At 42.3% G+C, this 72,089-nt stretch overlaps 3 protein-coding genes and 1 long non-coding RNA gene across 4 annotated transcripts in view; 3 read left to right on the forward strand and 1 right to left on the reverse strand.

The window, feature by feature from the left end:
- Nucleotides 1-28,678: 28,678 nt before the first annotated feature.
- Nucleotides 28,679-31,841, forward strand: LOC136999961 (uncharacterized). The gene is made up of 2 exons (XR_010890280.1): nucleotides 28,679-28,723; nucleotides 28,803-31,841. It is a non-coding gene; the product is annotated as an uncharacterized lncRNA (long non-coding RNA).
- A 6,853-nt stretch (nucleotides 31,842-38,694) lies between these two features.
- LOC137000047 (uncharacterized) lies at nucleotides 38,695-39,632 on the forward strand. The gene is made up of 3 exons (XM_067355646.1): nucleotides 38,695-39,096; nucleotides 39,168-39,323; nucleotides 39,408-39,632. Exons 1-3 carry the CDS (start codon nucleotides 38,695-38,697, stop codon nucleotides 39,630-39,632), a joined length of 783 nt encoding a protein of 260 aa, XP_067211747.1.
- Nucleotides 39,633-47,259: 7,627 nt separating this feature from the next.
- On the reverse strand, nucleotides 47,260-50,143 carry LOC105669030 (uncharacterized). The gene is made up of 3 exons (XM_067355647.1): nucleotides 50,010-50,143; nucleotides 49,097-49,831; nucleotides 47,260-48,880 (listed from the first exon to the last, which is right to left on the reverse strand). Exons 1-3 carry the CDS (start codon nucleotides 50,141-50,143, stop codon nucleotides 47,260-47,262), a joined length of 2,490 nt encoding a protein of 829 aa, XP_067211748.1.
- Nucleotides 50,144-70,945: 20,802 nt separating this feature from the next.
- LOC105669297 (uncharacterized) overlaps nucleotides 70,946-72,089 on the forward strand; it is a 3,588-nt gene continuing 2,444 nt past the window's right edge. The window contains exon 1 of the mRNA XM_012362172.2: nucleotides 70,946-72,089. This exon is cut by the window's right edge and continues 2,444 nt beyond it. Coding sequence (XP_012217595.2) covers nucleotides 70,946-72,089 — 1,144 coding nt within the window.

The raw sequence follows: 72,089 nt of genomic DNA on the forward strand, positions 1-72,089 counted from the left end.
TCTCTCTCTCTCTCTCTCTCTCTCTCTCTCTCTCTCTCTCTCTCTCTCTCTCTCTCTCTCTCTCTCTCTCTCTCTCTCTCTCTCTCTCTCTCTCTTTCTCTCTCTCTCTTTCTCTCTCTCTCTCTCTTTCTCTCTCTCCCTCATTCTCTCTCCTCTTCCCCCTCTATCCCTCTCTCTTCCTCCCTTCTCTTCCTTCTACCTCTCTCCTCCTCCACCTCTCTCATCCAATATTCCCCCTCTCCCTCTCCTCCTAGCACCTCTCTTACTACCTCTTGCCAGATTCCCTCTCCCCGACTCCACTCCCTACATTCCTGCCACACATGTTCTCATGTCTCCTCCCCCCACCCACATATCCTGCACACTCTCTTCTCCTCTTCCAACCAATACTTCCCTTCACATACCTCATTTTCCAGTCTAAACCTTGCCACCCTCCTACACCTACTTTCCCCCCATTCCTTTTTTAAATATCCTGGTATTCCTTCTTCCCTAATCTCCTTATACCATCTGTTATACTTCGAATCTCTTATCCTTTGCTCTCTTTCCTTTTTCTGCCTCTCCTTATCTTTCCTGATCATCTCTCCAAACCACATTTCCTTTTCGTCTCTCCTTTTTTCAATCTCTTCCATCCTCATTCCTCTTTCCTCAAAAAACTTTCCCCTTTCCCTTTCCCATGTTGACGTCCCCCTTCCCCTCCTCGCCCTTTCCTTTATCTCTTTCCAGCACCTCTTTGCCAACTCACCACCCTTTCCCTCTTCTAGCCTTTTTTCATATCCCCATCCCTGCCCTTATCCCTGCCCTTCCTCTCAATTTCTCTCTTTTCAGTTTCTCTCTTATTATATATCCTGGTGTCTGCCTATTTACTCCCAATATCCATCTTAAATACCTTTCTTCCAGCCTTTCCATCCCTTCCCTTTCCTCCCATCCCCATATTTCCACCCCGTATGCCATCACCGTCCAAACTAACCTATCATACAACCATAATCTTCTCCCCCAATCCTTTCCAAACCTTCTCTTTCCTATCCCCCATACTTGCCCCATTACTGCCGCTGCCCTTTTAACTCTGTTCCTTACCTGTGCTTCCTGTTTTCCATTGCTCTGCATTACATACCCTAGATACTTTATCTCTTTCACCTCTTCCATTTTTCTCCCTTTCCACCTCCAATCTTTTTTTTTCACCCTCCCCCCTTTCCTAAATCTTACTATCTTTGTCTTGTCTGGATTTAGTTCCATCCTTTTTCTATCTAAATAACTCTCCAGTCTACTTATCATGCTTCTCATCTCATCCTCTCCTTCTGCTAATAAAACCATGTCATCCGCATATGCCAGCGTATATATCCTTTTCCCCCCTACCTTTACTCTCCCCCATTTAACCTTTCCCATCTCTTCCTCTATATCCGCTAGTAACAGATTAAATAGCAAAGGACTTAAGGGGCACCCCTGTCTCACCCCTCTCGCTGTCCAAAATTCTTCCCCCAAATCCTCTCCCACCCTCACTCTATTTATTGTCTCTCCTAACATCTCCTCTACCTTTTCTATCAATCCGTTCCTAATCCCCCTCTCTTTCATTGTTTCTAACAACACCCCCCTGTCCACCGAATCAAACGCCGCTCTTAAGTCCACAAATAATGCCACCATTTTTCCTCCTCTTTTCCCCACTTGCCTATTTATCAAATAATTTAGTACATATATGTTGTCAATCGTTCCCATCCCTTTCCTGAACCCCGTTTGATTCGGTGGTAAAATTCCTTTCCCCTCTACCTCCTTCCTTAATCTTTCCATAAGCACCATCATATACACCTTGTATAGCGTTGGCATCAATGTTATCCCTCTGTAATCTTCCACCACCTTTCCTGCGCCTCTTTTTATTATCGGCACCATTATTCCTTCCTTCCATCCTTCTGGCCATCCCTCCCCTTTCCATATCCTATTACAATATCCCCATATCCATTCCTCCATTTCTTTCCCGCCATATTTCCACGCCTCCCCTGTAATCCCATCTATCCCTGCCGCTTTTCCATCCTTTAAATTTTTTATTGCCTCCTTTATTTCCCCCTTGCTTATTCCTTTCTCCTCTTCCCCCTTTCTCCTCCCTTTTCCCTCATTCCCTTTTACCACCCTTACCTCTACTCCCCCCATTATCCTCATGAAGTACTCCTTCCACTCCTTTATCTCAATTTCTCCCTGTATTCCCCTTCTTTTCGTTCTTTCTCTATTCACTATTTCCCATACTTCCTTCTCTCTTCTAGCTCCCGCCGCTTTCTTTTCCCACCTGTCATTCTCTTCTTTCTTTTTTTGCCTGCATAATTCCTTATACTCCAATTTACTTTTCTTATATCTCTCCTCCTCCCCTGTTCCCTTTCTCCATCTCCTCATCTCTCCTCTCACCTCCCTCTTCTTCTCTTCACATTCTTTATCCCACCACCCCCCTTTTCCTTCTTCTTCCTTATCATGTTTTTTCTCCGTTTCTTTTATTGCCAATTTCAATCTCCTTTCCAGTTCCTCCCATTCCTTCTCCATATCCTTTTTTCCTAATTCTATCTTTCCCAGTTTCCGCCTAAATATTCTTTTCCCTTCCTCATCCCATCTTCTCCTCCCAACTTTCCTTTCCTTTTTAGCTCCACCCTTTTTTCCTCCCTCTCCTCTTATTCTCACTTTTACCGGTTGATGATCTGAGTCTATTTCATCCCCTATTTCCATTTTCTCTATCCTCTCCCTCACTTCCTTATTCCCCATCACATAGTCTATAACCGTGTTGCCTTTCCCTCCTGTAAATGTATATTCCCCCTTCTCATCTCCCTCCATATTTCCATTAAACAGGCTCCATCCCCTTTCTTCTACAAATTCTATTAATATCTTTCCTTCCTTATTTACTTTTCCGTCCTTTGATTTCCTCTTTCCCCTTTCCCACTCCTTATCCTCCTCCTCTATTTCCACACGTCCTCCTTCCCTTCCTGTTCTTGCATTGAAATCCCCCCCTATAATCGTTTTTATACCTTCTCCTGCTTCCTTTACCCACCTCTCCAATCCCTGTAATCTTTCCTCCATATTTTTATTCACATACACCCCCACTACCCTCCATCTTTCCTTTCCTTGCTTCACTCTGCCCACTATTATCCCTTCTCTTTCTGTCTCTATCTTCGTCCCTTTTTCTATCATCTCTCTTCTTATTCCCATTATCATTCCCCCCATTGCCCTTCCTTTCCTATTCTTTCTGCTTGCAAATTGCGCTTCCCACACATATCCCCCCGGCAACCTTCTTCTTATCCTCTCCCACCTTTTCTGGTCCATCCATGTCTTCAATAATACTATAATATCCCACTTCCCCAATCCTTTCCAAAAATCTTTATCCTTATTCCCTATACCTGCCACGTTCCAGAATACTATACTCTATCCTCCTCCTCTATCTCTTTCTCCTTTACCCTCTGCACCCCCCTCCTTTACTTTATTCCTTCTATTCTCTCTCCTCTCCCTTTTCTCTGCTCCTCCCCTCTTATATTCCCTCTCCCATCCCTTAATATCTTTTCTTCCTCATCCCAACTCCACCACTGTTCATCTATTTTTATCCTCCCATATCCTACCCATACTCTTCTTCCCTTTCTTTCTTCCTTCCTTGCTATCTCCTCTATCTTCCATTTCATCTTCCTTTCTTTCCATGTTCTGTCCTCTGTTATTCTTTCTCTCCTACCTCTCAGACTTCTCTTCTTTTCCAGAACTTCTCTCTTTTGTCTTTCGTTTCCCAATCTAATTACTATCATCTCTCCCCCCTCTCCCATACCCTCCCCTACCTTTTTGATTTCCTTTATCTCCACTTTCGCTCCAATCTCCCTCAGAATCTCCTCCACTGCCTTCCTCCTCTTTTCCTCTTTATTCCCCTCTTTCACTTCCACTCCTTTTATTATTATATTCCTCCTTCTCTCCTCCCTTTCTTTCCTCTCCAACCTCCTTTCTATCTCTCTTATTTTTCTTTCTACTCCCCCCTTTTTTTCTTCTCTTTCTTCTTCTTCCCCCTTCCCTTCCTTTCCTTTACGCCTTTGTATCTCTTCTACTTTTTTCTCCAATTTTTGTATGCTCCTAACCATCTCCTCCCTCTCTATCTGCCATCTCTCCTCCCGCTCCCCCATTCCCTTTTTATTTCTCTTATTTCCTCTCTCATAATCCTTCCTTGTTCCTTTACCCCCTCTTTTACCTCCTCTCTCATCTGTCTTATCTCTTCTTTCCATCCCTTCATCCCTCTTATTTCCTTCATAATTTCCTCCATTTCCCCTTTCCAACTTCTTATTATCTCCCCCATGCCTTCTTCCTCCTCTGCTCTCTCCTTTATTGGTAATCTTGGTGTCTTTTTGCTTTTATTGAACATAGTCCCCTCTCCATCTTCTTCTTTCTCATTCTCTTCCCCCCTTTTCCTTTTTAACATCTCCTCTATGTTCCCAAAACTTCCACCTCTCTCTCTTACTTTTCTTCCCTTCTTTAGTCCCATCTTCCAGTTCCCATCCATCCCGCTTCAGCGCTGCCGTCCCCCTTTTCTCCTAGACCCTGTCCCCACCTCTGTCTCTCTATACACTCTATACTTCGTGCTCGTTCCTCCTTTCTATTTTCCTCGTCCTTTTTCCCTTCACCCTTCTTTATCCCATACCCTCCACACTTCCATTCACTCTCTCACTCTCTCTCTCATTCACCCACTCTCTCTCACCTCACCCACCTTGCTCTCTTCCACTCTTTTTGCTCACAAAACTTTCACTCTCTCACCACGTGTCAACGTCTAACGCACCGGAAACGGAAGTCCCAGTGCTTCAGTTGTTCCGGCATGATCCCCCTTCTGCGCGCACGCAGGAATATGCGCCTGGCGGCCGAGGAGAGACGCCTAAGCTCGGCGATCTCCCCGGTCCACCAGTGCATTGCCTTGCCGGAGAACCATCTAGATCGTGGCATGGACGCCTCACACGCGTCCTCAACCATGCTCACGATCCTCGTGGCTTCCTCCTCCGGCCTGGCCGGATGGCATCGGCCAGGATTCCGCCAGAACAACCGCCATTAGGACGTCATCCTCTATCTTTCGGAGGACCCAACCCCTCCCCCGGGTGTTACGCCCGCGACGGCTGAGCTGTCCGGTGGGGGTGTTCGAGGCCCCGATCACAATATACCTATGATCCGACCCCGATTCGAGGTCTTCCTCCACCCATCAACCCGTGACCCTGCGCGCGGCCGTCGGAGAAGCCCACGTGAGATCCACGATGGACTCCCCCCGGGTACGCACGCAGGTGCTCCTCGAACCTGTGTTTAACAGGCACAGGCCGAGTGCCGCCGCCCAATCCTCCATCTCCCCCCCTTTCCTGTTGGTTCGCGAGGAATTCCATTGCGTCGACCACGCGTTAAAATCCCCCGCGACAATGGTGGGCCGAGAGAGGCATCTGCGGATGCAGTCCCCCAGCCCCGACAGGAAAGTCTTAAAGGAGGGGAGTTTCCACCTCGGTGGGGCGTAACACCCCAGGACAAACCAGTCCTCTCCACTCAATGGCCACGAACCCCATTCCGGCTCCAAATTTGGAGCACGGGCGGGAAATCGTGGCTGGTCGCCAGAGAATGGCGACCCCCTCTCCGGTTGGATCCGTGAACCAGTTGGGGTGGTCCCTCGGAATCCTAAGCGGCTCCGAGACCACCCCCAACTCGAACCCCCCCTCCGCCATGGTTTGATTAAATAAATCCTGTTCCATGGCAGAGTGGTTCGCATTCGCCTAGAGGATCCTTGTAGGAGGGAATGGTCCTACACAGAATCCTCCAGGTCTCCCACCGCACTTTCCTCGGCCGGTGTCGGTTCTGCTCTACCGCCACCGCGCCGTTCAAAATCCCCCCTGGGTCTCTCTTCTTTCGGAGGAATCCAGAGGGTTTCATCCTCCTCAATTGCCGCGTTTACCGCCGGCTCACGGACGGGCGTGGGGGTCGAAACCGCGCCCGCTACATCCGCCTCCTCTTTCCGCTCGCCAGCAGGGGCGGACGTGGGGTCCAAAGCCACGCCCGCTTGTCCCACCTTCTCTCTTATCAAGTCTGCGGGTCCGGACGCGGAGTTTAAAGCAACCGCGTCCGGTGTTCCCGCCTCCTCAACATCCATCACTTCCGGAGAGGACGTGGGTGCCAAGGCCACGCCCTTCCCCTCCTTCATCTCCGTCCCCACCTTCTTTTCCGGGGACTTGGCAGGTTTGGGGGTGGGCACGGGGGCTGAGGCCGTACCCACTACAACGCCCCTTCCCATACGCCCCCTGCTACTAGGGGCCTTACAAGCAGGGCCCCCCACCCTATGCGCGTGTGGGAGCCCCTTGTCCCTGCATACAGGGCAGCTTGCAGGGGCCTCGCAGTCTCTCGCGATATGCCCCGTTGATCCGCACCTGTAGCAGGCGCCACTCCTGTCAGAAGGACTCGTGCAATTAACGCGCACGTGGCCCTTCCCCAGGCATCTAAAGCACTGTAAGGGTCTCTCTTCTAACAGAGAGACCCCTACAGTCGCCCATCCTCCCACTTTGATGCGGCCCCCTCCCGCGACAACCTTAATGGCCGCATCGAGGGGGCACCGCACACACACCACGCCCATTCCATTTCCGCCCTGAGAGAGCCGGATGAGTCCCACCCTTACCCTAGGAAGAGGGCTTCCCCCTACCTCCGCCACGGCCTCCGCGACCTCATTCGAATCAATCGATATATGTAGGTCGCGGATCCGCAATTCCCCCATTTTAATGGGTCTCTCCACCCTTACGCCCTCCTTCCCCTGGAAGGCCTTTCTGTGGGCCTCGGCCAGGGCATCGGCTTTCTTGCTACTGTCCGGGCCCGGGACTTCCAGGAGGGTGGCGCCTGTCCTGGCCGTCCCGAACTTTATCTCCCCGATCCCCAAGCCTCCGAGATCGATCTTCCCCCTCGCCTCTCTCATAACCCGGGCGTACTCCCCCCGCGAGCATGTGACCGTGATGGCCGCGTTCTTGGGGGGTCTCCGGGTTTTCGGGGCATTAGAGGGGGCGGGTTTGGTCGGGCCCTTCTCCTTTCCCTGCGGTTTTTTTGCCGCCTGAGTCGCCTTGGCCGTTTGCGCGGCCTTGACTCTCTCCCTTCTCCCCAGCACCCTCGCATAGTTGTCGGTGGATGGTGGGGGGGCTTGTGCACTCCGCTGCTGCCGTTGCTGTTGTCGTGGGAGGGAAGGCCCCCCTTCTCTCATGGCCAGCTGCTTTGCGGGAGACGCCACCGATTCTTCCCCGCTCCAACGCGGACGTCGGGCTCCCTTAGAGGGGGTGGCGGAGAGAGGGGAATCGGCCTTGGCCATTTTTCCTCTCTCGCCCCATCCTCTCCCCTCCTTAGGAGGGGGGACCCTCTTCCCCGCTGACGGAATGGGGGGGATCATCCCCATCTTTGCCAGGATTGCCGGAATCAACTCCTCCAGCAATTCCGGCAACCTCCTCATCACCTCTTCCCTCGTGATAGGGGTGGGGGGCTCTCTCCTCCTTGTCCGTGCCCGCCTCGCCGTCCGGTCCCGCGCGGACGGTCGGGTGGGTTCCTTCTCCTTCTCCTTCTCTTCCTCCGCCCTCCTCCTCATAGGTCCCAGCACCGGGCTGCGGACCAGTGGGCCTGGAGTGGAAGGAGGGGGAGGTGGCAAATTGTCCCTCCCCATCCCCTCCAACTCCCTCCTGAGTCTGGCATTCTCCTCTTTGAGAGCCCCATTCTCATCGAGGAGACGCCCATATCGGCCCAGGAGTTCCTCTTTAGGGATGGCTATCTCCCTTCTCCTTTGTTTCCTCGGCCTGCTCAGTCCATCTACGATGGCTCCTCCTCCCTTCTCCATGCTCCCGTCGGAGATGTCCCCTCCTCCCATCTTTCCTCTTGGGGTCCGGAATTTATCCGCCTCCTCTCCACTCTCATTCGAGGAAGAGAAAGCGATGCTGCCCTTCCTTTTTATGCTAGCAGGTGACGATTCCCTGCTAGCTGCAGCTCCCGGTTCGTCGCGCCTCAGTCTCGCTACCCCCGATTTGGCGGCTACAATCTGCTGGCCGGTTGTTTGGCCCCTCTCTGCCTGAATATGTGCCAGCCCCATCTCAATTCCTTTAAGGATTGCCTCGTCGTCTTTGTTTTGTCCGTCCCGCTGTTTGTTTGTTTTTGTCTTTGTAAATTTTTTCATGCTTGTCCCACGATTATGGTAGGAAAACATGTCTACCCCGGCAGAGCCCCCATACCGGGGTAAGGCGACTAAAATACTGTGAGGTTGCGCCAGGTGCCCCACAGGGATCGTTTGCGACCGCACATTTTTTTAGTCTCTGCGGTCATTCAGCTCTCGGCACGATGCCTTCCACCTTGGCTTGAGACTTCCGCGCTATTGTCCCGGACCCGACACACCAATCGGCGCGCACGTCTTACGGGCCCCCGAAAAAGAAACTGGCCCGCTCGGCGCACGCCACCGACCGGCCAGCGGGGAGATCCGCCCCGCCACCCGCCCGCATGAGGCCCGACATGCGGCGGATTAAAGGCGACGGAATGCCCCGAAAGCGCGCCCCCGGGTCGAAAGCGGGACATCCCCCGGGGAACACGTCCCGACACAGCCGCCGCCCCCTCACCACCCACATGCCGGCCCGCAGAAACGGACCACAGGTCCCCACCCGGGCGGGCGTGAATGAGGTGAAGTGTGTGTGAGTGTGAATGAAATGTGTATGTGTATGAATGGTGAGTGCATGTGTGTGTGTATGCAGTACGGGAAGCGGCACCCCACGCATCACGACGATGCGCGGGGGCCCCCCGCCAAATGCATGCATGGCCCCCCCGACTTCCGAGCAGCTTCGCATCAGCGAAGGCGCCCAGAGAGTACGGGGGCCAAGAATGTGTGTGTATGAGCGTGTGTGTGTATGGTCGCGCGAGCACGGGGAAGGACGACCCCCGGCCGAATGCGACGAGTCCGGGTACAACTGGGGAGGAGAGCAGCGCACCTCCCCCCCACCAATCCTGTGGTTTGTTTTCGGAGTTTCCTTCTCCTAGGCCGACTGCCCACCCAGAGCTAACGAGCTCGGCCTACCCGGGTCTTTTTATAGAGATTTGTCCACCCTCGCGGCCCGTCCTAGCTACGCTAGTACCGGCCCCCGGCCCCATAAACTGGGGTTACGGTATGAGTCGCCACGCCCTCCCTCGTGCAATGGGGGGCCGACCGTTATGCCGGAACACCGGCGTGCTAACGAGGCTGGTCAAGCCCCGGATTTTTTCTCGAGGTTTACTCCTCTATCCCGGTGGAGTGACAAACACTCCTAACGGATCCAGGCATCCGGGCGATTGTAGTCAGGGCCGCCAACCCCTACCGGCTAATCGGGACAAGTCCCTTGAGGGGTAGCCGGACCCCCGTTCCCCCCTAAGGAGAAACTGTGCGCTCTTAGCACCGTAAAACGACTCCAGCGAGCCGCCCCACCACGACAAGGTGGCGCACAACGAGGAGGCTATGTAGCTACTACTACAAACATGATTGTAACCTTAACAATTTTTACACTGAACAACTCGATTTGAGTTTTTACGAATTGCTTCGATTTTGACTGCCTGATAGGCTATGTTTTTAATTCCATATATCTTATCGATAACTTCAGAGTTATCGAAAGTAAGCATAAAGAGTCTAAGATTTACTTGGGTTTTTAGCGTTTTTTCCTCGGATGGGTCTTTTCGATACTCCGTCTTAAGTATAATATATTAACAGCAGATTTGATTTTAAAGCCTTTTGTATCCAAATCATGGACTATGGTATCTGGGTTTGTAGAAGGGTCCAGACCTCTAGCCATGACCCTAAAAGGACGAATATTTTTGTCGGTAAAGGTATGCCATTCGATTTGTTGCCCAGAATTGTTGTCCGAATTGAGCATACTAGTGATTTTGCGGTAATCTTCTCCGTTAAAGCAATTGATTTTTATATCACGTGACGGAAGAGATGTTATTTTCCCTTTAAATTCCAACTTTAATAGTTCCTTGGTGACCTCATTTATATCCTTGAGTCCACTAATGTATATTGGGGATGGAGCAATTTCCTTGAAGGAATTATTAACAGATGTTTGTGGTGAATGTTTAGCAAGAGGATTAGGGTCCGGAGGTGAGTCCGTAGTCTTAGGTGAATTGGAGGCTTTACTTTTCTTAGCTTTCCTTGATTGAATTATTCAATCATATTACCCTTTTGGGGCTTCGGGTTTTTTTCTCTCGGGGGAAATAAATTCATTTTCATCAGTGTGGTAGGAGTCCTCCCGTTTCTCCAAGTTAGCAAGTTTCTTCTCAAGAATTTTAATTCTTTCATGCAGGTCTTGGTTTTCTCTGATAAGCAGCAGGTTTCTTTTTATCAGGTCCCCAGACCCAACGGACAAAAAACTTCTATCTCTAATATTCTTGTTTTTGTCAAGTAATGATTGGCCTCCCCCAGAATCCCTGAGGCCAACCTCCAAAGAGGGTGGATTTTTCAAGCACAAGCCTGGACTGCCACCTGGGGTAGTCATTCCTGAATTTGTTTTATTCATTGTTCAGCAAAGTTGCCAGTTTTGGTCTTCCCCGGGTATTTTATTTCCCCGGTACCCTCCAGCAAGCAGGCAAGCGTTTCCCAATCCGCCACCTGGGGAGGCGCCCGATGGGGGTCTGGCAACCCCACACGGGTGTAGCATATTTAATGACAAATTCAACCATGTATGATAAAGTTGTATTCCGAAGACGCATTTTTCAGATATAAGCTAGAAATACCTCTATATCGCTGTACGCGCGCCCCATCTGTATCCGCTTTAATGCCTATTGCCATGTTTGTTTTTTTAAATGTTTTTTTCTTACATAAATATGTTCTAAATGTTATGATCTTTTGCTTTTTATACATACATATATATTTTTTTAATATTATTAAATATAAGATTTTTTTGTTTGTTTTTGTATTATTATGTTTTTTTATAGGTTTGTTTTTGTAGATTTAATTCTATTAAATTTTTTATTTTTGAAAATCTGTATAGTAATGAAAACACCCATAATTTTTTAAATAAAAAAAATGCTGTATGCACTTTGATTTTGCACACCAAGCACATCTAAAAATTGCAATGTCATGCAGGAGTCACAAATAAGATCACAATTTTTGAAACAAAAATTCACAGGTGTCTCGCATTTAGATGGTTTCTCTTCAATGTAACCACTCTTGTACCATGCATATCTAAAAAGGTTTACGAATCTGGGAGATGAAAATTGATTATGAATAAGAGATTGAATTTTTAGAATATTATTTCTCAAATGCAAATTTATATCATAATTATATAATATAATTACGTCTGAAAAATGCTTTAAAAAATTCTTCCACGGCCTAAATGTATAAACATTCAATGGCTGAATCATACCGGTCGTTCCACCAGGAATCGTCAAAATATGTATTTCTTTTCCACGTTTATCAATGGTGTTGAATATTTTTTCATTTTGCCCCACCCATGAGTCTAAACACAAGACAGATTTTTTATTAGTGTTAGATAAATAATTCTGTTCAAACCATCTAATTGCGAGCTCCAATGTCAACTTACCGGAAGTAGAAGCTAAAACAAGGATATTATCTGCTTTGTACAAATCTTTTTCAACCTTTGATCCGAATTTGCCATCTTTTTCTTTTAAAACTATGAGCAAGGGGAATATTAAATGTCCGCTTGCAGATATAATGGGCTGTATCGTATAACTATGGGTTAGGGAATTCAGGGATTGTGCTAAAGTTTCAACTTTTGATTTATCTATAAAGGATAATGTACGTCTTGCATGCATTTCCAAATTGAAACCTGACTGATCAGAATTATATACATTATCCTCCCCAATCAATACAATTTTTGACTTCACATTCTTCACAAATTCGTTAGCTTTCCCTCTCAATTCTTCTTTATTCGCTATTTGCGCTTGAGTGACGAATTTATTAATTTTTCTTAAAACAATTCGGTGTCTTATTTTAAAATTATGAATCCATTTCGAGGAAGCCATGAACAAATGTTGTGATAAATTACAATCATCTCTCGCTTTTAGAGCCCATCTCTTAATATCCAAATCATGTGTTGGCACTAATTTGTCCAATGCATTTTGAAATTGATCTAATACACACTTGGAAATTTTTAATAACTTTTTATTTCTCGTTCCACCTTCAACAATTTGTGCTTTCCATTTATATAGAAGTTCCCTCTTTGTGACCTTTCTGTATCTGTGTTTTACAGTTTCAAATTTTTTTTTACCAGAACGCCAAAATTGAACAGCTTTTTGTTTATAATGAAGGTCTATGTCAATTTTTACTTTTTTACCATCTTTTATGGTTTCTTCATAATTATTTTCAAAATCTTCAATTATAATAGGATCTGAAATTGCACTTTCATCTTCAAAATTTAAGGTAGTGTAACATTCCATAAATGTGTAATTGATGAAAAATTTAATCAAAATAAAAAAATATTTATTATAAAACGCAAAAAAACTTGGCGCTGCACCACAAAGTATTATAAAGCAATGAAATTAACATGTAGTTTACTGTAGCAGCGCCAAGTTTTTTTGCGTTTTATAATAAATATTTTTTTATTTTAATTTTTTGTTTTATTTATGTATTTATTTTTTATAATATATATAGTATATATAAGTAGTATAGCTAGGAGAGTTCTAACTCAGGCATGTGAGGGGGGCTGCGGGGAAGAGAGGTATCGGATTACGCTGCGTCAGCACTTTGGAAGGGAGGGGAGTATCGGATTACGCTGCGTCAGCACTTTTAGAGGGGGGGGATATCGGATTTCGCTGCGTCAGCACTTTTGGAGGGGAAGGGGTATCAAATTACAGCACTTTGGAGGGGAGGGGTATCAGGTTACACACGTTTACAGTTGTAAAAGCGCAGCATCAGCACTTTCGCGATGTGGGTATCAGGTTACAAGAGATTGGAGGAAACCGCATATTTTACGTCATCACTTTTAAAAATTTGCAGGCGCCATTTTGCGTTGTTACAAAAATGGTATCATCACTATTTTTAGCAACAGCCACGTCAACATTTTGGGCACCATTGTTGCCAGATTTCTATATATTTAATCAGCACTTTTAATAGCGCCGTATGCAAAAACCGATAGCAACAGGCAACCACATCAACATTTTGGGCGCCATTGTTGCCAGATTTCAATGTTTTAATTAGCATTGTCAACATTTTTTTAATTCGTGTCGTGTGCAACAAGCGGGTATAAAAAGCTCGCGAAAAAATACAAATTATCACAGTTATCCAAAATCATTTGGACAATCACCACATCGCTGCAACGCTTCATCTGAATTATAGCAACGATGTTTTCTACCGTACAACAGACAACTGTGAGTAATCCGGCTGACAAACAGCAAGGTGTGGAAACCTTTGCGAAGAAGCGGAAATTCTCACCCACCGTGTAAGTTGACTCTTTTACTATTTACACTTTTAAATTCACTGCTATTGTTACACTTTGAACTTACACAAGCTTTTATCCACAAAAATAAAAATAAAAGTAATTCACCAAGTATCGATAGAAGCATGATCACGCCTCCCAGAATTTTAGCTAGAAGATATCCGTTGACAAAAACCGGCTATAAATATCTGGATATCGGAATCAATGTTTTTATGCCGAGCCACATAGAAATTGTTCTCGGTGACAATCATGGCAAAAAGATACATTTTACATACAACATGTGGAAGATCCTCCTGGACCAACGATACGCCATCCACCATTTCTTTAACAATGATGAAGACAAAGCAAACGCATCATCTCAAACCATCGAATGTCACGCTACGGTTTGGAAAGATAAACAATCTAAAAGTACTGCGTCTGGAAACATCAACGGTGTGTTTAGCAATGCCACACAACACCGTATGTAACATGATCACTCTCGAGTATTGTGTGGATCGTATCGCTCAATCGTTGAACAACGTCACTGGTATGGTCGACACCAACTTTCGAAAAACATGTTCACACACTTTCGAAAAATCGCGAGCGGTGCGAAGGACCCCATCACGGTGATACGTGAGAGCGAATCATTCGATAAGAATGACATAATCGATTGTGAGCTGTTAGCTCAGGTCTTTGGATTGCAGTAATTCTAGCATATCACATGCTTTATTGTTAAAATATTTTCATTATCATAATGTATTTATTAGATGCATCTGTTTAATAAATATAATTATAAATTAAATTATTTTTTATTATCTCGACTACATACCTTTTTCATCCTATCCACTATACTGACCTATCCTACTGCGAGATAAGCGAGCGAGCGAATCATATTACAATATCGTACACAGTACTCTACAAGTAATGTATTCTAATTGTACATAATATTCATAAATTGAAAAAGAACTTGACTCAAGAAACTTTAATAATAAAAGTGCTAAAATTTGCTGATATTTGATACTTAGAAGATTATTCTATCTCGATTCGTTGGGTCAACTCTTATTATACTGCTGAGAGAAGCAGTTGACGCAATATAAAGCACCTTCGTTTGCAGCAGATAAACCTTCCAAGAAACTTATAGGAAGGGTGTTTGCCACAACGTTTGCTCCTTAAAGTTAGTCATTAAAAAGACATGGACCGCGACACACTGGTGATCGCGGTAGACTGCGAATCTGATGTGCGGCAAGTCAAGCGTTTCCGGTTTTGGGAAGAAAGTATCCTGTTCAAAGTGGAAGAATTGAAGGAGGGCAATATGGCCCTATGGCGGGCTAGTGCGGGGAAGATCTCGCGGCAGGAGCGAGTGCGAGAATGGCTCTAACAAGTGCCCAACATTCAACCCGACAGCCCGCTAAGTCCATAGGAGACTCCACCACCGGTAAGTAGTGTTTAATTTTCTATAAATTTTAAGCGGTGCGCATGCGTTGTCATGCTTTTATCATCTATAAATTTTGTGTAACTCTATTCTATTTGTTACAGGGAACGCTGGTTATCCGCCATCATATATAGACTAAAAATGTTTTTTTAAAAGCGGCGTGATCATAAATAGCGGAATGTTTTTTTTAAAATGCTTTGTGTTTTTTACTAATAATATTTTATTCAATTATTTTGTAAATATTTAAATTATATTTTTTATATTATATTTTAAATTATGTTTTTTATTATCCCAACTCTTCGTATATATTTCCTGTGCCTCGTTTTATCCACTACAGACCTATCTTACTGCGTGACAAAGGCGCGTGTCAAGTTACTGCTTGAGATAGGAGAAGGAAAGAAATGAGTGGAATAAGAATGAGAATATTAAAAGTTTATAATAATAATTTTTCTTCTAACAATATATATAGTAATAAGACATGTCCTCTATATGCTAACATCACACAGGAATAAAAATATGTAAATTTAAGTGTAAGACATCATAATAAATTACTTAACAAAAAATATTGAAATAAATTATAAAAATATAAAAGAAAACATTATAATATAATATAATAAATGATAAGGTCTGGCCAAGTTCCAAAAAAGACATTCCCAAAATGTTTATATTTTAATAATTATCTAAAGGACCCCGCACAAATCTTATGGAAAATGAGTCCCGGTGGATTTGGCTGAAACTTTGGAAATTTGTAGTTTACGTGATCCTGATGAAAAGTTCTCATTGCCCCAACTTGATTCATTGAGCCGTTTGAGCTCTAGGGACCGTTGAAAGTAGGAAATAGACGACTGCCACCGCCACCATGTAGGAAATCACCTGATAATGCCTCCCTCTCCTACCCTCCCCCCACTCCTCTTTCTCTCTCTTCCTCTCCCCCTCCCTTCTCCGCGTGCGTGCGTGCGTGTGTTGTGTGTGGCGTGTGTGCGTGCGCGCGCGGGCGTGTGTGCGTTACAGCAGAGATGTGGACCATACGGTTCGTCATTTCTGCAAATGTATCATTCTGTCGTTAATGCCGGAAAATCATTCTACTTCGTAGACAAAACTGAAAACGATCTACGATTCTTACAAGAGGAGGACGCGGACTTCGGGTCACCGATTTCAAAGAAATTTTTATATGGATAGTACTCTATCAGAAGAGTACTTTAGTAAAAGGATAGGGCGCAACGCTCAGCCGTTTTCGAGAAAAATCGATTTGAAGTTCATGGCGTCCCTTATATTCCGGTCCTGTTGGATCGATTGTCGAGATGGCGGCGTAGCTCGGGCACTTAGGCTCTGAGCTATCACGCTGTCGACCTGGGTTCGATCCCTGCCTATTATACTTTTTTTTTCATTTATTTTATTTATTCTAGCAAATATTTATTTATTATATTATTATAATGAAATAAATTTATATTAATTAACAATTTTGTTTTTTTTTTAATTTGCACTTTTACTACTTCTATCATATAAAAAATAAAGTAAAAAAAAACATCTACGATTTAAATAATATTATAATTATTATTTAATACCAGAAATATTTTATTAATCATAATTTAATTTGGTACGTAATTTTTCACTCAACTTCGTTGAGTTACTTATTGCTCCAACCATAATATTTGTATACCTAATGTTCTCACACCAGGTAACTGCTAACAGTTTTTAGCTCCCCTTCAGACTACTTCCCTTCTGTAACGTATATTTCTACACATCAAATTAAATTATGATTAATAAAATATTTCTGGTATTAAATAATAATTATAATATTATTTAAATCGTAGACGTTTTTTTTTACTTAATTTTTTTATATGATAGTAGTGAAAGTGCAAATTAAAAAAAAAACAAAATTGTTAATTAAAATAATTTTATTTAATTATAATAATATAATGAATAAATATTCGCTAGAATAAATAAAATAAATGAAAAAAAAAGTATAATAGGCAGGGATCGAATCCAGGTCGACAGCGTGATAGCCTAGGGCCTAAGTGCCCGAGCTACGCCGCCATCTCGACAACCGATCCAACAGGACCGGAATATAAGGGACGCCATAAACTTCAAATCGATTTTTCTCGAAAACGGCTAAGCGTTGCGCCCTATCCTTTTACTCAAGTACTCTTCTGATAGAGTACTATACCATATAAAAATTTCTTTGAAATCGGTGACCCAAAGTCCGCGTCCTCCCCTTGTTAGATCCAATATTTAGGAATCTATAAAAGATACCATCTATGACACCATATACGTTGTGTTTCTGTATTGTTGCCCCCGAGTTATCCCATAGTTATTCGATATATCCGATTTTCAGATTGGCACATGTATATTTTTGTTTTCTCTTATCTTGCATAGCTAATATTAAAGAGATTTTTATTTGGTGACTTTATTTTTTGGATGTACATCATCAACAGAAGGAAACATTGATAATCTGGTTTAGTCGATACAAACATTTTCTTCCTAGCGTATTTCAATAGCTAACTATGGCTTGGACAAATTGTTTAAATTGTTACATTTGCAATAGAGATTTTGTACGGAATCAAATGAGTCAAATAGATACAGATTAAAATGCAAACAAACGTGAGATTGCCATCCGTAGACGTGATGATTTCCAGAGGCCACTTCTCGCCGTGACAAATCTTACGAGGATTTGTATCACATGTAATCAATCTATTCGCATTGAAATAACAGAAATGAAACGCGATAATACTTGTCTGCGACTCAATATATTGACACAAACTGCGAATCGTACTTGTGTGATTTATAATGCTGATGCCGATGTCCACAGGATTACACTTGAATGTAGAGTAAACGTTTTTGTTTTACGAGATATTTTCATTCCTGAAGATGTCAGATCATGTCAACATCATCTGGATGATCAAGGTTTTTTTCTTCAGGCATTGCTCCCTGGCTTGCGATCCATTAACAGACCTTACGTCATCAAAGGACTGCAACTTCAAATGTTCCTATAAGGACTCCGAAATGTGGCAAGGGATCAAAGAAGATTCGTTGATGAGAACAGTTTCACAGATACTGAATTCGAATCTTTTTCTCCAGTAACCAAACAGCAGTTTCTGGAACTATTTGATTATTGCGATAGGGTGTCTTGTCCAGGCGGCTATAGATATGTTTCTAAGAAAGACTTGTTAATGTTCTTATGCAAAATGCGACAAGGACTTTCTGATGATTTTCTTAAAGTTATCTTCGAGTACCCGAGCAGACAAGCAACGAGTTTAGCCATTTCCACTGTCCGAGAATCTTTGATGCAACGTTTTGTTCCGACGAACATCGATTTGAATGCAATCACGAGAGGAGATTATATCCAAAGACATGTAACTGATTTCGCTAATGAATTATATAATCCCGAACCACATATTTGTCGTGTAATCGCGTACATTGATGGTACTTATAGCTACATTCTTAAGAGTAGCAATTTTCGTATTTTCCGACAGTCATTTTATCTTCATAAAGGACGACATTTACTCAAACCTGTGCTGATAGTCGCACCCGATGACTACATACTCGATATTCAAGGTCCATATTTTTCAGACAGTCGAAATAATGATGCTGCAATCCTTCAGAATGAATTTCATAGGGATGTTGAAAGAATGCGAGAATGGTTCCAAGAAAGAGATTTAATGATAGTAGATAGAGGATATCGAGATGCTACAGAGCTACTCACTCGCCTTGGGATTCGGTGGAGGATGCCAGCACTTCTCGAACGAGGACAAAGTCAACTCCTTACAGATGAAGGTAATGATTCACGGATAATCACTAAGACGAGATGAATCGTGGAGGCCAGGAATGGCCACATCAAATCTATCTTTAAATTCTTCCAGCAAACAATATCGATTCCTCATCTATCTTTCCTTCCTCCTAATTTGGGTGATTTCTATCGTATTGCTGGTGCGATAATCAATAGGTATCATCCTGTTCAAATGGAAGGAGCTAATAGAGAGTTGGCTTGTCAATTACTAGAGAAAGCAAATGAAGTGAATGTTGTCCAAGCACTTGTTGAGGCTGACCATCTGAACATTTGTAACGCTCAAAGATGGATACGTTTGAATGCCCAACATGTTCCTGATTTTCCAATTTTGGATTTACATTTTCTAAAGGATCTTACTGTTGGCATCTACCAAATCCATTTAGCACCATCGTATAGACAGGACAAGTTACAAAGAGAGGAGTCGGAAGAATTCCAGATTGAAATATTGAGGGACGTACAGAGGATACCACAACCTGATTTAATAAGTTAGAGTGTCTCGATTTCGCAATGCAGCGAAATACTAATTATGGATATCATATCGACCGACAAACGATCATGATATGGATGATGGAATGGATGTTCAGGACGGCCCTCACATCCAAGGTTACTACTGCACTTGCAAATCCGGTGCTCGAACTCTGGGTACATGTGCACACATTGCGAGTGTTTTATGGTTCATTGGATACGCACGACACGAACATGTTCGGTATCCTTCGTCGAGACTCCTTTATACTATTTACGATGCAGCGAATAGGCCACCGCAAGAAAATCTTAATAATGTATCAAATGTTATTGATGTTTGAACATTAGTTTATTGTTCTACACACACACGCACGCACATACGCGCGTGCACACATACACACACGCACGCGGAAAAGGAAGGGGGAGAGGAAAAGAGAGAAAGAGGAGTGGGGGGAGGATAGGAGAGAGAGGCATTATCAGGTGATTTCTTACAGGTAGCGGTGGCAGTCGCCTATTTTTTACTTTCAACGGTTCCTAGAGCTCAAACGGCTCAATAAATCAAGTTGGGGCAATGAGAACTTTTCATCAGGATCACGTAAACTACAAATTTCCAAAGTTTCAGCCAAATCCACCGGGACCCATTTTCCATAAGGTTTGTGCGGGGTTCTTTTTAATATATTACCAACATGAAAAGTAACTGATATATTATTCAAAGTGCAAATTCAAAATAACATACATAAAATATACATAAAATGTATAAATAAAATTGATCAAAATTTAATTCTAGAAAGCAAGAGATATGTTATTCTTAGTGCACATACAAAATTTTAAAAAATTTAATTAAAATAACAAAATATTTATTAAAAAATACAAAAACACTTGGCGCTGCCACACCGAACAACATGTTAACTTAGATAATGTCAATTAATTACATGATGTCAATTAATCATACTAATTATTACATTATTACTCATTTTCGTTGTTTCATAATACTGTAGGTGTAAAGATGTAAAGGGGCGGAGGGGTGGTGGAGCCTCTCGACGGGAAGGAAAGGGGAAAATGGCTTGAAAGGGTTGCGCTAGGGAAAGGGGGTGGCTAGAAAGGGATGGGTGAAGCCCGTTGGCAGCGCCAAGTGTTTTTGTATTTTTTAATAAATATTTTATTTTAATTAAATTAAAAAAAATTTTGTTTGTGCACTAAGAATAACAAATTACTTACTTTCTAGAATTAAAATTTGATCAGTTTTATTTATATATTTTATGTATATTTTATGTATGTTTATTTTGAATTCGCACCTTGAATAATATATCAGTTAATTTAAATAGAATATAAGGCTCTGGTGATTTTTAAATCAAATAGGATCAATAAGAAGCATAAAGAGCCAAAATGCTAGGTCTACATGCGAAGGTTATAATGTATTTTTTAAAAGTGTTTACAGACGTTTCGGCCTGCCATCAGACCTTTTTCAATGTAACAATAAGAAACTTTCTTGATGTGTCTTTAATTTCTGAAGACAATAAAATCACATTTGACTGGTACCAAAAGCCTACGTCGTCTGTAATAAAAATACAAATTATTACTGGTAGATATTTAAATTTTCATTCCTATCATCCCATTTCACACAAGAAGGGGACTATCATAAGTTTAGTAGACAGGATCTTTTTACTTTCCCATCCTAAATTCCATCACAAGAATTTCACTTCGATTATTAACATTTTATTAAAAAACTGTTATCCTATAAATTTTATTTTTTCAATTATTCACCAGAGACTTAAGTTTTTGTTGCATAACAAAAAAATTGACGACATTTTTACAATTACTAACTCTAACAAGGACAGTGAAAAAAATGACTAAAACTTTTTTAACCATTCCATACATATCTTCTTTATACAAAGATTTTAATTCTATAGCTAGAACTTTTAATTTTCAATTGGCATGTTTAAAACCGTGTGAACTTCGGCGGACGCGGAATAGCTCGCCGGAATGCGGGTTCGTTCGGTTGGGGGTATGTCAATAAAATAAATGCTCGTTTGTAACAAAGTAAAGAAACAACGTTTATTAATTAAGATGTTGAAATGACTTGCTTACAAATGATCTGCTTCAATGCTTGTGTGTACATGCGAAGTGTGTGCAAAGTGAATTCGAAAGAATATACAGGTAACGTGAGATAAGTAGAAAAGTATTGGTGCGATCGGTATAATGACAACGGTGAAATAATTATTAAGCAACGGCAAAATAATTATTTAAAGCGGCGTGAAATAATCGTAAAAATATCGGTGAGATTAGTATAAGCAACGGTAAAACAATTATTAAGCAACAGCAAAATAGTTATTAAAGCGGCGTGAAATAAATACAAAAGCAGCGTGGAATAAATCTGAAGTATCGGCAACGGTGAAACAATTATTTAAGCGAACGGCGAAATAATTATTTAAAGCGGCGTGAAATAAATCTGAAGTATCGGCAACGGTGAAACAATTATTTAAGCGAACGGCGAAATAATTATTTAAAGCGGCGTGAAATAAATACAAAAGCGACGGTGAAATAAATATGAAGGCGACGGTGAAATAATTATTTAAGCAAACGGCGAAATAATTATTTAAAGCAACGGTGAATGAATTATTAAAGTTTGGCGTGAGGCGTCTCGGTGCGATCAGCGAGAGCGCAAGCGCGGATGATCGTGTCGTAGCGGTTGGTACAACGCAACGCTCGTCGGTGAGTGCGTTCGTGACGGTACCGCGAGTCCGTTCGATCGTAGATCGTGACGGGTCGCTCGATGGCGCAGATTGGTCGACGTAGTTTGCCCGCTGGATGGATTCTGCGGATGAATCCCGGTGCGCGGTAACGCGAGATTAGGAACAGGTCGTCGAGTACGCTCGACGGGAGTACGAGGACGCTCGTGTATCTGGAATAAAGCATAGAATCCGAGTACGCTCGGCGGACTACGAGAACGCTCGCAGCAGGATTGTTCGCTGTCTAGCAGCGAACAGGATCTGGTAAGAAGACGTACAGCCGGGCCTCTTTTATACCCGGCTGGCGGCCGACTGGCTTCGAATCGGCAAGCATCGGCGGTTTCGGCGGCGAGCCCCCCACAAAACTCGGAAATTCGGAACGGTCGGGTGTTGGGGGTTTTTCGGCGATTGACCGCCGTTGTTATGATAAGAAGTTTATCGGCGCTCGATGCGCCCTTGGTGGGCTACGGACGATGGTCGGTCCGTAGCCGTAACGATGCAGCTTGCGGGCTGCACCGTTACATATTTATATAACTGTATTGTATAAGTATTGGTGATATCTATTGCTTATTATAATTTATTTAACTATGAGAAATACAAATTCCGCATTTATTTTTTATTTTTATAATCTAATTTTAATTGAATTATAAATTATTTATTTAAAATTCTATAATTTTTTATAATTTTTTAGACAACTATAAAAAAGCACAACAGAAAGCTAATAAAGCAAGAAATACAAACATTCTTTCTTCCAACAATGAAGAGTTAAAAAAAAAAGAAACATAATAGGAAAAAGAATAGAAGGCCTCAAAATAAATCTAATAGTGAATATGAACTGTCCTCTGAAACAGAAATATCATCAGACGATTCAGTATACCCTGACGTTCCAATTGAACAAATAAATTCAAGCAATAGTAAGAAGCAATAGTAAAGAATATGATGCTAATGTTACGTCCTACATCCTACACGGTTCTTCTTTGCGCAACTTTCTCACGATCAGTCGGTAAAACTCAAAGAGATCCCCAATGGAAATTTGTCCGTTACATATCTTATCGAAAAAAAAAATATATATATATATCTTAATGGAAATTTGGCCTTTACAAATAAAAATAAAACCATAAAACTCACTAAGATTATTTCAGACACATATCGAAATTTCCGATAAGATAAATTGTCCTTTGAGTTTCCGGCGATGATCACGTCCGCACCGATAAAATTTTATAGCGTCTACATTAAATACCACCACCAGGTATCTCGCCTTATTTCCGCCTATCCTTAAGTTCGATTTTCTATTGGAAATCTATCTTTATTACTTTCCTCCACCCTAAGATTTCCTCAAGGATCCAAAATCTTAAGGAATACCTCCCTTCCAAAACCAAAAAATCTGAGTATAAAAGGAAGGGACTCAGCGAGAGTCAGGCAAAGAGTTTTTAGTTAGAGAGCCAGCCAGTTAGTAGAGAGAGACTTTTAGTATTACCCGAACAGTTTGAATATTGGGACTTAGAAATAATTCATAACATTTTTAAGTGACTGTAAGTGTTTGTAACAAAATAGATTCAGTAAAGTGTCTGTTAAAACTATTCGATCTCTTTTCTCGTGTACAACCTACACCCTACCTAACACCCAATCACCCAGTTATCTCTCTGAATCAGCACTCAGAACTATTTGCTCCGGTGCGGACCACCGCACGTTGTACTTGGTTTCTGTATCCCCGCTAATCGTGGTGCGGACCACCGCACGCTTTTAGCCTGGAATTTTCGGATTGACAACATTATCCTTCATGCCCAAATCTAAGACGCGACGTGGGGTAGTAAAATATCGTGCGCGCCAATTACTTCTCCAGTACACGAGACCGGTTACGGAAAACAATTCAGAATACATCGGTGTTCAAAGAAACTATTTTGACTACGAATACGAAGATCTGTGCAACGCCTCCGATCAGTTTTCCCGGCGCGGAGGATATAACGCTCATCGGCCGTTGAAGGGCCACGGCTCTCATCCCCCTCAGCTGCAATCAGTCTCCGATCGACCCAGTGCGGATACCACTAACTGACCCCAGGAGGATCAAGTACACCTCAAGGCCGACTACACCTGGACCACAGTATAAGTAAGAACAGTAGATTCACTCAGCTGAAAATTGTGCTAATGGTCGTTCCTTGCGCATGACGGATGTGCACAACCAACAATATGGCGACCAACAGTGAAAAATGGTGAAAAACGCGGCGGCCAACAAACCGCATGATATTTTATTAGTATATTTTTGTAATAAAATTTTGATTTATATAATATTGAAACATGAGTGAAAGGGGTGGATATCGATGTTCTATTCTCAATTGCGAAAGTGCAAGCAGTGAAAAACGAGGGGTAAAGGAAACTTTGTTTCGATTTCCCAAGAACCCAGAAAGGTAATTTTTATTAGCTTTTTTTTAAATGTCGATTGTATTAGCATGGTTAAAAAAGCATGTGTGTACATAAAAATCGGAAAATCTTATTGCTTTCTACTCATACTTATTTAATATACACTCACCCGAAAAAAAAGCGGTACACTGAAAATGTGGGAAAAATTCATCAAATTTCAACTGACGATAACTTCGTAAATAATAAAGATAGAAAGTTCTATAAAATATGGAAATGAAGCTAAAAATCTCTACTTTAAGAATCAATTTATTTCAATGTTGCAAAATAAATTTATTGAAAATGGCGGATGACAAAGCGCGAGCATGCAAAATTGAAAAATAATGGTTCGAGTTTGCGACGGTGCACGGTATAAACAAAAAATTGTAGCTTATTGGGATCAAAAGCGTACGAAAGTACAGAGTCTCCTCTTTAAAATGCTTTTTTATGCATCTTGATACGATGATTTTTCGCCGAGAGATTCGCATTTGAAGAAAAAGGCAGATTCTTACTTCAAATGCGAATCTCTCGGCGAAAAATCATCGTATCAAGATGCATAAAAAAGTATTTTAAAGAGGAGACTCTGTACTTTCGTACGCTTTTGATCCCAATAAGCTACAATTTTTTGTTTATACCGTGCACCGTCGCAAACTCGAACCATTATTTTTCAATTTCGCATGCTTTTGCTTTGTCATCCGCCATTTTCAATAAATTTATTTTGCAACATTGAAATAAATTGATTCTTAAAGTAGAGATTTTTAGCTTTATTTCCATATTTTATAGAACTTTCTATCTTTATTATTTACGAAGTTATCGTCAGTTGAAATTTGATGAATTTTTCCCACATTTTCAGTGTACCGCTTTTTTTTCGGGTGAGTGTATATTACATTGAATCTTATCTTTATATTTTTGAGGTTAACTTTGGTGTAATACTTCATCTGAGTTTGTACAATCAGTCAATGAATCAATGAAAGTATATAACATTTTTTAAACACATTCTCTCTCTCACTCACACGCGCGCGCACACACACACACACACACACACACACACACACGTTTCATAATAAAATAATTTTGTTATTAAAGATCCAGATTGTGGGTACTGGCTTCTGGTCGAGATGATCTCTTATTAAAAAAACCTATAGAACTGTATAACAATTATAGAGTGTGTAAACTTCATTTTGAGGATAAAATGTTTTTAAATTACGAGAAAACAAGATTACAACCAAATGCATTTCCAAGTGTTATTAGGAATAATGGTATGTTATTTTAGATTAATAAACACACACACACACACACACACACACACACACACACACACACACACACACACACATACATATATGTGAAATTAGTTTCCACAGGTGAAGAAGCAGGTCCAAGTACGTCAAATGTAGTATCAGTACATTGTAAACACACAAGCATGCATAATTTGAAATATAAAGAAGTTGAATGTCTCGCGTCTAATAACAAATTAAATACAATGGATCTTGCAGGTAGGTTTACCTTATGTATTTATATTTTATGTGTATTTTATTTTGCAACTATATATATATATATATAAAATAATAAGAATTATTTATAACTGCAATATTAAATCATTTTTATGTAGAAATGAATGTAATACACACAGAAGAGGAAGAAAAAAAGTCATCTATAATGTCAGATGCAGGAGTGCAAACAGGTTTGTCACTCTCTTCAACATCTCCACGAAAAAATAAACTTCATCAAAGAATAAAAACATATAAAAAAAGAATAGCACATTTAGAATCAAAAATACTGCAAATGCGAGACGCTAAAATGAAAGATATAAATGTATTGGATGTATTACTGGACAAATATTTTCCCAAACAGACAGCAGACTTTTTAAAAATGCAAGCACGTCTTTTTGGAAAAGCGACAAAAGGTAGAAGATATAGCTCTTCATTTAAACAGCAATGTTTAGCGATATATTTTGCAAATCCCAAAGCATATAGAACTTTAGTATATAAATGTAAGATGTTTTGTTTACCTAGTTGTAGCACTTTAAAAAAATTTACGCAACACTTTTATATAGATCCGGGATTGCAAGATAAAGTATTTCAAATATTGAAATTAAAAGTTGATTCGTTAGATGAAATTAACAAATATTGTGTAATTTGCATCGATGAAATGTCTTTAAAAAAATATTTATTTTATAATATAACACGAGACAAAATTATAGGGTTTGAAGACATAGGTTATTTTCAATCACATAAATGTCCACCATTACCTGCACAAAATGTAGCAGTTTTGATGGTGAGGGGTATCTGTCAATCATGGAAACAACCGTTAAGTTATTTTTTTTCATATTCTACAATGAAGACTTTAGATTTGCTGCTAGTAATAAAAGAGGCAATACAAAAATTAAAAAACATTGGTTTAAAAGTTATTGGTTTAATTAGTGATATGGGTTCTAATTTCTTTAAGTTGTCTCACTTATTAAAGATAAGTACGACAAAGTCATATTTTCAAATAGATGAGGATAAAATATATTATATTTTTGATCCACCTCACCTATTGAAAGCAACTAGAAATAATTTATTACGTCACAATTTTATAGATGGTGAAAAAATTGCTTCATGGAGATATGTAGAAGAATTTTATAATATTGATAAAAAAGCACAATTTAGAACAGCACCAAAATTGACAGATATCCATATTAACCCAAATAATTTTCAACGTATGAAAGTGAAATATGCAGCGCAAATTTTAAGTGGATCTGTTTCTAGTGGTATAAACACATTTATTAGTTTAGGGTCTTTATCTGCGGCAGCTATGTTTACAACAGAATTTATAGAAAGGTTTAATAAATTATTCAATATTTTGAATTCATCAAAACTTTATAGCAGCAATGTAAATAAACAAGCATTCACAAATGCAAAAGAACAAACTATTTTTTTAAATGAAACTAAAGATTTTTTGCAGCGTATAAAAGTAATTAGAACATCAGATGGAAAAAATATAACAAATTCTATTAAATCTATAAAATGTTGGATTATCACAATTAATTCTGTAATGCAGTTATTTGAATATTTACAAGAATTATCAGCTTCTATTAAATTTTTACTAACCAGAAGACTGAATCAAAATTGTTTAGAAAACTTTTTTGGTATTATTCGTTCTCAAAATGGAAATGCTTATAACCCTACATCAATACAATTTTATTTCGCATTTAAGAAACATTTTTCAGTTGAATATTGTAAAGTCAAAACTGGTAATTGCGCAGCTGATGAAGATACAATATTAACAAAATGTCAAGACTTTGTAGCCAATGAAAATGTAGTATTTCCAATTATTACACAAGAAGGAAATTTTAAAATTGATAATTACGATTATCGTAATATGCCAGCAACCGAGGAAAACGTGTTCATTTACATTTGTGGATACTTATTGTGCCGTATTTTTAAAAAACATTTTTGTGATACATGTGCAATACTAGCACAAAAGGATAGTAATTTAAATACTTCTTGTTTATATTCTTATTTTAAAGCATATAATAATGAGAAAAATACATTCGGAAATTTATATGTACCAAGTGTAATATTTACTAACTATATAAAGCAATTACATATTAAGTTTTTTGACAATATCTGTATTATTACCAAAGAAAACGTTATGCAACAGTAGTAGTTATACTATGCCGGTTCTAACCCAGGGGCAATGAGGGGGGTGCGGGTGAAGAGGGGAAGAGGGGTATCAGATAACAGTGGAGGGGGTAATGACGTCATCGTTTTGGAGGAGAGGGGGTAATTTAGGAGTGGTGGGGGGTATCAGATAACAATAATTCCTGGAAGTGGGGGATTTCCGGGATTCCCGGAAGAGATAAGATAAGGATTGTTAATACAAACATGAGTCGTCGAGAGATAAGGATTCCTGGAAGAGATAGGGATTCCGAGAACTGTTTAGATCCTTTGGTTTTTCTCTGCGCATCAAAGTGGAGCGCCATGTTGTCGAAATGTATCATTGTTAAAGGATTCCGAGAACTGTTTAGATCCTTTAGTTTTTCTCTGCGCATCAAAGTGGAGCGCCATGTTGTCGGAATGTATCATTGTTAAAGGATTCCGAGAACTGTTTAGATCCTTTAGTTTTTCTCTGCGCATCAAAGTGGAGCGCCATGTTGTCGGAATGTATCATTGTTAAAGGATTCCGAGAACTGTTTAGATCCTTTGGTTTTTCTCTGCGCATCAAAGTGGAGCGCCATGTTGTCGGAATGCATCATCGCAATGTTTATACAATAAGGGTATATAAGGCCCGCAAAGAACGAGTGGTATAACAGTCGAAATGTTTATCGCACTCTCGGATGAACGCGATATTCTCAATTTAACAGCAGCGGAGTTAGAATTTGTGCCAAAGGTGATTTTATTAAGCAAGTTTGCTCGGTTCGTGGACCAAGTGTGGGAGAAACTTCCGGAACACGTAAGAGTGGACCCGGAAGTGCAGGGTTACCGTCGGTGCAAGAAACATCACAATCAACCGTGGCAGCGCAACCACATTGACGGACCCGCGCCATACGTTAAAGATTGCACTCTGTGCGAATTAGGTGAGAAAAATATCTCTAAAAATAGAAAGTGAGAAATATTCAGCGAGTAGATATTTAGGTGTATTGTAAAATGTTTCAGGATCACCACGATGCGACAGCCGAGGAGTCTCGTCGAACTCGCCAGGAAGGTCATAAACCAGAACGTCGCAAGCAGATACCTATTGAGCGATCTACCGCTTCCGGAGAAGTATATTCGACAATTGTATCAGACGTATGGTCGGGATCGCTTCGAAAAATTGTTATCAAAATGTAAGACGCAAGTCGAGTACTTAGGCATCGTACAGTTGATGTGTTGTGTCGATGCCGACGAAATGTCGGAAATGTTTGTATGCGAATATTGAAATAAAAAATTTTTATATTTAAAATGTAAGTTTTTTTTTTATCATCATCTCGCTGTAGTAATATAAGAGAACGCGTCGATTGTACCGACTTATCGCGAGTCAAGTTACACCGTTGTAGCGGACCATTTAAATAAACAATTTCAAAAGTTTTATTAAAATAAACTTATTCATATTAAATAAAAATAATTTAAATTATTATTCCTGTCCCTCATCTTATTCACTGACCTATCCTACCGCGAGATAAGCGACAGATCATATGTCACGAGGATCGTATAACTGAGGTGGAATAAAAGTCGTACGATATAAATCATTTTTTTTTCTTTTATTTACGACGAATGATATAGAGTGAAATAATTAAGTTATACATTTATTCTAAACACTAATAATATACTTCAAGTTTTCTTTTTAATACAAATTATCCGCGGTAAAATATAAATTTAATAGGAACTTTAATCCAAACTTAATATGTAATTTAAGGATGGGAGGTGAAAGGAGAAAAAATCGCAATAAGATTAATATTAGCAAATTTTATTCATATTTTTGTAAAAGATGTTACATAGATGAAAAAAAAATTGTTTCAACTGAGCCTCTAACGCCTTTCACGATTACGAGGGGAAACGGGGGGAGGCGCTTGAGTCGTCCTCGGACGAGGCTCGACCACAGCTATCGGCTTGTGGTACACTCCGCAATCTTTACACTTCTCGTATTCGGAATTTTTTCTATTCTGATCACGCTCCATTTTCTATACTTTTTTCTCCACCGCGTGCACACTTTGAACTAATAAATTACTCTCTTCCGCACACCTTATATACAGCTCAACGCAAAAAAAAACGTCAATTTCGCTGTAGTAATAAACGTTAAAATACGTTCGATAGATGTTAAAAGTGGTTTAAGTAATGTTGAAAAGATGTACAAAAGATGTACGTAAGATGTTCAACAATACGTTAAAAGACGTTCAAAGACGTTCGATAGACGTTCAAAAAGACGTACGATAGATGTTCTTACGAATAATCTCTTCGCGAGATAAGCGACAGAGCATATATCACGAGGATCGTATAACTGAGGTGGAATAAAAATCATACGAGAGATGTTCAAAGATGTACGATAGACGTTCCATAGATGTTCAAAGACGTTCAAAGACGTACGATAGACGTTCAAAGACGTACAATAGACGTTTGATAGACGTACGAGAGACGTTCGATAGACGTTCAAAGACGTACGATAGACGTTCAAAGATGTACGAGAGACGTACGATAGACGTTCAATAGATGTTAAAAGTAGTTCGATTGACGTTCAAAGACGTACAATAGATGTTAAAAGTTGTACGTAAGACGTTCAACAATACGTTAAAAGATGTTACATAGATGTTAAAAGTAGTTCGATTGACGTTAAAAGACGTACGATAGACGTTGAATAGATGGAAATATCATACGCTGGCCTATCGTCCTAGCGAAACCTTAGATCCGCGATTACTATTCCTCGAAAAGGAGATGCTACTGTCGAGCGAGTCATTTCGTCTTCGACATATTATAAAGAATTTTATTGTTGTAAACTATCAGCGGATATCGATACGAATGTTAGTTAGCGACGAATAGCTTAGCACCTATCGTCCTGGCGAAACCTTAGATCCGCGATTACTATTCCTCGAAAAGGAGATGCTACTGTCGAGCGAGTCATCTCGTCTTCGGCATATTATAAAGAACTATATTGTTGTAAACTATAGTGGATATCGATACGAATGTTAGTTAGCGACGAATATAATAAGATTATAATAAGATTTAGCGGCATCTTTAATGTAAGGGTATATAAGTCGGGATTAAGTACTGCATCCATAATAGATCTTCGTTGTTCACAAAGTTCGTAACGTAGTTATTCGTTTAAAAAATGTCTAGTTGTCGGAAAATAATCGATTCGTGTTTGCGATTGACGCATAGCTTAAACGGGCTATGCGTTGATAATTATTTATCATCGTTGTCCGACAACGACGATGATAATTATACGGTATTCGCAAAGTTTGCGGGTGCGTGCCCTAGCGCGGTGCTCGCTGTGTTATTTCGGTTGGGACATTTTTCGAATTATCCTCAGCTCTTGATTATTGCTGGGGAAATTGTCAAAATGAGACGTATTTACAGTGATGCTGAAGAGGATGCGGGAGGTTATATCACCTGGCTGTCGCATTGCTATAATGATGCTGTAAAAAATGGTAAGTTTTTTTTTTTTTTTATTATGAATATTAAAACAAAGTTTTAAAAAATTAAAATCATTATTTTTTAGGAACGCTACAACATCCAACATCTAAAAAAACTATGGTGGTGGAGGGTGTGGTGCGTGGTACGCGTCGAAACCGCGACGAGCGAGCTACTCGACGTCTCGGGGTAAGACGTCGAGCGGATACCTCGCCTGAGGCCGGACCCTCGTGTAAGTCGCTGTATACATTATTTATATGAAATAACAGCATCGATTTTTATAGTACGAAATTTTACAAAAAAAAAAAATTTAATGTTTCAGCTCGCGCTCGAATTGTTCTAACGCCTGAGCTCGTCGATCTCGTGAGCGACGAATCGATGAGCTCACTTCGCGAGGAAGAAGAGCAGGAAGAGGAAGAGGAGAGGACTTATGAAGGAGGGGATGAGGAAGGCTACACGCAAGACGGATGGGGAATGGGTGACAGAGGTAAGAAAGATCGAAAATTTTTACAGTTACTTTTATGTTTGAATTTTTTTTTTTTTTTTAAACATTAAAATTTTCACAGGATACAGTCCCCCTGTGATGTCTTACTCTTCCGATTAGAATTTTCAAACGGGGGAGTAAAATAAAAAGAAGAAAATCGAAAGGTGAGTATTTTCATACTCAAATTTTTTAATTAATTCATTAATTTTTTTTTTTAATTTTGACTTTTTGCAGTTCAAACAGGTGGTAGAGAAGAAGAGTCGGAGGAAACTTGGTCGGGCGAGGTTCCTGCGACACACTTTCGAAGTCGTCGGTTTCACCAGTCGATTCTTCGCGAGGAAAGAACTTTTTTTTGCAATTAAAAAAAAAATTCTGTTTGCTTAAATGTACATATATTTTTTTTTATTGTTTTTTTAATAAATATTATTCATATTAAATAAATTTATTTTTTATTTTTTTTTATCAGACTCTTTTCCCATCCTATTCACTGACCTATCCTACCGCGAGATAAGCGACAGATCATATGTCACGAGGATCGTATAACTGAGGTGGAATAAAAGTCGTACGATATAAATCATTTTATTAATATAAATCATTGTTATGTTACACGTTTGTTACGCTCAAACCACCACTTGTACAATTTGTAAACATTCCGCATAGCGCAATGTTTCGTGTGATACACGCAGCGCAAGGTTCCGATTACATCCAAGTTCGTCAGGCGTGCGATATCTTCGTAATCCGCATCGATCGTTTCGATCTCTACATCATCTTCCAAAATCTCGCACAGCCACTTTTTCTTCTCGAGTCCTTTCACGTATATCAGAGGCGGTTCCGTACCAATGGCGTTGTTGATGAGGCTTTTCATCCGACTGTACGAGACGTGTCCATCTTCCCATCGGAAGCCGTGATGGTGTATCCGTAACCAACACACCAGCGATTTTTCCGATTTCGTCAACAGATACCACGGTACGTGTTCACGAAATACGTAATGAGACAGCGTTTCGCCATCTCGAAGTACCGCTGCTTCTTTCACGATAAAAATGTTGTTGAACGCGTAACCTTGCAAGTCGACGAAAATTGGTACGTTCGACATCGTCGTCGATCGTCGGAAAACTGACATGTCCGCGTACGCACACGTCTAATTTATAACTTTTCACACGAGTCTGCGCACAATGTTGTTCAGTGGATTATATTCGACCATTCGATCGTGTATAACGAGACAATAGGCGGTGGTGTTGGCCGGTATATTTTCCTTACAAATCAAATTCTATTCGCACGTCGACGGTGGCGTTCTTGACAGAGTCGTTTTGTCGCGAACAATCTATGACTACGAACGGACCGGTTATCAAGAAATCATCGATATCCAAATACGTATCGTCCTGTCCGTAATAGGCTTTGCGGAAACGCGCATACATGTTGTACAGTATAGCGTATCAATTTCTGTCGAAATCCAAGTTCATGTCGTCGTACGGATAAAAATCTGAATTCAGATGCAGTCTCACATTGGTGAGTTTACAAGCGTCAAATTGCGCAGCGTTTTCAGACAGTACATTTTTTCGACCGGTTTGGAGAGCAAAGATTACGTATCTCGGTTTTTCCAATTACGTCGCGGCTTTGACCGCCCAAGAATGCTTCGTTGTATTCTGCAGCAGAGGAAATTCGTACAGATCTCACGAACGGAAGCACATGCTTAAATATTTTCCACTTTCCAAAGTTCGAAGAAGAGACAGCTTGTTGACTTCGCTCAGAGATACATGCGGCATTCGCCACTGTATCTTGAGTAGCTCGATTTTTGGATTCGTACCGTTGGACTCGTCCAACGAGACAATTGTTATCGTTGCGCGATCGTATCAATACAAGTTCGTGACGAGCGTTGATTACAATCCGTTTGTAATCCTCGCAGAATCCCAAAAGAGTATTGAGCGGAACGCAAAAATTAAAGTTTCCATCGATCAACGGATATCCATTCGGATTCCACGATGCATGTTTCAGAATCTTGCTCTTCTCCGTCGTCAGCGATATATAGTTTTTGATCGTCGTTGTTATTCCAACGTTTCTGTTACGATCGATTTCAACTCCGTCGAACTCGTATCGCATTTCATCAAACATGAACGGGACACAATTATTTCTCATTATACACACGTTATCTCTATTCTCATCGGCAGGAGTAACGAGTTTTCCTTCAATGTAAAGAAAACTCTCACACGGCAACGTGTATAAATCCTGTTGCTGTATAGGTATTCGTATCTCGTCGCTGTGTCCCAACGTTGTGTTAGCGTACGAATTGTACGTGTGCATCTTATTATTTCACGATACGCTCGTTGAAGACGGGCTCGTCAGCGATGTTAAGTATATCCATCTCTTTAAACGTTTCTCACAACAAATCCCAATGATTGTAAAAAGTTTACGTTCGTCGTACTGAGCCTCTTGATTGGCAAATTTTTTTTTTCAATTACACGCTTTTCTCTTTCGTTCAACACGAGCATTTCCTCGCACCACGTCGCCGCAAGTGCAGTCTGATGGTAATCTTTTCTCCGCGAAAATCAATCAATCGTCCGTCTTGATCCACCACACGCAACGTAATATCAGTATGCGATGACCGGAAGGTAAATGATTAGCGCGGGCGTTTCCGAGACTTTATATCCCGGTGGCACGTTCGGTAAAAATTCATGTATCGTGTGCACCGACTTGTCGTTGGCGTACGCACCCGCGGTAATGCTGCATTCCACTCGAATAATGTTTACGTTGACAATGTTTACCGAGGAGTCTGATTCGTGCCACTTTCTCAGTTCCAGTATACGACCCGTCGAAAATCCCAACAATGGTCCAATAGTATTCGGTTTGGCGAAATTTATCCGAAAAGCGCACTTGATTTCACTCTTCATGGTATTAACGTTGGGACGAAGTGACAATGGATAATTTTGCTCTTTACTTTTTTCTCGCTTTTGCAGTATCGCACGTTTCAGATATGCATCGATGTCTTCCATTTCATAAGATCTTTCGGGAATTGTAATTTCTTCGTCATTGTCACCGAAATAAAATTTATTGTTTGCTACTGTCACGTTCGGAATCGTGTTGTAGGTCTCCATCGTGGTTAGGCCGAGCTCGTAGTCCCCATCGCTCAAGTCTATCAGTGGAAAATAATCCACCGTGAGAACGCTGCTTTTACCGCTTAGAGTGAACGTCAGCGACATTGCCGAGATTCTATCGATGACTGATGTCGATCGATGGCGGATCGATTCTTAAATGTCGGAGGAACAGGAGGCACAATTGTCCGCAGATCGTTTGATCGTACGTTTGGTAGGCTGTGCGATTGTACGTTATCGTTGTATCGGTGCCTCCGAGGTAGCGTGTAATCTCCTTCGGCGGTTGCAAATTACCAAAGCTGTCAAAGTATATGACGCGATCGCCTCTCTTGGCGTACGCCACCCAATGCGTGCCCGGCCCGTCGACATCATCTAAATTCACGATACCGCTCTCATTTTTTTGTATCTTGTCAGGTAAAGCGTTACGCATGTAGACACCTCGGAAATATGGTATTCGCATACGCCTCGCCAATGCAAACAATTGTAGATTGGTGGTGGCACCCGCGGGCATTTCTATCGTTTTTTCGACGTTTTTTTTTTCTTCAATCCTTTGCCCCGCTTGTACGGAGCGAGATAAATCCCCCGTCCTTCCGCTTTATTGTGACGTTTTATCTCTTCGAGTTGTCGTCGCGCAGCCTTAGAGTCATTCACCACCTTTGCAACACCCGCCGCTCTATCGGCAAGCGAACCGATGACTCCCAAGAGCGGTAATAACGGTAACATACCACCGCATTTTGCTGCCGGAAGCGTTCTCCTCTTGGTCTTCTTCTTTCTCTTTGTAATACCCATTCCCTATTTCGTCTTTGCTTTCATAGCAGCCCATACGGCGGTAGCAGCGGCCCTCTCACCGAGAGTCGCGTCCGCAGCGGTGATCCGTTCCCGCGCTGCTTTATCGGCGAGAACGCGATCGGCGGCGTAGCGGTCCACTAATTCGCGGTTTTGCGAGTACGTGATGTCGTGATCGCGGCACGCCGCGTCTAACGAATTGATACCTCGATTCCCTCGCGCGAGTCGTTTCCGCAGACGAGTCCCCGGCCCGCAAAATTGGTAGTTGAGTATATGCAGCACCAACGGTAGTCGATTTATCACACTGTTTAGTAAACCGGCACCCTTGTATCGTTTCATAAAGCGCGAATTCTAACGTATCGCGTGTAAATCATATTTCCAATTGAGGTGTGTTTCGACAGCGCTTACCTATAAATAGGAGGCGCGTATCGATCATTAACTAGTAGAATATCAAAGTTTGTCAGACGACGACGTACAATGAATAACCGGGATAATAAGAAGGAACGGAAGGAGGTGAATGTCGCAAACGTGTATTGATAATCGTGTGTTTGAAACAATATTTTTTTTCAGGATAATGTCCGAATCATGTATGGAAATAGAGATATTTTAGATCTAGGAATAAATATCCGAGCACCGCTCTTTCCAACATCCGATGCTGCGCACTCGTCGCGTAATAACAAGGATGAGAAAAAGTCTGGTAAAAAATGAAATTTGTACAACAACCGTACACGATCCGTGTGAAAAACATGGATGATAAGACGCAAGGGGTTTGTGAGAAGGCGTGCAAACATGGTAAAATGCTGCCAAACACGATACGCGGTATTATTTGCGGTCCCTCGAATTGCGGTAAAACCAATGTAATGATTAGTCTGCTGGAAAGTCCGAATCGTGTACGTTTCGAAAACGTGTACGTGTACTCGAAATTGTTGAATCAATCAAAGTATCCATATCTCGAAAGATTGCTCGGATCGATCGATGAAATCGGCTACTTTACATTCTCAGACAACAACACAATTGTACCGCACAGCGAAGCATTACCGAATTCCGTATTCGTCTTTGACGATATAGCGTGCGACAAGCAGAATGCGATACGCGAGTACTTTGCTATGAGTCGACATTCGAAAGTCGATTGTTTCTATCTGTGCCAAACATATGCAAAAATACCGAAACATCTCGTGCGCGACAACGCGAATTTACTCGTAATATTCAAGCAGGATGGAACAAACCATAAGCATGTCTACAACGATCATGTGAATACGGACCTGACGTATGAAGATTTTTGTACATTGTGTCACGCATGTTGGCAGCACAAGTAAGGTTTTTTAGTGATAGACAAGGATAGTATAATTAACGATGGACGATACAGATGTGGTTTTATCGAGTTTGCGGTACCGCGAAATGGTTAGTTGTTCTCAAGACGTTGACAATGACGCTCGACACGAAAGATATCGACGAGAGGGAGAAGATCGCGAAGGAAATCGCTCGTACGAGCAAATCGATTCGCAAAAAGCATTGGACGTTAAAGACGGGTAGAGTGGAGCAAGAGGTGCAATTGGAGAAACGGTTGAAACCGATCGTAGAGCCGTTGAAACAAATCGTTGAGAATACCGGAGACGATGATCCTATCAAAGAGCCGTCTACATCAGAGTTGAAGAAGAAGAATCGAAAGCGATGGAGCACAGTGCAGCACAGCACCGTGCCAATGGGTAAACGAATAAAGCCGGATACCTCGCTCCAACCGCAAAAATTAGCGTTCGAAAGCCCGATGAGGTCAAATGAAACCGACAGCGCGGATCTCTCTCTCGTGACATCCTTGCGAGAGACGATGGAAACGTTTGAAGGCCAGGAAGCTCTATATGGTCAAATGGGTCTGCTGGGCCAAGAGTACATCGGGGAGCTTGAGCGGTGACAAGAAGAGAGGGATCGACAACGTGTAGAGCGTATACTTCAACGATGCGGGAACGTTTCTCGGAGACAAGGCCTTCGACATTGATAGAGACGACAATTTGATTGTGGACGGTGTAAAATACGCGGGCACGTCCGGCCTGTTTGAATTAATATTTAAAAGACTTCCCGACAATACGCTGTGTACGGAGGATGACAAACAAAAGTACAAGAGCATACTACTCGCTACTAACGCTCACAGACGCGGTCATAACGCGCATTTACCTATTTTGGGAAACAAAGGATACAAATACAAACATATCATCACACCTTTGATATCTAAGAAAGGTGGAGGTGTTGCACATCTCGACAAGAGAGGTGCGGGTCGCACGTTACCCAAGTGTAACCTAACCATAGACCATGACTGTGACCGACAACGCGGTCGATTACGTGCACTGGGATGATCCGAACGAATTGGTGGATCGTCTTCGATTGCTGGACGCCTCCCGTTAGGCGGGAAACAACGCGCACGACGAGTTTCTCTCGATTATCTAGGAACTGCGCGAAGCTGGTCTGATTATAAATTGATCGTCGTTGTCACCGCTGTAACCAGTATTGCTCGTGCAATGCTACAGGAATGTCTATCAACAAATTCGGACTACAGCTAGGAGGAAGCGACAGGGTGACGAGACGTGGATCGTGGAGCGGCGGAGTCTCGAAGAATTACGTGCGCGAGCATTGTCTCTGCAAAGATAGTAAGGTTTTCAACGCCAAGTCACGCGTAATCAGACATCTCGCCGACCCTGAAGCGGATATCGACGCCGTCAACAAGCTGCATCTGGATCATCACTTCAAGCTTATGAGCGATCGTGCGAATCGAGATCGTATGCTCTATGACAGTGCTCTATGAAAATTTTAAGCGAGAAGTACTTTCGAGACTCGAAGATTAGGAGAATACCGAGCGGACCTGGAAGAGGGACCACGACGATTACATCGAGACCAGATACGTGACGTTGGAACGACAGAATCACGATCTGAGAGGTCTCCTCGACGAGAATGTAGCGCGACTCAATGGAAAACTCGTCGATCACGAGCGAGAGACGAAGAGTCTTGTCGAGCGAGAGATTTTCAATCTTCGTAGAGCTATGAGAACAAATTTCATTGAATACTACGATGAAGCAATGAAGAAGCAAAACGAATCGCAATGAGCAAGAAGGAAGCGGTGAGCCTGGAGAGGAGATCGCTCGTGGACGAGCTCCACACACCGGCGAGAAGAAACTTTACGCGTAGGCCAGTCGTCGTGAAAGGATACAATGATTTGTGGCAGGCTGACATTGTCGAGATGAGGCCATACTCGCGATCCAACGGCGACTACAACTACATTCTAACCGTTATCGATGTGTTGAGCAAGTACGCGTGGGCCATGCCCTTAAAGACCAAAGGTGGAATTGAAACGTCCAAAGCACTTTCCGCGATATTTAGGGAGAGAATTCCGAAAAATTTGCAGACCGACCATGGAAAAGAATTTTACAACAGAGATTTCCAAAATCTTGTCAAGAAACACGGCATCAATCATTATTCGACATACTCGGTCATGAAGGCTTCGGTGGTGGAACGATTCAATCGCACGTTAAAGAATGAAATGTGGAATTTTTTACGCTTACGGAATCGTACAAGTGGATCGACGATTTACCGCGATTGGTCTCGGAATACAACGGTCGTAAACATCGTACGATCGGTATGCGCCCGATCGATGTCACTCCCGAGATCGCAAAGGGACTCTTGAGCACCGTGTACAGTAGAATAAAAATTGCCGCGCCGGCGAAATTCAGGGTGGGTGATCCGGTGCGCGTGAGCAAATTCAAAACTGTATTCGAGAAAGGATACACGCCGAATTGGTCGACGGAGGTGTTTAAGATCGCCGCGGTGCAACGTACCAATCCTGTGACGTATCTGATTAAAGATTACCGCGGAGATCCGGTCGCGGGAGGCTTTTACGAGTACGAATTGCTCAAGACCGCTCAACCCGACGTTTATCTCGTGGAGAAGGTGTTGCGTCGAAAGGACGACAAGGTGTTTGTAAAGTGGTTGGGATTCGACAATTCGCACAACTCTTGGATAAATAAAGACGATGTATTGTAATAAACTATGTATATTATACATTGTATTATAATAAACTATTATACATATATACAATGGTGTTCTTTATTACTACTACAATATGTTACAATATATACATTTAAAAAAAAAACTAATAATATGTAACGATGCAGCCCGCTGCATCGTTACGGCTACGGACCGTCCATCGTCCGTAGCCCACCAAGGGCGCATCGCGCGCCGATAAATTTCCTATCAAAAACAGCGGCGGTCAACCGCCGAAAATCCCCCACACCCGACCGTTCCGAAATTCCGTATTGTGGGGGACTCGCCGCCGAAACCGCCGATGCTTGCCGATTCGAAATCATTCGGCCGCCAGCCGGGTATAAAAGAGGCCCGGCTGAACGTCTTCTCACCAGACTCCGTTCGCTGATAGACAGCGAACATCCCTCTGCGAGTGTCCTCGTAGTCCTCAACCGAGCATACTCGGTTTTTCGTATACCTGTGCCAGCACACGAGTATCCTCGTGTACCGCCGAGCGTCCTCGGTATTCTTGATTCCCGCATACGAATCTATTCGTATACCCGCCGAGCGTACTTGGCTCCTCTAGGCCACCGAACTTCGTATTGCGGGCATTTCCGCATACCAAGCTAAGTCGCCGTTCTAAGATTCCGCCTTCGTACGAGCATCCTCGTACTCCCGCCGAGCGTAATCGGCAACCTAAGTCCTGATACCGCGTTTATTCGCCGGGATTTCAAAATCGTAATCCGTCCGGCAAGCAAAACCACGTCGACCAATCCGCGCCGCCGAATAGTCCGCATCGATCTACGAACAGACTCGCGATACTACGAACGCACTCACCGACCAGCGCTCCGTATCGTACCAACCGTTGTGACACGATCGCCCGCGCTTGCGCTCTCACCGACCGCACCAAGACGCCTCACGTCACACTAAATAATTATTTCGCCGCCGCTCAAATAATTATCTCATTATTGCCAATATTTCACATTTATTTTCACGTTGCTTTCGCTTTTATTTTGCGCCGCTTTAAAATAATTATTTCACCGTTGTTCAGATAATTATTCTGCTACCGCCGATACTTCGCTTACGTTCACGCCGCTTTATATTTATTCCACGCCGCCTCAAGATTTATTTCGCCATTGCCAAATAATTATTTCACCGATATTCTGTTACTGATTTCACCGATATATCCTTTCATATGTATTTTACCTAGCTCAAATAATTATTCAGCCGTTGCTTAATAATTCTTTCGCATCGCATGTACACACACAGTCATCAAACATACTAAATTAAATAAACACGTCTTCTAATTTACCATTAACTAAACGCATTTTCTTTGACACACCCCCAACCGACCGAACCTGGATTCCGACGAGCTATACCGCGCTCGAAAAGCTCACACGGTTTCATGGCGCCCGAACAGGGACCAGATAAAGGGGTGCGTCAACGAGATCCACTAACGATGACTGCGTGGATACAGCGGTTACCGCGCTCCGAAATAGCGCGACTTCTGCAAACCCGCGATATCAACTGCGACGGCAACTTGGACGATCTCCGTCGACGATTACGCGAATACATTCGCGCGAATCCGGGGGACATCATCCCCCCAGCCGAAGAACCAACGGAAACCGAGGCCCGGGCGACATTAAACGTACCACTGCTACGACTCCCGGGTAGCTCGGGCCGCGCAAGTCCGATCGACGACGACGACCGGGCTAGTTTTTATTCAGCACCCGACTGCCGACCCCATTGCCAGCCCGCTTGAGCCAGCGAAAACGATGGATCAAATCCGAAAATGGGAGTGCCACTTCGATGGCAAAGACCCAATTGCTTTCCTCGAGCGCATCGAAGAACTTCGGCAAATTTATCGATATTCGGGCGACCACCTTCTTCTCGGCCTGCCCGAAATTCTTAGAGGCGAGCCACTGCTCTGGTTCCGAAACCGCCGCCACGCCTGGAGGACGTGGCCCGATTTTCTGACCGAATTTCGCGGACATTTCCTCCCGCGACGCTACCAAGCCCGCCTCCGGAGGGAGGCGACCAACTGTCGCCAGCTACCGAACGAGGACTTTTCAAAATTCTCGACCGCCTTGCTTACGCTCGCGCGCCGCGCCGGGGGACTTTCAGAGGCGGAAACACTCGATCTCCTGATCGAAAATATGGACCCGGAATACCGCCTGTATATCCGCCCGCACGACGCGATTGATTTCGACGAGCTTTCCGACCGCGCCGCCGAGTACGAAGAACTCACCGCGCAACGACGACAACGCGACCGAAAACCCATCGAAACTCAAAGCACCGCAACCACCGAGTACAAACGGAACGAATGCTGCTGGCGCTGCAAGCAGCGGGGCCATACCCGACTGAATTGCAAACGGCCGCCTCGCAAATTCTGTTCTCAGTGCGGGAAGGATGGGGTATATTCCCGCGACTGTCACCCGCCGGCGGGAAACGCCACGCGGGCCGGGGCAACGGCGGCCGCCCACCGGCCCAATTAGAAATCATTTTTCGGCCGCGTCCGCACATTCAAATCACGTGCTGCGGAAAAATCATCACCGCTCTTCTCGACTCGGGTTCCGACCGGTCATTCATCAATAGCGCGCTCGCCGGATATATAGTGGACAAGGGCTACCGCCCCCGCACCATACATGAGCACGTAACGGTAGCTGACGGCGGTTCCGCCCCCATCACCGAAAGCTTCAAGCTTAAAATCGAAATAGAAGGGGAGAGCTTCTCGCACGATTTTCAAGTACTTCCGGCGCTAGGCAACGAAATGCTGATAGGGGTAGATCTATGGGCGTATTTAGGGATCACCCTACCGCCACCACCGTTACCGAAATTCGCGCCCTCCGACAATGCCGACACAATATCCGACGGACTGACACCACGAACCGACACAGAGACCCGGCAACTACGCGCTTTTCTCGACAAAAAACTCTCGCTCTTCCAACACGTCGTCGGGCCTACCAACCGGATAGAACACCATCTCCGGCTGACCGATACGCGGCCAATAAAGCAGAGATACCGCCCGCGTAATCCAGCCATGCAGGAGATCATTAACGAGGCCGTTAACGAAATGGAGCGAGAGGGGGTAATAGAACCGTCCCAAAGCGCGTGGAGCTCGCCCGTGGTAATAGTCAAGAAAAAGGACGGAAAGCCACGGTTTTGTATCGACTTCAGGAAAGTCAACGCCGTAACCGAGCGCGACGCCTACCCCCTCCCGCACATAACCGCCACGTTGGATAAGTTGCGAGGAGCAAAGTATCTGTCGACACTTGATCTAAAAAGCGGGTATTGGCAGGTACCCCTGACCGCCGAAAGCCGACCCATCACCGCGTTCACCATTCCAGGGAGGGGGCTGATGCAATTTCGCGTCATGCCGTTCGGTTTGCATTCCGCGCCCGCTACGTTCCAACGCCTTCTCGACACCGTATTAGGCCCCGCGCTAGAACCCAACGTGTTCGTTTATTTAGACGACGTGATAGTCGTCAGTGCCACTTTTTCCGAGCACTTACAGCATTTAGCCGAAGTATTCCGACGACTCAGAGAAGCCAAGTTGCGCCTCAATCCGGAAAAATGCCATTTTTGCCGGACCGAACTGGCCTATCTTGGCCATATCATCACGCAAAACGGTATCCATACCGACCCCGCCAAGATAAGCGCCGTAGCTCAATGGCCCGCTCCAACCACCATCCGAAAAGTCCGCCAATTTCTCGGCATGGCGTCCTGGTACCGCCGTTTCGTGGACAATTTTTCCACTATCTCCGCTCCGCTCACGCGGTTGACCCGCAAGAACGCGCGCTGGCAATGGGGGCCGGAGGAAGAAAGCGCCTTTAACGCTCTAAAGGGGGCGCTCGTGACGGCGCCCGTACTCGCCTGCCCTGACTTCCGGTTACCGTTCGTGCTTCAAACCGATGCAAGCACCTGCGGCCTCGGCGCCGTCTTAACACAAAACTTTACCGAAGGCGAACGCGTGATTGCCTACGCCAGTCGCACGCTTAATACCGCCGAAAAAAATTACAGCGCGACTGAGTTAGAGTGCCTCGCGGTCGTTTGGGGAATCCGCCGAATGAGGGATTACCTTGAGGGGTATCAATTTACCGTGATTACCGACCATCAGTCACTACGGTGGTTGAAAAACCTCGAAACCCCCACCGGCCGACTAGGACGCTGGCTCTTTGAACTCCAGCAGTATAATTTCGAAATACAATATCGTCGCGGAGCATTAAACAAAGTTGCCGACGCTCTCTCTCGCGAGCCCGAAACTTGCGCCGTCCAACCAGCAACCTGCGCCTGGTATCGCGGACTCATGCGGAAAATAAGAAGCGAACCAAAGAATTATTCCGACTACGTTATACGGGGGGGGGGGGGTAAAATCTACCGCCACATACGGCACGATCTTGAGTTCCGCGACCATACCGAAAACGAACAGTGGAAGCGCTGTCTCCCTCGTTCCGAGCGAAAGAGAATAATACAGCGGTTCCACAACGAACCGACCGCCGAACACCTAGGCGTATCTAAAACGATACACCGCGTCACACGCCATTACTATTGGCCCGGCATGTTTCGCGACATCGCCCGATACGTCCGAAACTGCGAAAACTGTCTCGCGTACAAGCCGTATCAGGGCAAGCCTGCCGGTCGCGCACACGCGCATAATGTTACCGCGCCGTGGCAACAGGTCACGATCGACCTAATAGGACCGCTGCCGCGCTCCGCGAACGGACATTCGTGGTTATTCGTACTGCAAGACCGCTTCTCGAAATGGGTGGAATTGCAACCCTTACGCCAAGCCACCGGCGAAGCGGTTAGCCGAATCGTGGCCGAACGCATTATTTACCGACACGGATGCCCCGAAAAGATTGTATCCGATAACGGCAAGCAATTTGTTTTGCGCCAATTTATTGGCATGCTTAAATCCTTCGGGATAACCCATCGCACCACACTGATATACACACCGCAGTGTAATCCCGTAGAACGAACCAATCGGACCGTTAAGACAATGATCGCGCAATTCGTTGAACGCAATCATCGCACGTGGGACCGCCACATCCTAGCATTGCAATACGCATATAACAGCGCGTCTCATGACGCTACCGGACTCACGCCCGCCTTTATCAATTACGGACGCGAATTGGCGTCACCACATCCGGAAGACCGAACGCACCTGAGCACGCCGATTCCAACCACCACCTGGCGGCGCCATCTAGACGAGGCCCGAGAGTTGGTGACCGGGAACCTCGCCAGAGCATTCCAGCGGCAAGAGCCGTACTACAATCTACGGCATCGTGATTGGCGGCCCAAAATCGGCGAGACGGTGTGGCGCCGCGAGCACCCCCTGTCGAACAAAGCTACCGGCGTCAACGCAAAACTCGCGCCGAAGTACACCGGCCCCTACAAAGTAGGCCGGATCATCACCCCCGTCATTTATGATTTGCGTGATAAGAGGGGGCGATGGCTCAGGCGCATCCACGCGCAAGACTTAAAGCCGGGAAACGGGGATGAGACCCCCCCAGTTAAAGATAAAGTCCGCAATTCCGGGGAATCGGACTATATAAAGGCCGATTCCAGGAAATCAGATCACTCGTTCAAGATGAGTACCAGTCGCATCTTGAGCGAAATCGAGACCCTCTTAACCGAGGAGCCTCAGCGAGCAGCGACGACGTCGCAGCCGTTCCGCACCGTCCCCCGAGTGGGGACGTTAATACAGCGTTCCGACGCTGAAAATCGCCGAAAGGCGATATTTTTGGCGACACCACCACCACCGGTGCCGCGAGGACGAAAGCAGAAGTCTCCGGGCGACGTGTGCAATGCCACGCACACGCCGCTACCGGAGCGAAGATCCGCGGTCACCGCGCCGACCACCGCACGGACCAAGCCGACCAGGGCCGTAAGGATACGTCCCTGGGGCGGCCCACTGCCGACGACTTCGGTCATTGGACCTCGGCCGCCAATGGCCGTCCAGACGGTCGTTGGAACTCGGCCGCCAACGGCCCTTGCCGCACCCGCAGCCGCCGCATCCCGGCCAACACCAGCCGCCGCAACACCGACGCCAGCAGCCGCCGTCATATGGCCACCACCGGCCTCCGCTGCACCACCGCCGCCACCGAGATGGGATCCTGCGTCTCCACCACCCATCATGGTGGAGTACGCCCCACGAGCTTTCGCCGCTATACCGTACTTCTCGGTGATGAAGTCGAGACGGTACAAGCTCCGGACCACCGACGGAAGGAGATACAAACTCCTGTTCTCCAGGGAGGGGCGACTCCTCACCAGCCGTCAGCTGCCTCCGCAGGCTTCCGGCTCCCCAAGAAGGGGGGTGATGTAACGATGCAGACCGCTGCATCGTTACGGCTACGGACCGTCCATCGTCCGTAGCCCACCAAGGGCGCATCGCGCGCCGATAAATTTCCTATCAAAAACAGCGGCGGTCAACCGCCGAAAATCCCCTACACCCGACCGTTCCGAAATTCCGTATTGTGGGGGACTCGCCGCCGAAACCGCCGATGCTTGCCGATTCGAAATCATTCGGCCGCCAGCCGGGTATAAAAGAGGCCCGGCTGAACGTCTTCTCACCAGACTCCATTCGCTGATAGACAGCGAACATCCCTCTGCGAGTGTCCTCGTAGTCCTCAACCGAGCATACTCGGTTTTTCGTATACCTGTGCCAGCACACGAGTATCCTCGTGTACCGCCGAGCGTCCTCGGTATTCTTGATTCCCGCATACGAATCTATTCGTATACCCGCCGAGCGTACTTGGCTCCTCTAGGCCACCGAACTTCGTATTGCGGGCATTTCCGCATACCAAGCTAAGTCGCCGTTCTAAGATTCCGCCTTCGTACGAGCATCCTCGTACTCCCGCCGAGCGTAATCGGTAACCTAAGTCCTGATACCGCGTTTATTCGCCGGGATTTCAAAATCGTAATCCGTCCGGCAAGCAAAACCACGTCGACCAATCCGCGCCGCCGAATAGTCCGCATCGATCTACGATCGAACAGACTCGCGATACTACGAACGCACTCACCGACCAGCGCTCCGTATCGTACCAACCGTTGCGACACGATCGCCCGCGCTTGCGCTCTCACCGACCGCACCAAGACGCCTCACGTCACACTAAATAATTATTTCGCCGCCGCTCAAATAATTATCTCATTATTGCCAATATTTCACATTTATTTTCACGTTGCTTTCGCTTTTATTTTGCGCCGCTTTAAAATAATTATTTCACCGTTGTTCAGATAATTATTCTGCTACCGCCGATACTTCGCTTACGTTCACGCCGCTTTATATTTATTCCACGCCGCCTCAAGATTTATTTCGCCATTGCCAAATAATTATTTCACCGATATTCTGTTACTGATTTCACCGATATATCCTTTCATATGTATTTTACCTAGCTCAAATAATTATTCAGCCGTTGCTTAATAATTCTTTCGCATCGCATGTACACACACAGTCATCAAACATACTAAATTAAATAAACACGTCTTCTAATTTACCATTAACTAAACGCATTTTCTTTGACACACCCCCAACCGACCGAACCTGGATTCCGATGAGCTATACCGCGCTCGAAAAGCTCACACGGTTTCAAATACATAAAATATTAAACTATATAAATTAAACACTATGTATATTACTAAGCATTATTCACAAATGTATCTCGCGATGTCCCCATGGTAGAGTGTCGGTGGAACCGCATACGACGTGCCGCTTATCGTCGTACGGACTGAGCGCGAGCTTCGACTCCGACACGGTGTACACCTCGTTCATCTTTGAGCGGATGCACGATTGACGCCGCGTCAGCTCGATTTCGGCGTTGAGGCACCGAGTGTAGTCGTCGAACGTTATCGTTCTAGCGATTACACTCTTTTTTACACCTTTAACCTTTTTGGTGTCTTTTTGGCCGGTGACTCTCAACGCGTACATCTTCGCTCTCAGTCCGACAAATTCCGTCATGATCGCACCGTTATTCTCGTCTTTCATCAGACCGGGTACTTTCTTGTTGGCGCGCGGCATACCGTAAGCGTTGTCCTCGGAGTAGTCGCTCGTGTCGAATTTGGATATATCGCGTTTCATATCCCGATACGCGTCCTCGCAGTGCAGAAAGTATATCAGACTGTCGGTATCGGTGTACATAATTTTGCAATTGTCGCGGTAGAGAGACGCCATGTACTCGTAGTGAAACTCGTACAAGCAGGTCTTGGATATGTCGAGGATACCCACGCACATACCCACGTAGATCGGCTTGTCGAATTTCACTTCGAGTTTTCGCAACTCTACGGCGATCAGATCCTCCGAAAACACGCTTCGGCTGTGGAAATTCGGTTTCGCGATCATAGCCTCCGCTCCGTACCGACCATCCCACTGTGTAACGAGCCGGACATCCGTGTGATTTCGCACATTCTCCATGGTTTTGCCGAAAACCGCGTTGTTCATCAATTTGTACAAATTTTTTTCGAAATCATTTTTCGCCCGTGTCCGAAACTGTGTATTCAGTTCTATGTATCCGCGGAGCCACGGAGATTGCGCGAATTGCAGTACGCGGTGAATCTTTGCAATTCGCAGACCATGTCGCACGCATTGTTGCAGATTACGATAGTGGATGACATAACGCTGCTTATCGTACAGCGTTGCGAGTAACTTGGGCTCCCGCTTGCCGGGCGGCTTATCGCACGTCGGGCAGAACGGCAGGTCGGCGTGCGCGTCGTGAAGATTCACCGGATACTCGAGATCGACTTCCAGCACGTAACCGGTAGCCGAATTGGATGCAACGGACATTACGTCAAAGCTCGCGACATCATCGACCCATCGAAATTTGGCGTAGGGCAACGGTTGACACATCGCCCACCCGTACAAATTGTTTACATTATAGTACATTAGGTACGATGACGGTTCCGATGGGTCGTAGGATGGCATGTATTTGTTGTTGGCGGCGGCGTATCGGTTGGAGCATTGGCTGAGACCACCGCGTATACCGCACTCGACAAACAGTACCATATCGATGTCCGTGAGCAACTCGAATTTTACACGCGTGTACTTCAACATAGCGTCCCACGTGTATCCCGGTAGAGTGTAATAATGAGCGGGATCTAAACCGTAACTCTTTATAGACATGTTTCGAAAATTTTCGAAAATATCCGCCAACAAAAGAACGTCTGTTTTCAAATACAAATCGCTGTATTGGCCTAGATCTTCGATCGAAAAAGTTTGCCAGACGTTTGTCGCGTGCGCGTAATCGCTCTCGGATACCGTTTCTCCGGTGAGCGAGCTGTAAAACGATTCGCGCGATGGCAGGCTTGTGTCCCGGAGCTTGTCGACGCTGTCGACGTACTCGTAGGGAAACACGCCTTTCCGAGTAAGCAGATTGAAATTTTCCGCGGATAAATGTTTGAATTCCGATCGTGAAATTTTTAATTCATCCACAGTTAAATAAGATGCCAATTTGTCGAGACTCGTACTGAGAAATTTAAACGAATCAATAAACCGTAATTTTATACACAATTTTGATTTTTGATCCATGGTATCTTTAACATTTTTTGTAAATGAAATGTAACGCTCTTTCGTCAGCGGTAACAATTCGACGTTGCCTTCGAAAGCATTGGCAACGTCTTTAATAATGAAATGCGCGTCGTAACCGGATAAATTGTGAAATATCACCGGGATAACGTCGGAGTCTATGTAATTTAGATTGCACGACGAGTGCGCGGCACCGCGGTAACGCCCGGTCAGATGACAATGATCGCGCACCCGCGTGTCGTCCGCTGTTAAGGGTTTCTCGCACACGTGACACGTTACGGCGCTACGGAATTCCTCCGATTCCTCCCGCGTAAGATCCGCCATGGGGACGACGGTGGTGCGGATCGCTTTCACGCGGTGCGTCAAATCGTGCAGTTCGTTGACGAACCACGCTGTGCAATCCTCACCGCGATATGACTTAAAACTAGAGAGTGAATTATCGTAAGCGCAACTTACATAATATCCTACGCTAAAGGCTCTGTGATGTTGGTAGGCGTAAGTAGTACCGTCCTGATCCTCCTTTTTCTCGAGCGTACATTCGAGATCGGCGTACACTACGAACGGAACCCGCTCCTTCCGATTGTAATTCCAGAACGTCAGCCACTTGTCCTCGCCGGGGAGAACGACGGCGCAGTCGTTCATTTTCCCGCAGTCGACGCTGTGGACTGATAACTTCTCCCGTGTATAAAAGTAGTGTAGACACCTGTAATAATTTATTTGATTAAAACTATGAAAAAAAAAAATATTGATTTATTTTATACGCATCTTTTTACTTACCGATCGCAAATGTACTTTTTATTTGCGTGCTTGCTCAGTTGCGAGCTCACCAACCGCGACAAGTTTTTGATGCACACAAAGTGTGCATCGTTGTTTTTACACACGTAGAGCAGGTTGACGTGCTTCTCCTTTTTGTCATCGGTGAGCCGCAGAGGAACGATTTTTGAGTCTTTGGTGGTGAAGACGTTGACGGAATGGCGTTTAGTTTCTCGAACTTTGTTATTTGCGGAAGCGTCATGGGGAACTCGATATCACAGGTTGAGCACCGTCGAGGTAATGTGGGTATTCGATTGTTCTGTCTGAATTTTTTTCCGCAGGATACAAGGCTGCTACCACCGCCCACGCAAAGCACGCATTATCCGTTTGATTTAACATTGACCACCGCCCTTTTTAGCATAATTTGCCACGGTAACTCGATGTGGCATCCCGCGTGCAGAGGATTGAACTTGTTCACATTGACGGTGAGATTCAGGATACGCGACAACGCCCATCCGCTATCGCGTTCCTGAAACTCCTCCAGAGCCGCCAGAATATCATCCTCCACGTGCCGCGTGTACCACTCGTTGAGATCGGATGTGGGAAACAACTCGCAATTTTTGGTGGCGATGGTCTTCACAGCAGTCTTGTCGCCCGCGACGAATTCCCCGTTGAACGCGGTGTTAATCTTGACGCTGTTGTGTTCCGCCATGACGCCCTGGATCCGCTCGATAACCGTATTTTTTACATTTTCAAAAAATTCACGAGGATCTATATAGTTTTGGTTGATAATCGCACCGGTCAGCACACGGTTCCTAAACGCCGTCTCGATCTCCTTCCACGTGTAGCCCTTCTTCTCGTATCTACCGTATCCGGCACCGACGGGCACAAAACGCTCGTGCAGGGCGTCCCTCACACCCTCCAGACGCGCAATTTGTGCCACCAGAGAGTTGACTACTCCGGTGCGTTGCCTCTTGCGACATTGTTCCTTGAGAGAATCGAGGTACTCGTTGCACTCGTAGTCCCATGGAAGGAACTCTCCCGTCGTTTTGATATTCGCTGCTCGTACGGTAAGATCGCGCTCCTTCTCCATTTTGAACAACTGTGATTAGTCGTTTTTTTTCTCACTCGCTTTATATACCCGTTTGTTGCACACGACACCAACTATAAGCATAACGATGATGCATTCCAACAACATGGCGCTGTCTACAATTTGTATAAACAATCCTTATTTTTTCTCTTCCGAGAATTATTGTAATATGATATCCCCACCACTCCGAATTTACCCCCTCTCCTCCAAACATGATGACGCAATTTAAACAGGCGCTCTACTTTGATGCGCGCGTTGTAGGATAAGTCGGTATAGCGAATAAGATGGCACGGAAAAATAATAAAAAATTTTAATTGCAGTTGAAATAATATTTATTAATATGTATTGTTACAACTCCGCAAAAACCTGAGTCACCAGTTCACAATCAATTATATTATTCTTATCGAATAAATCGCTTTTGCGAATCGCCACGTGATCGGGGTCCTTCGCATTCCTCGCGATTTCTGAAAAGTGTGCGAACTTGACATCAACCGTACCGGTGATGTTGTTCAACGAATGATTGATACAGTCTACGCAATATTCAAGTGCAAACATGTTACACACGGTTCGGTTTGACATGATTAAACATAACGCTGATGTTGCCAGGCGCATTACTTTTAGGTTGTTCATTTTTCCAAAACTTAACGTGCAGTGTCCAACGGTCTGAGACGGTGCTTCGTCCACATCGTTCTTAAAGAAGCTGGTGATGATGTCCCGTTGATTCATGAGTTCTTTCCATACGTCGTATGATAGACGTAGCTCCTTACCATGGTTGTCACCGAGAGCGATTTCTACACGGCTCGACGTTGAGACGTTGATTCCGATGTCGAGATATTTGTAACTGGTTTTTGTCAACGGGTATCTTCTAACCAAGATCCTAGATGATTCTTTTTCCATCTTTGACATATTACTTTTTTGTTTTCTATGAAAAAAAAAAAATAAATTGTGAGTTTAAAAGTATAACAATTAAGTTTAAAGATGTAGCTAAAGAAACAACTTACTTCACGGTTGACATGGTGCAAAACATCGTTGCTAGTAAACGTCACAGCGAACTAGTAATTTTCTCAATGATTTCGAACGACTGATGGTTCCTATTCTTTTTCACTCGCTTTATATACCCGCTTGTTGTATACAAAATTGAAATCTGACAACATGGCGCCGAAAATGCTGACGTGGCTGCCTGTTGCTATGGGCTTTTGTTCTAAAATACAGCGATGATGCAATCCGTAAACCTGCACGAACCTGCATACTATAAACATTGCGATGATGCATTCCGACAACATGGCGCTCCACTTTGATGCGCAGAGAAAAACCAAAGGATCTAAACAGTTCTCGGAATCCTTTAACAATGATACATTCCGACAACATGGCGCTCCACTTTGATGCGCAGAGAAAAACCAAAGGATCTAAACAGTTCTCGGAATCCCTATCTCTTCCAGGAATCCTTATCTCTCGACGACTCATGTTTGTATTAACAATCCTTATCTTATCTCTTCCGGGAATCCCGGAAATCCCCCACTTCCAGGAATTATTGTTATCTGATACCCCCCACCACTCCTAAATTACCCCCTCTCCTCCAAAACGATGACGTCATTACCCCCTCCACTGTTATCTGATCCCTCTTCCCCTCTTCACCCGCACCCCCCTTATTGCCCCTGGGTTAGAACCGGCATAGTATAACTACTAACAGTATTTAGAAATTTTATGTTGTGTTGAATTTTCGCATATATGTCCTGAGTTTCCAAAAATGTATGTATTAAAATTATTTATTAGAGTAAGAATATATTATGTGTTAAAATTTACTAATAGAGATTTAAATAATAAGAAAGAAGGAACCAGAAAAACTAATATATTGTGTCATATTTAATAAAAAGAATGTTATCAAAATTAAACATCTTAAAAATTTTTTCTGACATTTTATTTATAATATTATATAATGTTGTAGGAGACTACTAATACTGTAAAAAGATTTACTGGGAAAGGAATGAGAATCATTAATCTTCAACTATTGACAATATATTCTGCGGAGCAAATCAGAGATCACTCAAAAGCCAAACAACGTTCTTCCACATCAAAAAATTTGTAAATTAATTTTTTTATTTTATATTTCTCATTTAATTAATTCTTTTTAATTAAATAATTATAAGAAATGTTTATTTTATTTTAAATAGCTACTTCAACATTATTATATTGTAGAAATATTGGATTATATCATCATAATAAATATTCAATTAAATGAGAACTCACTTTTAAAATCTTTATTTAATCGCTGAACCTTTCAATTTATAATTAAATTATATCCATAACGCAAAAAATTTTTATCAAAACAAAATTTTATAATATACATAACAACAAATAATATATTTTTAAATACACAAATTTTTTGTGAAAATAGTATCTTCATTTTACATATTTTCTTGTATAATTCTTTTGTTACTTCACATTTTTATTATGTATAACTAATGTATATTGTATTTACTAATTTTTAATAGCACATTTTTTTTTTTTTTTTATATTAATTTATATTTTAATTAAAAACATTAAATATTAAAATAATTTTTCTCCTAATAGCTTTTGTAAGTCTCATAATTATATATACATTACGTAGATTTCTATTTTAGATTCTATTACTATTCAAATTAAAGCGCGTGCACAACCAGTAACATGGCGATCGTGTAGCATCGAGATTAAAGATGCCGACACTGAGTGAACCTACTGTTCTTACTTATACTGTGCCTGAACTTTAGAATTGGAGACCTAAATACATTTCCAAGACATTCAAGTAGTAAGTCTAATTTTCACAATCACCCCCCCCTCTCTCTCTCTCTCTCTCTCTCTCTCTCTCTCTCTCTCTCTCTCTCTCTCTCTCTCTCTCTCTCTCTCTCTCTCTCTCTCTCTCTCTCTCTCTCTCTCTCTCTCTCTCTCTCTCTCTCTCTCTCTCTCTCTCTCTCTCTCTCTCTCTCTCTCTCTCTCTCTCTCTCTCTCTCTCTCTCTCTCTCTCTCTCTCTCTCTCTCTCTCTCTCTCTCTCTCTCTCTCTCTCTCTCTCTCTCTCTCTCTCTCTCTCTCTCTCTCTCTCTCTCTCTCTCTCTCTCTCTCTCTCTCTCTCTCTCTCTCTCTCTCTCTCTCTCTCTCTCTCTCTCTCTCTCTCTCTCTCTCTCTCTCTCTCTCTCTCTCTCTCTCTCTCTCTCTCTCTCTCTCTCTCTCTCTCTCTCTCTCTCTCTCTCTCTCTCTCTCTCTCTCTCTCTCTCTCTCTCTCTCTCTCTCTCTCTCTCTCTCTCTCTCTCTCTCTCTCTCTCTCTCTCTCTCTCTCTCTCTCTCTCTCTCTCTCTCTCTCTCTCTCTCTCTCTCTCTCTCTCTCTCTCTCTCTCTCTCTCTCTCTCTCTCTCTCTCTCTCTCTCTCTCTCTCTCTCTCTCTCTCTCTCTCTCTCTCTCTCTCTCTCTCTCTCTCTCTCTCTCTCTCTCTCTCTCTCTCTCTCTCTCTCTCTCTCTCTCTCTCTCTCTCTCTCTCTCTCTCTCTCTCTCTCTCTCTCTCTCTCTCTCTCTCTCTCTCTCTCTCTCTCTCTCTCTCTCTCTCTCTCTCTCTCTCTCTCTCTCTCTCTCTCTCTCTCTCTCTCTCTCTCTCTCTCTCTCTCTCTCTCTCTCTCTCTCTCTCTCTCTCTCTCAAACACCTCTTCTTTTGAAAATTGCACGAGGTTCCGCCCTTGGTAAAAGCAGTTAATTTTCTTGACCAGAAAAGGGAACCACGAACGATTGGTTGAGGCCTCTAACAGCGTAATATCGACCTTTACGATCGTTGACCTGTTCTCAGCCAAGGGAAATCGTTCGACTCACGCGGTTGCCTCCTCTTATACCGACCAGCAAGCAAACACCACAAATTCATACTTTTATTGTTGCGTCCGTCCGTATACCTGACTCCGCCCCATTCCCTCCAGGTTAGGACGTAACAGTATTAGTAGAGAAAAAAATTGGGGGCTCGCCCGGGATGAAAAGTGCGATTTTTCAAAAATAGGGATGACAACGAGGTCTACCTCTAATAAAAACGAAATAGAAGCACAGTATCAAGCAGCCTTAAAAGGAGATAAAGATTCTAATTCCACAAGCACACCGCACACTTCACACCTTACATCGACGCCTATTCCCCTATCTAAACGTAAACCTAAAGAATTGAATTTTTCGGCAGACGGGTCAATATTAGATGAAACCCTCCCAGAAAGTTCTGTGATCGGGAATAATTCCGGCGATTTCGGTGACGAGACTATCAAAAGGGTTGATAACGGCGGACCTTTAACTTCAGAAACGAAACCAAAAATAAAGAAAACCATGTCGTAAGGTAATCCGTTCGCTACCTTAAAATACGCGGTAGAAGCCGTCCCATTTTTCGACGGTAAAAATATACCGTTGAGCTATTTTATTGAGGGATTCGAGGAAACCAAAACCATGCTTCCCGAAGAAGTCGAGCCTCAATTCACTAAAATTTTACGAACTCGCATAGTAGGCGAAGCCCGTCGAACTATACTCAACGAAAATTTTGATAACGTTGCCGATTTAACTAAACATTTAAAACGAATATTCGGAGGAACAAAAACGGTTTATCAATTACAAGGAGAATTAGGGAGTGTGTACCAAAAGAATGAAGAAGATATAATCACTTACTCAAATCGCATAAAAATGTTAGGAAAGCAAATATTAGAAGCCTATCATAGATCTGACCATGTAGCACCGAACCAAGATGTTCGAACGCCATTGGAGAAAGATATGTGTAAATGTTTCATCAGAGGCTTAAATCCGGAAATCGAGCAGAGAGTCGCTCGAGATTTAGATTGGAAAAGAACAATAGCCGACGCATTACGTGTAGAGAAGGAACTTCGCACCATGACAGATTTACGACGTGGTGCTATTAACTCAAATCATAGTCGCTCAACAGAAATTTGCCAAATTTGTTTTAAGATAGGGCATGCGGCCGCTAGTTGCCGAAAGCTCACACAGCTAGCAGACACTTCCAAACAAAATAATTTTGACACTGAAATTTTGATCTGCCAAATTTGTAAAAAACGCGGACATAGTGCAGATAAATGTCGATTACGCGATCCTCGAACTCAGCTACCGATAAATGTGGTACAAGAAACCACCGTAATAAAATGCCAATTATGTCTAAGGTCGGGTCATAACGCAAAAAATTGTCGCTCTAATAACTCTCACAATGAAACTAATAATTACAATAATAAGATCTCCGTAATTTGCCAGTGGTGTGATAAACCGGGTCATTCCGCTAATAATTGTTGGAAGAAACAAAACGAACAATCAAATTCAAATAATCAACTTAGAGTAACGTGCCAGATTTGCAATAATTTCGGTCATATTGCCAAAAACTGTCGTGTAAATTCCAACCCACAAATAAATTCCAACCAGCAACAGAACGTGCTTTACTGCCGTTACTGTAAAGAAAAAGGGCACTTACTCGAAAATTGTCAATTACGGATTGCCAGTAATAATCGCAGGCGAGATAATAATAACTCGGGAAACGGGAACGACCCCTCGAAGTCGGGCATACCACAGGAGTCCGGCCAAACTTCACGCCCGCAAACATCATAAAATCTCAAGACAAGAATAGTCGCGTGCCTACTATTCAAACAAATATTAATAACATCGCCGCGTTAATAACATTTATGTTAGATACTGGATCTGGACCGAATGTAGTTAAAGAAAAATATGTTCCCGAAAATACAAATATTAATCATTCAAATATCTTAAAACTTAACGGAATAAATGACTACCCCGTGTACACTCTCGGAGAAATTATGTTGTCAATTTTCGAGATACCCGTAAAAGGGCATAGCAGGATAAGCACGTGTGTGCTGCCCTCTGCCGGATCCGGTCGAGATTTTAACTATAAGTCACCACTGACATAAGTATTATTATCCCAAAAGCATATTTCCCAAATATGGTTTTTACGGGAGTTATGGAGGTGTAAAGAAAAAAAGAGAAAAATTTTTTTTTCGATAACGGCTTGATCAAATTTGGCGAAAAAAAAATATGTTATGCGCTTGAATGGGATAATATTTTGAAAAAATTAAGGGACAATTTTTGTCGAATAGAAATGGTTTAAAAAAATTGTTAAATTCTTTTCGAATTTTTTTTTAAGAGATGTAATCAAGACATTATTCCAATTTAAAAAAAAAAACAAAACTTTGAATACTTAAGTATAATATAAAAAATTTTCAAAATAATTGAAAGGGTAGTACTTAGTTAAAAAAATTAAAGTTCTCGACGGTGCGCACGCGGTGAGCTATCACATGTCGTGCTTGTTTATTATAAATATCCTCACCTCTCAGGAATCAATCTGCTTATTATCTGCTAGACCCCTTCAATCCTCGTCGCTGTCTTCTTCGATTATTGGAGAATAATTATGCTGTTGGAACATTTTGCTGAGAATGTCAGCTGGCTTTAATAGTTTGGACAAATATCTGCCATGAGCTTCAACTGCCTATCGAATTTTCGTCACATGACGAGATTTACTCGATTCATTTGTGGTCAACTGCTTACGTTTTCTTTTCAAAGCAGGCATCAACACATTGATTTTCTTTAGTTTTCTTTAATTATTCGTATAAGCCGTTGGGATCTTCTAGAAGTGTTTTTACAATCTCTGCTATTATGTACTCGTCACTTCTTGTTTTGGTCGAGCTCCTTGCGTTCGACCTTAAATAGTGTATACTGTACTGTGTTGATACGTCTTTGTTTCGCTTTGTGTTTTTTTTGTGAGTACATTATTTTCAGCTAAAAATAATTGTTATCGATTTTTTGTTGCCGCGTCGTGTCGAGAACTTTTTGTTTTAGTCGAGCTGCTTTTGCTCGATCTCAAATAGTATGTAGTGCGAGTATCGTAGTACGAGTATCACAGTACGAGTTCACTCTTTCCACCTAAATATACTAAAATTTTCAATTTGCTCTTATCATACTTGATTCGCTTTATCGTCGTGTTGTCACACACTTGATTTGACTTGTTCTGGTGTTGTCGTGTTGTGTACGCTCACCGAAATATGGCTGCACCATTAAAAAATCCTCGATGCCCTGAGTGCGATAAGTTTTTACTTAAAGTACGTGGCCAGAAAAAAAAATTGAAACTAAAGATGAAGCAACGATTTATTCTACCGAACTTCAACGGACAATTGCTATTAACGATGTCTTATGTTCAAAATGCCGCGTTCTTTAATATAAAAAAGAGAAGCTTGATAACGAATTCTCGAGTTTTGAAATGGAAATCGATGAATTAGAATTAACTTCTGATGGTCCATCAATCAGTATACGACTCAAACCTTCATCGGAAGAACAAAACATCGAGAGAATTGAAGTTCCAATTCAAAGAACTATATCGACTCACAAGCACTGTTGTCTTTGTTCTGCTACAAAGAATCTCACAGTTATTCCAGAAGAAGCTCGTATGCAATCGTTTATCAAAATGAAAATTTATGTACCAACAGGAAATCGATGTTGTCGACATCACTTAATCAAGAATCGGTTTTATGACGAAGATCTTGGTCTTTTGAAGGTCTACTCCAATTCGTCAAATCTGAGTTCATCTGAATTAACTAAAATGATGCAAAGTCTCTCTCTCAAATGTGATTCCAGCCTTTATGATAAAATCGGAGATTATAGTCTTTCCGAAAAACAACTTCTTGTCTTTACAGGCCTAACATGGGAAAGTATCATACGTTTGAGAGACATGATGACTTCAATGCGGAACAGACAAACACGTACCATAACTCAGGCACTTGTTGTGTTTCTTTTTAAGCTTCGAACTGGCAATTCAAATGCAGTCTTGGCTTCCATTTTGCAACTAGAAAATGAACAGGTTGTTTCGGAATATTCATCAGCGATAGTCAAATCATTTAAGAAGGACGTGTTGCCCTCTCATTTTGGATTAACTTCTTCAGTCAGAGACAACCTTATTCAGAATCATACGACTGACATTGCTAAGAATTTATTTGGCAATTACCAAAATCTAATGCTGATCTGCGATGGGACGTACGCACGCCATCAAAAAAGTACGAATAATGAATTTCAAAGAAAATCATTTTCTGGTCAAAAGAAAGTCCCACTTTGCAAGCCTTACACGATTTGTACAACTGATGGGTACATAGTTGATATGCTGGGACCGTATCCTGCTAATCTAAATGATGCAGAGATCCTAAAAACCCTTCTAGAAGATCCAAAGGGCTTGTGCGAATTGTTAAAGGAGGACGATTACGTGGTTCTTGATCGTGGCTTTCGAGATGTGAAGGCTGAATTAGAGAAAAGGAAATTCAACGTATTGATGTCTGCCCTGAAAGGGAAACGTAAGCAGTTGACCACATATGAATCGAATAAATCTCGTTATGTGACGAAAATTCGATGGGCAGTTGAAGCTGTCCATGGAATATTAAAGCAAAAATATCGACTGCTTGACCACAAATTGGACAACAAAATGCTTCCGAAAATTGGAACCTACTTTCGAATTGCATCGTTTCTTAACAATGAATTCGGAAAGAGGTTACAATCGGACACAGAAAATTCAGATGACATATTGGAAAGGATGAGAACCAGGAGACATGTTGAAAATTCTTTGGCTATTGAAGCCGAAGAAAAAGGCTGGTTGCGCAAAAAACTTCCCTTTCAAACGATCTCATCAGACGACATCATGGATTTTCCAGAAATGACCGAAAGTGATTTAAAAATCCTGTTCACTGGATCTTATCAACTGTCCCAGGCGGTATCATATTTAGCTGAAATGGTTGATAAAGATGGAAGGGTAAACCTGCAATTTGTTAAGGATCAAACAAATGTTTTAAAACTGGAAGTTAGATCACGTCATATTTCTCGGAAAATATACAGGTGCTTCATAAAATATAAACCCGATAGTGTCGGTATTTCTGGTGTGTTGCACTATGCATGTGATTGTGCCAACGGACGAAGAACTGTTGGCTGTTGTTCACACATTGCGGCAGTAGTGTATTATTTAGCTCATGGCAGATATTTTTTCAAACTATTAAAGCCAGCTGAAATTCTCAGCAAAATGTTCCAGCAGCATAATTATTCTCCAATAATCGAAGAAGACAGCGACGAGGATTGAAGGGGTCTAGCAGATAATAAGCAGATTGATTCCTGAGAGGTGAGGATATTCATAATAAACAAGCACGACATGTGATAGCTCACCGCGTGCGCACCGTCGAGAACTTTAATTTTTTAAACTAAGTACTACCCTTTCAATTATTTTGAAAATTTTTTATATTATACTTAAGTATTCAAAGTTTTGTTTTTTTTTAAAATTGGAGTAGTGTCTTGATTACATCTCTTAAAAAAAAATTCGAAAAGAATTTAACAATTTTTTTAAACCATTTCTATTCGACAAAAATTGTCCCTTAATTTTTTCAAAATATTATCCCATTCAAGCGCATAACATATTTTTTTTCGCCAAATTTGGTCAAGCCGTTATCGAGAAAAAAATTTTTCTCTTTTTTTCTTTACACCTCCATAACTCCCGTAAAAACCATATTTGGGAAATATGCTTTTAGGATAATAATACTTATGTCAGTGGTGACTTATAGTTAAAATCTCGACCGGATCCGGCAGGGGGCAGCACACACGTGCTTATCCTGCTATGCCCTTTCATATAGTTTCCGATGATTTTCCGATATCCCAATCCGGCATATTAGGAAACGATTTTTTCAAACAGACTTCTTCAAGGATAGATTACGCGCATGGTTACCTAAATATCGCGGAAATGAATATACCGTTTGCTTCGCCGGAAATTATTATAATACCACCCAGATCATCATCATTGTTTTACATAAGAGTGAAAAATCCGGAAATAGATATAGGATACGTACCAAGAATTAAATTGATGCAGGGAGTTTATTCGGAAGATGCGATCGTAGAAAACTTGTCGGGAAAAGCGTTCTTAAAAGTAACAAGTAATCTAGACGAGGAAGTAGAAGTACGAGTACCGACTTTACGCCTCCGACCGTTAGACGAAATGTTTAATGATAAAAGAATCGAATCAATTATAAAAGAAAAGTCAATCATGGGCCAACATAATAAAAAATTATTAAAAAATAAATTGGCTGTATTGACCCAGAGCCGGGTGTTAGATGCTCAAAAAATAATAAGTAACTAAATTGTCAATTCAAACGTTTCGGCACATTTATTTCGGCCATCTTCAGTGATAATATCAAAATAAGTAAACAAACGTTACAAAAGAAACATGCAATAATAAAACAAGTATGTTCCGCAAGGCTAACGCATATCGGTTGACAAAATTTTAAAAGTTCGTTGTAAAATAAAATATACAAAGTAAATTAAAATAATAATGAATTAGTATCGCAAACGCAAAGTCATAGTATAATAAATGCAGGTTAGAAGATCTTACTTGAGTGTCCATGATAAAATGTAGAAGTAAATGTGTCTTCAAAATTCGAACCAATTATAAGTCAATGTGTTCTAATATGCGACATGCAACAGCAACGCTCTGAAGACATTTTTTCTTTTTGCCACCCCTTCACTATATAATGGTATAATGGTATAACCCCTTCATATAATGGTTAACAAAAATATAAAAAATAAAAACAAACCATCTTCAAAAATTGTTGCTTTATCGAAAAAAATTGCACAAGAAATCGTTGACAAAGTTATACGTAAACGAAAATCTAAACACAAAGATAAAATTATAGAAAACTTCCAAAACAACGACAAACCCGAATCAGAAAAACAGGGTAAAAAAATAAGAAACAACCAACTTGAATCCTCAAAGTCACACGAATGCTTAGTGATATCTGAAAAACCCGAAGAAAACCGACTGAGTGAGATTATAGAATTATTACGCTTAGAGCATCTGAACGAAAAGGAAAGGAAGAGTGTCATAAAACTTATAACTGACAGCCAGGATCAGTTTCATATACCTGGAGAGCAATTAACTGTTACCGATATATTGCAACATCAGATTGTAACAACAGATGATCGTCCGATAAATACGAGGCAATATAGATTTCCACAACTGCATAAAGAAAAAATAAACAAACCAGTTGAAGAATTATTAGAAGGAGGCATAGTCAAACCTTCACAATCACCTTATAATACACCCATATAGATCGTGCCTAAGAAGGAAGATTTTAGGGGCAATAAATGTTGGAGAATGGTTTTGGATTTTCGTGCTTTAAACAAAAAAACGATTGGAGACGCATATCCATTACCTAATATCATCGACATATTGGATCAATTAGGAGGAGCACAGTACTTTTCTGTATGTGACTTAGCCTCCGGATTCCATCAAATAAAAATGAACCCAGCTGACAGTCATAAAACAGCATTCACTACACCCTTCGGACATTATGAATTCGACAGAATGCCTTTTGGACTAAAAAACGCACCTGCTACATTTCAATTTGTAACGATGCAGCCCGCTGCATCGTTACGGCTACGGACCGTCCATCGTCCGTAGCCCACCAAGGGCGCATCGCGCGCCGATAAATTTCCTATCAAAAACAACGGCGGTCAACCGCCGAAAATCCCCCACACCCGACCGTTCCGAAATTCCGTATTGTAAGGGACTCGCCGCCGAAACCGCCGATGCTTGCCGATTCGAAATCATTCGGCCGCCAGCCGGGTATAAAAGAGGCCCGGCTGAACGTCTTCTCACCAGACTCCGTTCGCTGATCGACAGCGAACAACCCTGCTACGAGCGTCCTCGTAGTCCCGACCGAGCATACTCGGACTCTATACCTGTGCCAAGCACACGAGTATCCTCGTGTACCGCCGAGCGTCCTCGGTATTCTTTGATTCCAGGATACGAATATATTCGTATACCCGCCAAGCGTACTTGGTTCCTCTAGGCCACCGAACTCTGTATTGCGGGCATTTCCGCATACCTAGCCAGGTCGCTATTCTAAATTCCGTCTTCGTACGAGCATCGTCGTACTCCCGCCGAACGTAATCGGCAGCCTAAGTCCGCACACCGCGTTTATTCGCCGGGATTTCATAACGGTAATCCGTCCGGCAAGCAACACCGCGTCGACCAATCCGCGCCGCCGAATAGTCCGCATCGATCTACGATCGAACAGACTCGCGATACTACGAACGCACTCACCGACGAGCGCTCCGTCTTGTACCAACCGTTGCGACACGATCGCCCGCGCTTGCGCTCTCGCCGACCGCACCAGGACGCCTCACGTCATACTAGATAATTATTCCACCGTCGCCTCAAATAATTATTTCATTATTACGATACTTCGCATTGATTTTCACGTATATTTCGCATTTATTCTACGCCGCCTTAAAATAATTATTTCGCCGCCGCTCGAACAATTATTTCATTTTGCCGATATCTTGCATGTATTTTCACGTTGCTTTCGCTTTTGTTTTGCGCCGCTTTAAAATAATTATTTCACCATTGCTTAAATAATTATTTCGCCTTTGCCGATATCTTGCATTTATTTTCACGTTGCTTTTACTTATATTTTGCGCCGCTTTAAAATAATTATTCCACCGTTGCTCAAATAATTATTTTACCAGTAACGATACTCCGCATTTATCCACACGCTACTCTGTATTCATTTCACGCCGCTTTAAAGAACTATTTCGCTATCACTTGTTAATTGCTTCACCGATATTTGGCTAATTTGTATACTATTTCAAATTCATCTTGCACACGCTTCGCATGTATGCACGAGCATTGTAGCAGATCATTCGAGGCAAATCGTATCAACATCTTTCTCAATAAACACTGTTTCATTATTTTTCTGATAAACAAGTATTTGGTTTATTTGACATACCCCCAACCGACCGAACCTGGATTCCGGCGAGCTAATCCGCGTCCGCCGAAGCTCACACGGTTTCAAATTTAGTATTATCTGGACTACAAGGACAGGAATTATTTGTTTATATGGACGATATTGTTATTTACGCCACCTCCCTGGAGGAACATGAAAGAAAGTATAAATTATTAATCGACAGATTGCAAAAAACTAACTTAAAACTGCAACCAGACAAATGTGAATTTTTAAAAACAGAAGTTACATATTTAGGACACGTAATTAGTAAAAACGGAGTTAAACCTGACCCTAAAAAGCTAGAAGCAGTAAAATTGTTTCAAAGACCAAAAACACCAAAAAACATTAAACAATTTTTAGGACTCGCATGATATTATAGGAGATTTATACCTAACTTTTCGAAATTAGCAAAACCATTAACAAATCTATTGAAAAACGATACTCGATTCGAATGGACATCCGCTCAAGAAGAATCGTTTAAAACGCTGAAACAATTATTGGGCAAAGAACCTGTGTTACAATATCCTGATTTTTCAAAATCATTTATTTTAACAACAGACGCTTCTGGAATAGCAGTAGGCGGAATATTATCACAAGGAGAAATAAATAAGGACCGTCCAATAGCTTACGCATCTCGAACTTTAACAGATAACGAATTGAAATACGATACATACGAAAAAGAAGCATTAACGATAGTTTACTGCGTTAAACAGTTTCGACCATACTTATACGGACGAAAATTCACGCTAGTAACCGATCACAAGCCTTTAATGTGGTTTAAGAATGCTCAAGATGCGAATATGAGAATATTACGATGGAGACTAAAATTAGCGGAATACGATTATGAAGTGGAATATAAAGCAGGTAAAATGAATGTAAACGCAGATGCATTATCACAAAATCTTATAAACCTTGAAGAAGTCGATTGTAAACCAGTTAGAAAAGGCAGACGAAAACGAAAAATTTCTAAAGATGCTAAAACAACGCAAAGAGAATTTGACAAAGAAGAAGATAATTATAAATTGTATCTCTCCGATTCTTCAGAGGAAGATGATAATTACGAACTACGCCTTTCTGACATTGAAGAAAATGATTATTACAAATCACACCTTCCTGATAGCGAGGAAGAAAATTACGAATTACATTTTTCCGACACCGAAGAAAACGAAAATGTAATTAAAAATAATACAGACTCGATACCGTTTACCCAAGAAGAATTGGATGAACCAAACCAACAAATAATAGAGAGAGAATTAATTCACAATCCACCTACACATGATAGAATACTAACAAGAAGTCGGACAGCACGACGTCAAATTACCGATCAAGACGATTTATTAAAAGAACAAATAGACGATAACATTATATCGTTAGACGATAGAAATGATCCGCCTGATAAAGAAAACAGTGATGAAGACGAAGAACAAGAAGGTATAGACAATAACCAAGAGATCAATATCAAAAACTATAATAAACCCACTATTAATAATCAGCAAATAATGAAAAATAATATAATCGAATCTCGCGATCTATTATTCTTACGTAAAGACAATATAGCATATTTTGTTGATACAAACGGTAGACTTTTAGATTCCGGTTCGCAAAAGTTATTCGAACAAAACAAACTTCCGAATTTAAATAATCTTACGTTAAACCAACTTAAAACCATTAAAGTAAAAAATTATTATCATATAGCGCTACCAATAAGCGAAGATCAACAGGAAGGACCGACGTTAACATTAACTCGAATTACAACGGCATTAAATAACCTAAAAAAAATTATTAAAGATTTAAAACTTGTGACCCTCAGTATCGCTAAAACAGATTTTGTTAATAATGTACCGTGGCACAACATCAAAACTCAGTTGCGACTAATGTTCGATACACCAACTAAATTAATTATTTGTAATGGATCAATAAAATATCCACCTAAAGATCTTCGACCTGTTATAATAGAAGAAAAGCATTGTTCACCTACAGGAGAACATCGCGGAGTAACAAAAACTTACAACAGAATAAAACATAATTATTACTGGAAGGATTTAAAAGTCGATGTCCAACGTTACATTCAACAATGTTTACAATGTCAATTAAAGAAATTAGTTCGTGTTAAAACTAAACAACCTATGTTAATAACCAATACACCCGGATCTTCCTTCGATAAAGTAGCTATGGACATTATAGGTTCTTTACCTAAAACCGAGCGCGAAAACGAATATATTTTGACATTACAGGATCAACTAACTAAATTTTGCATGGGAATACCGCTACACAATCAAACCGCTGAGACCATAGCAGAAGCTTTCGTAGATAGATTTATTTGTGTATTAGAAGCACCGAAAGCGATACTAACAGATCAAGGTAAAAATTTCATTAGCGATTTAATGAGAAAAATAGCCAAATTGTTCAGGATTCGTAAATTTCGTACAACCGCGTTTCATCCGCAATCTAATGGTTCGTTAGAAAGATCTCATCACGCGCTAAGTGAATATCTAAAACAATACGCAAACGAACAAAAACAGTGGGATAGATGGATAAGTCTCGCGATGTTTAATTATAACACAAATGTACACGAAGCTACTAAACACACACCTTAGTTTTCGGAAAAATAGCACGAATCCCGTCAAACGAACCTCTAGCACTAGACGATAAATTAGCAAGTTATGACGAATATCTTATAAATTTAGTAACCCAATTACATGCAATTCAGAAAAATGCCCGCCACAATGTTGTCGACGCCAAAATCAAATCGAAAAAATACTACGACAAAAAGATTAATCCGCAAACATTCAAACCTGGCGATCATGTATTTTTATTAAAAGGCCCTAAGCCTGGCAAATTCGGAAATCAGTACACAGGCCCTCATGAAATATTAGAGATATTGAATAAAAACAATGTAAGAATAAGAATAAAGAAAAACAGTCGGGTAGTGCATACTAATAGATTACGAATCTCACACATCCAACCGACTACAAACAAATAAGTAATAAACAAAGATACATGCTGATAAAGAACATGAAATATATTGAGCCGACATAAGCAGTAGAAAAATTCTATACATATTGTATACTAATATCAATCCTAAGTATGAATTTCCAGATGGATGCTAATGCCAGAAAAATAATAATTATAGCCCTGTTAATTTCCTGGCTAAATGACGCAGATGGACTAATAGGGTACGATTGTGGATCGGCCTCAACAAATATAACTACTTTATCACTATTGGACATAGAAGAATGTGACATACCAGAGCCAAAAATAGACTCTCAAAAAACGTATATACAATTACTCCAAATTAACGAATTCTCATCCGCAAGGGTTATCCAGTGCAAGGTGAAAATTGACAGGTTAAGTAGGAGATGCGGAATGTTCTCGCACTCCATGGATGTTCATAACGGAAAACACGCCTATATAGAAGAAATCTCACGCAAAGCGTGTCAAAAAATGCATAACTATGGAACCTACCAAATAGGCAACACTCACATAGTCGGATTAAAATCCAATCAAACTGCAACACGCCCAGTGACCTTAGCTGGACAAGTAAACCTTGATGGAAGCTGTTCAGGAACCACGTATAGCGATCCATATGGCACGTGGGAAGAGGCCGTAGTTCTGGCTACTATAAGAATCACATTACAAGACTACATAGCTGACGTAAAAATAAACACGAATAAAGTTCTATTAAGATCTGGAATAACATGCGCACTAAGCGTAACACATTGCACTGATATCGAAGAAGGAAATACTTATTGGGAATCAGTGCCCGCAGATACTTGCCAATTTGGCACTTACGGAATATTATACCAAGGATACGCGGATAAACTAACCGAAAACCGGGAAGGAAGCTTCCAGATACTCAAACCCATAAGAGAAGAAGGTGCACTGGTCCGTCTCACTATAGTGCAGCAGCAAGGCGTCATTGCTCAAGATGTGTTACAAGACCTTATGCACCTAGGGGTCGTACAAAGGGCCTCGACCACCGCTGTGGTAGTATATCCCACAGTAAACATGTAAATAAGTTAGATTTAAGATTCACTTAGTAAAATAAATGTTGGTTGTAAGCAATTAGGATAAGCATTAACTATAAGTTATAATTAATTTAGTTATTAGTATTCAGAAGAAGCTACGAAAGCCACAAAATTAATCAATTTAAAATAAAAAAAAAAAAAAAAAAAAAACACAAACATATAAAAAAAAAAGGGGGAAAAAAAACAAATTTACATATCATACCCGTTTCTTAATTTTAAGACTATAGCTTTAAGGTTTTACAAAGATATCCACATTATTTTCCTACGATATATAATAACTCTTAGTAAATAAAAAAAAAGAGAAAAAAAGGGGTGGCAAACAACCTACCTCACTTACTATTTAGTATAAAATAAGAGTATATATATGTATATACATATATAACATATATTTTTAGACACTAAGTAAAATTGCTCAGACAATCAAGACGGGATTTTTCTTTTACTAATTTACTTATTAAGTTAAAGAAACCTAATGGTGTGCTCAGTTGTCAGTTCCAAAAGAAGAAAATTATAATAGTCCAGCAAGCTCCGAAAAAGCAAAGAAAAAGGAGGAGTATGCGGTCCATACAATAAAATTGTCACGAGGCCTACCATTGCACAGGGAACTCCGACGACGATAGGAGAACCAAGTAAGATTAATTGTCATTATCCAACCAGTTGTGTCACAACGCACTGGCGAAATCAATTCGCGCTTGTAGCATCTGCCCATCTGGTCTGAGAGACCATCCTTCCTTTATAAAAATATCAGATGTGCAAGCGACGAAACTTCTAAAGGAAAATCTGCATGAGATGCAGATATTACGTTGGCAGGTTCCCTAATCAAAAGCTGACCATAACGGTATTGGTAGAAGCCCATAAATAAAAAAAAGGAGGAACCATAAAGCCAAGCAACTCAAAAGAACTGAATTGTTTTCGAGATCTTTACGGGAACTCTGGAACTGACAATCTCACGACTCATTTACCTTTATTATTACTATTCATTAAATTTAACACTTATCTAGAAATTGCAAAAGAAACAATAAAAAAAGGGAGAGGAAAATTCCGCATAAGCTTTTAACTTATAAGATCAACAAATTTTTATTAAACGAATTTTACTCCAATACACTATTATATAAATAATTAACACTACTTGAATTATTATACAAAATATATATATATATATATGTAACATGGGTTAAACCCATGTTACTAATCGCGCGATCGGCCGCAACGATCGTCCGCGCATCGGGCCGCCGGCCGCAACACGTCATCGGAATGCGGCCGCCGAGTGGAACGAGCGGGTATATAAGGCCGTCGCTCCGGCCAGTAGAGACCTTACCCGGTCTGCAGTGAGCACGCTGCAGACCTTCCGAGCCATCAGGGCGCACTCTGACTTGGCTCTTCCTTTCCTAAAAGGAGCAGGGAGCACTCTGTCTCCGCCGGGCGCACTCGGCATCCTTACTCTTTCCGTTCCTCCAGGATCAGGGAGCACTCTGTCTCCGCCGGGCGCACTCGGCATCCGTATACCGTTCACCGTCCCGCTCAAGGCAGGGAGCACTCTGTCTTCGTCGGGAGCACTCGACATCCCGTAAACACCGTCCGTTCCTCCATAGGTTTAAGTATTATTTAGTTCGCGCTTCTTAATTTAGATTCTCTAGTTTGTATTCATTTAGGTTTCCTTCACTAGTTTATTTTCCGCTAGCATGTATTCTTTCTAGCTTGTATTAAATAGTTTATATTCTTTCGCGGTAAAATTCTGTTCTCACTCTGGCGTTACGCTTGCACGCCGCTCTCGTTTGCGCACCGCTCTCGCTTACACGCCGCACTCGCTTGCTTTATAACTACCGCTTGCTCTTCATAATAATTACTGTGTGAAATGTATCACTAACTCTTTGCATAAAAATATATTTATTTTTACCTCCTAATCTGGTCCAAGTTTATTGGAGTCTCCCCGTCTAACCGCTTATACCGAATCCTGGCACCGGCGAACTATTCCGCGCTTAGCAATAGAATCGCGAGATAAAAAGGCACCGTTACATATATATATATATATATATATTTATTAATAAAAATAAACATTATTTATGTAGCGAAGAAAATGTTACGATTTCCTGAGAGATGTCTCAACAACCCAGCCTGTTTCTTATATAAAATGCTCCGGAGCCAGAGCTATCGGCGGCTCGGCCGCCAGCGGCCGGGCGGTAGTAGGGGAACAGGAGGCATCGTCTCGGGAATCGGCTCGAAATGTACAACTAATTCCGAGCGCTGATTTTGACTATTTTTTATATTACTTTCTGAAACATTTAAAAAAATATTACTATATGTTCTTATAACTGACGTTTAACATGTTGACAGAGCTGTTATAAAATTATTTTTTATTTTATTATATCTTGTAATATTTAATATGTAAAAATTCATTAAACTTTTTGTTAGCGATCGCATAAAAATCATTACTTATATTACCGTCCGTTCAATCATCGTTTATCTGTCAACAAGGCCGATATTTGTTTTGGTTACATAGCCGTTTCTTTCAAAGTTCTAAACAAGCGCTCTGTGCCCCTCTCGAGCCACCAAGGCAAAACCAAGCAGCGTATATAAAGCGCTTCCTCGATTCCGGAGCCAGAAGTTCTTTGAATTTGATACGAAGCGAAAAAAGGAAAATTAAGATAGAAAACGTTCGAAAAGTCGCGAGTGTTCGATCTCAGACTCACATAAGGTGGTCTTATGTAGTGAATTTATTAGAAATAAACGCATTTCTAAACTTGTAAATTTGTTGAGTGCAACCGGACATTTTTTCGCGACATCTCTCGATATTCTATTGCCTTCTCCAATTTTCCGTTTTTCTGCCTATCTCTGTCTCTCAGAGTTCTTGCTCACTTTCCGAGATCGTCGTTTCGCGCAGCGGACGACAACAAGTCTTTCTATCTCTTTTTATCTTACGTTCCTCTCAACGTTCTCTATCGCTCTAATCCGCTACCTAATCACCGCAATCGACACCTGCATTCATTCAGAGTGCTTCCAGCGCCTCTTTATTAAGTTCCAACATATAAACCAGCTCCAGCCTTGGTTTCGCGAACATAGAACTTTGGTCCTTCGAGCCGGATTAAGGTGCATCAGTTTTTTCGGTAATCTAAACGGTAGTGTAAACTAAGTGACTTTTGAATTAAACATGAGTGAAGCGCTCGTGAAGCAGCTGTCGCTGCTTCGTCTCATAAGTCGCTCGTTAGACAATTTTAAAAAAATTGGTAAAAACAATTACAACGCTGCAAAGATTCGCGCGAGAATTTCCGCGCTTAAAGAAACATGGGCGCAATGCTTGCAGACTCACGCAGCCATTGTCCTCAGCACTCCAGAAATTAAAAGAAGCGAGCTCGACTACTTCAAAAATCAGATGTTCGACGAATATTACGATATTTATCAAACAACGCTCGAATACATAACCGAATGTCTCAAGGACATTGAACCTGTGGTCGCGCCTGAAGCAGCCGGTCATGGTAATAAACAGTGTGAGTCGTCTTTATCGTTATCTCATTTGCCACCGATCAATATTCCGCCGTTCTCAGAAAAGTTTGAGGACTGGGAGAGTTTTCGTGACCGATTCACGTCACTCATTATCGCGAACAGAGACTTATCCGCCTTTGCGCGAATGCATTTTCTGACCTCGAGTCTTACAGGCCGCGCTCTGGAATCGCTAAAGAGCATTCCGGTTACCGCGGATAATTTTGACATCGCTTGGCAGACTCTCGTCTCACGATATGAAAATAAACGTCGATTAATAGAGATTCATGTTTCGGCTCTCCATAATTTACCAAGTGTCTCGCGTAAAAATGCATTCGAACTAACTGATCTTCGAGACAAAGCAAATCGTGCGATCGCGTCGCTCCGAAATATGCACCGTTTATCCGAAGAGATTCTCAGTGACATGCTCGTCCACTGCCTGACTCAAAAATTGGATCCCGCTACACGGAAAGCCTGGAAGCTGAAAGAAGGCGACGATCGTGAAATACCAACGTATGAAGATCTCGACAAATTTATTGCGTTTCGCTCTCGCGCTCTCGAGGAGCTTACCTCTCCCCACGCCGTAAAATCGTCGCGATCACCGAAAGTCCTGAGCGCTACGACTTCCGCGACATTACCTACCGCGTGTCCTCTCTGTAAAGAATCGCATTTTATTAACAAATGCCCGCAATTTATTAAAAAGAGTCCCAGCCAACGATTAGAGACAATAAAACAAGCAAAGCGATGCATCAATTGTTTGAGCGCGAAACACGCAACGCCTGCATGCCCCAGCAAATATTCTTGCCGAACATGCC

The sequence above is a fragment of the Linepithema humile genome, chromosome 5 (genome assembly GCF_040581485.1).
Source record: "Linepithema humile isolate Giens D197 chromosome 5, Lhum_UNIL_v1.0, whole genome shotgun sequence".
NCBI classification, from domain to species: domain Eukaryota; kingdom Metazoa; phylum Arthropoda; class Insecta; order Hymenoptera; family Formicidae; genus Linepithema; species Linepithema humile.

Excerpts from the sequence above, each read along its gene's own strand:
- LOC137000047 (XM_067355646.1), top strand. The coding sequence starts at position 38,695 with ATGAGCAAGAAGGAAGCGGTGAGCCTGGAGAGGAGATCGCTCGTGGAC. Across the intron at positions 39,097-39,167 it reads ACTCGGTCATGAAGGCTTCG|TGGATCGACGATTTACCGCG; the intron begins GTGGTGGAACGA and ends GAATCGTACAAG. Across the intron at positions 39,324-39,407 it reads CCGCGCCGGCGAAATTCAGG|ATCGCCGCGGTGCAACGTAC; the intron begins GTGGGTGATCCG and ends GAGGTGTTTAAG.
- LOC105669030 (XM_067355647.1), bottom strand. The coding sequence starts at position 50,143 with ATGACGCTTCCGCAAATAACAAAGTTCGAGAAACTAAACGCCATTCCG. Across the intron at positions 49,832-50,009 it reads AGCACGTCAACCTGCTCTAC|GTGTCTACACTACTTTTATA; the intron begins GTGTGTAAAAAC and ends AAATTATTACAG. Across the intron at positions 48,881-49,096 it reads AAATTGTGTATAAAATTACG|CTCGCTCACCGGAGAAACGG; the intron begins GTTTATTGATTC and ends ATCGTTTTACAG.